The following is a 51,756-nucleotide window of genomic DNA, read 5'->3' as shown; positions in this document are numbered from 1 at the left end:
AGTTAATGGGTTTCCTTGTCCATACTTTACTTCCTATATTGGACCTGACTACTGTAGTTCTAACCCAATATACTGTATACAGTATATACACATCTACTAGAATACATATACAAACCTACTCCTATATTGGACCTAGACTACTGTAGTTCCTACCCAATATACAGTATACAGTATACACACATCTACTAGAATACATATACAAACCTACTCCTATATTAGACCTATACTGCTGTAGTTCCTACCCATTATACAGTATTCAGTATACACACATCTACTAGAATACATATACAAACCTACTCCTACATTATTAGACCTATATACTACTGTAGTTCCTACCCATTATACAGTATACAGTATACACACATCTACTAGAATAAATATACAAACCTACTCCTATATTAGACCTAGACTACTGTAGTTCCTACCCATTATACAGTATACAGTATACACACATCTACTAGAATACATATACAAACCTACTCCTATATTAGACCTAGACTACTGTAGATCCTACCCATTATACAGTAACTATTGTAGTTCCTACCCATTATACATTAAACAGTATACACACATCTACTAGAATACGTATACAAACCTACTCCTATATTAGACCTATACTACTTTAGTTCCAACCCATTATACAGTATACAGTATACACACATCTACAAGAATACGTATACAAACCCACTCCAAACTCATTTCCAAAGCAAGTAAATGACAATGATCCAAAAAGTTTGTATCTTTTTTCTTTGCTTTTGCAAGGGCATGTACGGACATATTGCATATGTTAAAGCACAAAATTAAAGTATATATTTACATGATATACATATACATATAATTTTATTTGGATCTTATTTACAGATTCAATCTAAGAAAATGAAGTGTTAAAAGTGTTAACAAGTTTGTATTTCTGTATTAAATCTAGAGGTGTTATAAGGTTGCAAAGTCTATACTTGCAATTCTGCACAAAATGTTCGTCTAATAAAGGCTGAAGTAATATTATTCCTATCTGTGTAAACATAAAAAGATTTTTAGATATGACGAAACCATGAAAGTGTTGTTATATATTATTTTATTACATAATTATTCAGAAAGAGTTGCATTTAATCCTCTACTCCTAGTTTACAGAAAACCTTGATAAAAATAAGGATTTGAATTATTCAGATTTTTCAGAATTAATTTTCCCCATATGATCTTCTCTCTTTGTACGAAAGAACAAAAAACTAGTAATATAAAAATGTATTTGTATACAAAAACAAAAGTTAACTTTTGACTCAAAGCCGGGGTCCTGGGGCATATTGTCTGAATGCTGATTTTCCATTACACGACTAAATCTATATTTAGACCTACCTTTGGTCATTGGATTTCAACATTTTAAAGCTCTTTGGAAAGCCTTGAACAAAAGTATTGCAACAATTTTTTCGAACAAATTTTTCACATGATATTTGCACAGATGTCTTTAAATAGAATTTGCACATTTTAAGTTTTCCTTGAATACAAATTTTGTTTTTGAAAATTTTGCAAATATTTGAATTTGCCCTATTTAGGGCATTTAATAAATTTTAAACTTATCATAATTTTAACTTTTGTTTTTTTTCTCTATTTTTGCTTAAAACTTAATATTTCAATAACTATTTGAAATTTTGCAATTTTGCATTTTTTTTGCAGAAGATTAAAATAGCGCCCAAGGGCGTTTTGAAAGTCTTTCAAATGTTCTAGATTTGTATCACAATAAAGAAATAGAGTGGAAGGGGGGGGGTCCCTGGGCCCCCCCCCCCCGATTGTTTTGAATAAACGAGTAAGAATAAAAAACCAAAATTTTATTTTTTACATTTTCCGACCCTTTTTTTGGCATTTCAAACCTGCCTACCACCCAAACTTTTAAACTTAGTGGTCTAATGTTTTTTCCCAATAAGCTCACTTTGAATAATTGGGGTATGAACATGCATCTCCTATATAACCTTTACTCTTAGGCCTTTCACTAGCCCAGGCTATACATAGGTTTTATATAGGACTAGCTGAAAGGCCCGGCGTTGTCCGTGGAAAAAAGAGAAAATTTTCGAAAAAAAGAAGAAAAAAAATACGATTTTTTTTGCCTATAACACCCCCCGGTCACCCATGTTTGTGCAAAAAATTTCGGCCCAATCGCTCCAGCCATTTGGCCGGCTATACGCAACATATATAATATTGTCAACCATTAACATTAAGTCTCCGTTGTAAAGTCGTCTTTAACTTAAGTTCCCTCTCGGAGAAACCAAACCAAACAATTTCAACCCCCCCCTTTTCTTCTCTCCGATGGAGTTATAAACAAAGCCTTACGTGTTGTGAATCTAGTTAAACAAAGAATAATTTTCATATAAAGAGTCAGTGACTTTCATTGATAATCAATTGTTATTTCAATTCAGAAGTTTAAAACGTCTTTTAGTACTGTTCAAACCATTGTTAACCCCCAACTCACACACAAATAGATCGTAAGCATTTTTCCATTATAAACATTATTTTTTACGATTTGTACACGTAATAACTATATGTAATTTTTCAGGAAATAAAGAGATTCAGGGGACTTATTATCATATCATCTTGAGAATCTCGTTTTCTAGCCGCTTACAAATATATACGAATATCTTGTTTTATTATATAGATTAAAGGGACTGAGGCGTAAATTATAGTGACCTCCCATTTAAAAATTTGATATAGAGAGTGCATACGTATTTTCAAATTGCATCACAGGTATTCACTAAGATACCTATCAAGCCTTTGTCTGAGCAAAAAAGAGTAAGATTTTTTTGGGTTTCTCTCGAAAAATCAGCTCGTTGTAAATCGGAGATTCACTTAAAATCACGTGAATAGTCCCTTTACAAATATTTTTTTATCAGTTTAGGACAAACCGTTAAATCATCTTTAAAATCTGTACGTATATATATATATATATATATATATATTTATAGATTTATAGATTTATCATTATTCTGCCCGTTTTATCTAAATATATCAAATAGCTTGAGGGGATGGTCAGTAGATAATTGGTTCAAAAAGTACAGTTTTGTCATTATTAAAGGTTAAATAATGCAATTTTTCAATTGAAGTTTCCCACTTTTTTCGATAATAAAATGCAGAAGTATGTAATAACAAGTATGTTTCGCAATGAGAAAGATTAGAATAGTTAAAGTTGTTAAATCAATGGTGGGAACTCGTGTATTATCCAGATCAATGCTTGTCACCTTATAGATTATTAATTCTATAGACATTTTTTTACAAAACAATTTAAAAATAGTATAAGGGCCTGGAGAGTGTGAGTCTTAATCTCAATCCCGTCAGTAGCTCGAGCAATANCCCCCTGCTTTAATTCTAAACATATGGGAGGATACAGAATATTGGCCTGAACAGGCCTGAAGGCACTATTATGCTTTAACAATAATCATGATAATTAAGAACTAATAAAACTAGTAAATTATATGTCCTACAACTACAAAACAATGCATGATGGTTTATATATTCCAATATGAACCTCTACAAAATTAACATTTGTATTAACAAATAAAGAATGTTATTCTTAAGAAACGCAAATATTAGCATGATAAAACGACTCCAGGCAACAAAAAGTCAAATATAAATATATGAGTGTTTTCGTATGTGTGTATTAAATATATATGTTTATATAACCATACAATAGTAAATCCATTGAGAAGAATAAGCGATCATAAAAATATTTCCAAAAACGGTTTTTATTCGTAAAACCATTCTTCTACAAAAAGCCTAGAAAACACAAAAAAAAAATTATGTGAAGAATTAAATTTCTTTTCTGAAAAAAGTTTGAAAGTCAATGATTCCATTTATACGAGGCTGTATTCACATCCCCCCCCCCAAAAAAAAAAAATATTGAGATTTCACTTTTTCAGTATTGCTGTTGCTTTCTTGCTATTATTGTCGGCTTTCTTCTTAGTTTAGAATAGAAGAGAATGTTCTAGTAATCTCTAGATATCTCCGGGAGCAATGAAAACTGTGTTCTAGCTCCATCTTACACACTTATTACAAGATACTAGAATGGGAAGAATAGAAGAGGTGTTGAGTCCGCAAGAGTCCTTGAATTCTGCAAACAAGCTCAAGGATGCAGGCAACGAAGCATTCAAGAAAGAGCAATATGATGATGCTCTGGAATGCTATACTAAGGCAATAGAAACTGTGATTGATGATATTGTTGAGAAGGCAGTGTTCTATAAGAACAGAGCAGCTGTCTACCTGAAGCTTGAAGAATATGAGTATGCCAAGCTTGATTGTGATTTGGCCTTGGAACTATCCCCAAATGATCCCAAGGCACTTTTTAGAAGATGTCAAGCTTATGAGGCTATGGACAAGATTGATTTGGCATATGCTGATGCCAAGCTAGTTCATAATCTTGATCCTAAGAACAAAGCAATTGAGCCAGTGCTGATCAGGTTGCACAAGGCTGTTCAGGCTAAGTTGGCAGAGATGGCTAAGACCAGTAACAAGGTCAAGAACATGTTTGATATTGTCTTCAATTTAGAAGCAGACAGCGAAAAACGAGAGAAGGCTGCTGATAATCTGATTGTACTGGCAAGGGAACGAGCTGGTGCAGAACTTCTTTATAAGGATGGAGTTGTTACCAAAATTGCCAGGCTTCTGAAGGTGGAAAAGGACAGAAAAATTAGGCTGTCCTGTGTAAGAGTCTTTGGAGAGCTAGCCAAAAAAGATATTGATAGAGCAAAGGCCATCATGGTAGAAGCAGGAGTTCCATTCTTTATGGATACTCTAAACTCCAAGGATGAAGAAATGGTGAATGCTGCATCATATGCAATACAGTGTTTGCTAGATTCCATCTCAAGGTTTGATTTAGTTAAGCAATGGAATGAGAAGAAAAAGGACCAAAGCAAGATGAAAAATGATGAACGGAAACAGATGAGGAAGGATGAAGAAATGAGACAAGAGATTATGAAACAAAATGCCAAGGAATTAAATGCTATGATGCATGTTGTCACCTACAACACTGTATCAAGAACAATGACTGGAAAAGGTAGGGACGCTCTGTTAAATCTAATAATGACTAATTGTCCTTGGGACAGGATGGGTTGGGCAGAAAAGATGCTGAAGACTGATGCTTACACAAGGCTTATGGAGGTTGCAAGTGAACTTGATCACTACAAGCATGAATCTGCCATGGAAATCACTAACTCTACTAACACCATTGTTGGAATTTGTTTTGGGCATCTCTATGAACAAATGTGGGATGACGAGAGAAGAAACTTACTTATTGAAAAGATTGATGAATTCTCCAAGCAAAAGCTGATGGATCCAAGTCTGGAGAGCAAGGTTAGGATATCCACTGCTATTACAACACTTTTAAAGCATGCTCCAGATCTAGGAAACTCTCAACTAACTAAAGAAGGATTTCTTCAAATGCTATTAGCCATGGCTCAGTCTGAGGAGTATATAGAACAGCTAGTTGCTAGTGAAGCTTTGATTGCTGCCACTGCTAAGAAGAAGGATGCTACTGCTATTATTAACCAAGGAATGGAAATCCTGAAAACTCTGTACAAATCCAAGAATGATCATATCAAGGTAAGAGCTCTTGTTGGTATGTGCAAGCTTGGATCCAGTGGAGGCCATGATGCTAGTATCCGACCTCTAGCAGAGGGTTCAAGTGAGAAACTGGCTGAGGCTTGCAGAAGGTTTCTTGTAAATCCATCAAAGGACAGAGATCTGAGGAAATGGGCAGCTGAAGGATTAGCATTTCTAACCTTAGATGCAGATGTCAAGGAAAAACTAGTTGATGATGAACCTGCAGTCAAGGCTTTAATTGAGCTTGGCAAAACTGGAAGCCAGGATGTAATGTATGGAGTCATTACTGTGCTAGTTAATCTTACAAACAGTTATGACAAGCAGGAAATCACTGAAGAAATGCTCCAGCTGGCCAAGTTTGCCAAACATCATGTTCCCACAGAACATGAGCTTGATGATCAGGACTTTGTAGACAAGCGTATTTACACTCTTTGCACATATGGAGCTACATCTGCCCTTGTTGCACTCTCCAAAACTGAATCTAAAAACATGAAAGAGCTGATTGCAAGAGTGATCAATGCCTTCTGTAAGCACCACGAACTTAGAGGGTTAGTTGTTCAACAAGGAGGAAGCAAGGCACTGGTTCCCATTGCCTTAAACTGCACAGAGAAAGGTCAAAGAGAAGCAGCACAAGCACTTGCTAGAATTGGCATCACTCAAGACCCTACCATTGCATTCCCTGGTCAAAGAAGCTGTGATGTTGTTAGGCCTATTTCTAAACTTCTAAAAGAAGATGTGTCGGCTATGCAAAACTTTGAAGCATTAATGGCCTTAGGAAACCTTGCTACCGTCAATGAAGCAGTGAGGGGTAGAATGATGAAAGAGACAGATGTTATTATGGCAATTGAAGGATACATGTATGAGGAACATCAAATGCTGAGAAGAGCAGCTGTTCAGTGTTATCTAAACCTGTGCCAATCTCCAGTCCAAGTAAAGCGCTGTGAAGGAAACAATGACCGTGTAAAATATCTTGTTTTGCTGTGCGGGGATGGAGATGACATGGAAGTTGTAAAGGCAGCTGCTGGCTCATTAGCTATGCTTTCTTCACAGTCAAGCAAAGTTTGTTCCAAGGTTTTTGAATCTAAGCAGTGGGAAGAGTGTTTCCTTAACCTTCTTGCCAACACTGATTATGAGATAACATACAGGGGAGTTGTTATAGTTGATAACATGGTTCTGGCGGGTAAAGAAGTTGCAGAACCTCTACTTGATGGCAAAATTATGAATGTTCTTCAAGCTCTCATCATGAAGGCCAAACTTGATGAAGGAAACTATGAGAAGAATCCACTTTTGCAGAAAATACGGTCGGTTTGCGAACATGCATTAAACACCGCGTACGAGATGAAGGTTATCAAGACCTATGTTGATGCAGTGAAGGAGGATGAAGATGACGAAACTCTTGAACCCTGGAGTCATCATCCAGCTCCTCCCCCAGCTGTAAAATAATACTTATTATTTTCTTTTGCTTAATATTTATACTTCTTTAATATCTTTCATATAATAAATATAAATAAAAATGGTAGTTTTCTACATTATATCTTTACCATCTGATGTTGTAGATTGAGAGTTTTAATTGCATCAAATTTAAAACTAGCGTTGACGAATCATATTGTTTACTATCACAACAAAGAAAATTAATGCGCTAAATTTTTCTAAATAGAAATTATTATTAATAGTTGGTAACATAGTGCGTCTTTACATATACGTTTGACAACTCTTTCAATAATATTTGCATTCTGTATATACATATGACGCAATTATTTCAACATTATCTCCGACACATAAAAGCATGAAAAAGTTATTCAAGTATTTTAAGTTTTTTTTAACAATTGCGCAGTTCTGTAAATTGTAGAAGAGACTTTTAGTTGTTTTAAGTTTTGCTTAATACGCACCTTCCGTTGTTCTAGAAGCCATAGAACTTTAAATTCAATTATTTTACAACTGTTATTTGAAAATTATAGTATTATGTAAGTACAACTTATTGCGGTAGACTTTGATTATGCAAATATTGTATTTTTCATTAAAGGGACCGTAAGCTTAATTTCAAGTATTTCTTCCTGATTTAAAAGTATTTAAATCTTTAATTTGTATATGTTTTCCTGCAGTAGAGAAACCACAATTGAAAACAAACAATTTTTAAATTAAAACATTGATATCTAATTCATATTTGCAAGAAGGTTTGCTTTAAATTAAGCTTACAATTCCTTTAAGAAGTCGAAAATAAATGACAATTAGTGTTTATCTAAAGTATAAAAGAATAACATTTACTTTTTACTTTCTAACTATAAGAATTTAGTTTTGTATGTTGATTACTGAAATTAATAAATTCATGCACCATATGTATTTTAAAAATGTCTGAAGTTGTTTACATCTTCCCCAGAAACTACAGTACACTTTTTAGTATGCAGTTTAGAGTTGTTACATATTTTACCGCACTTTAACGTTCTGTAACGTACTCTGCAATATTGACTTATTTCTTTACAGTTGATTAAGCAGATTCCCAGGGATGGGACTTAGACTTCAAGTATATATTTTATATAAATGCAAATAATGCATGTATAATTAATAATTCATTTATCTTATTAGCTATGGAAGATACTATCTTCGTTATGCTGTGCAGTGTGAAGATTATTTAAGAAAAAAAACTGGGAACAGCAAAAAAAAACTTTTTTTAATAAAAAAATTTCCTTGACTAAAGGACTTACGTTCAGTGATAATTGAAACACTAAATTAATGATTTTTAAGTGTAAAACTGTTTGATTCGTATTAACATCAGCATTGACTTAAATATTGCTATAAAGTCGTCTTCCAATTCCAGGGTTTTCTGGTTATCATTGTATGTAGTTTTTATTGGGTAGCAAATTTTTAGTATTACCATTTAATTCATTCTTGAACTAACAAATAGCTTTCCAGGTTACCGTTGTTAATAAGGCATGCCACTCGTTCAAAGGAAAAACCGTTTACAGTCCCTTTAACTTAACAATTTAGAGTCCATGGCAGGATTGAATATATTTGTTTTCTCATAGAACAACCGCCCCTCTCCAGTAAGGTATTTGTTGTCCCCGTTTCTTCTCTTATCCTTCCTTTTCTCAGCCCATTGTTTAACTATCAATATAATTCTAATGGATTTTAAAGCATTGCATGGATCAGTTTGTAGTTTACGGTTTGAAATATTGTCTGTATGACAACAAAACCTCAACTATTAATTACTGTTTGATAATCTTGGTTTTAAGGTGATTCAACTTAGGGAAGGGATACAGGGATTAATGTGAAAAACGTTACGTTAGAAAAGGTCAAAAGAACCAAGAACAAAAGAACAGACAGTACTAGAAAAGCAGAGAACAGGAATAATCTATAGAAAAGGAGCGAACAGGAACAATGAATAGAACAGTAGAGAACAGGAACAATATGAAGAATATGGGAGAACAGGTACAATGAATAGATCAGGAACAATGAATAGAACAGGAGAGAACAGGAACAATAAATAGAACAGGAGAGAACAGGGACAATGAATAGAACAGGAGAGTACAGGTACAAAGAGAAAAACAGGAGAGTAAAGAGACAATTAGAGAAGAACAGGAGAGTACAAGGACAAAGAGAAGAACAGGAGAGTACAGGGACAAAGAGAAGAAGAGGAGAGTACAGGGACAAAGAGAAGAACAGGAGAAAACAGGGACAAAGAATAAAACATGAGAGTACAGGGACAAAGAATTGAACAGGAGAGAACAGGGACAAAGAACAGAATAGGAGAGTACAGGGACAAAGAGAAGAACAGGAGAGTACAGGGACAAAGAATAGAACAGGAAAAAACAGAGACAAAGAAAAGAACAAGAAAGTACAGGGACAAAGAAAAGAACAGGAGAGTACAGGGACAAAGAACAGAATAGGAGAGTACAGGGACAAAGAGAAGAACAGGAGAGTACAGGGACAAAGAGAAGAACAGGAGAGTAAAGGGACAAAGAACAGAATAGGAGAGTACAGGGACAAAGAGAAGAACAGGAGAGTACAGGGACAAAGAATAGAACAGGAGAGAGCAGGGACAAAGAACAGAATAGGAGAGTACAGGACAAAGAGAAGAACAGTAGAAAACAGGGACAAAGAATAAAACATGAGAGTACAGGGACAAAGAATAGAACAGGAGAGTACAGGGACAAAGAGAAGAACAGGAGAGTAAAGGGACAAAGAACAGAATAGGAGAGTACAGGGACAAAGAGATGAACAGGAGAGTACAGGGACAAAGAATAGAACAGGAGAGTACAGGGACAAAGAATAGAACAGGAGCGTTCAGTGACAAAGAATAGAACAGGAGAGAACAGTGGCAAAGAATAGAACAGAAGACTACAGAGACAAAGAATAGAACAGGAGAGAACAGAGACAATAAGTTGAACCAGAAGAGAACAGGGACAAAAAAAGAACAGGAGAGAACAGGGGCAATGCAATAACATACTTATACATTTATACATTTATAATTCAGCTATGTAAAGGTATAGCTTTTTGTTTATCCTTAAATTAAAAGTGTATATAATTGTGGATATCTAAATTCAGAGCTGAAAACTTTAGAATAGGATATCCTTAATCCCGATTGGTTAATTAATCTGGAGATTAATAACAAGAGGAGAACAATCATTATCTAATCTCGAGATTAAGAAAAAGAGTGGATCAAGCATTAATCCTGATATCTACCATTCAAAAGTTACTAGCTCTGGAGATTAATAACAAGAGGAGAACAAGCATTATCTAATCTCGAGATTAAGAAAAAGAGTGGACCAAGCATTAATCCAAATATCCACCATTCAAAAGTTCCCAGCTCTGAATTATGTTTATCCAACACAGAAGTTCTAAGTTTTGAAGAAATGTATCAATGTCCCGATTATTAACAAAAATTAAAGATATTTTCTCGCGGATTTTTCAGAAAAGATTATAAGGAGAAAATCTGTAATTTTATGAAAAATCTTTAATTCAGGGTTAAGAAACTGTTGTGAGGCATTAACATTTATTTATAATGATTTAAATCTATTAATCTTTTTAAGTTGTTCATTCATTTATTTGAATTACGATCGTTTGATATTTTAACATGCAAAGTTTTATTTATTTATTTTATTAGCAACAGTTATTGAAAATTTGCACGAAATAGTAAACTCTCAATTGAAAATGCAAAATGTATTCACAACAAGTCAGAATTAACATATGCAAGTACTTCTATTAAATATAAATAACTTTTTCTTTTTGTCATCGTTAAACGAGATTTTCAATGATATGTTTAAAAATATTAAAATAGATTTAGATCGATTGCCGATTCAAGCCACCTTATTTTTAATGAAAACAATAATTATAGTAAAAAAATCATTCTGCAATAATTCTTTAAATTATTGTAAAAATTGAAATATGAAGATAGGGTTGAAACCAGGAACCATTTTGTCTTGAAAAATATGTATTAGAACATCTAAAACATTATATTAGAACATCTAAAAGTTTATATTAGGATATCTTAAAATGTATTAGGATATTCTAAAATGTATAATAAAACATCTAAAAATGTATATTAGGATATCTTATAACGTATATTTAACTAAAGAAAAAGATATTTCTTCATGTCTCCATAAGTCCATGTAGTTGGCGCCAAAGTATTTACAAAGAGACACCCTGTATATATTTAGATACAGGGTTACCCACAAAGGATGAGACTTCAGAGACGGCTGAAGAAATGTATACTGTCTGTTTCCTTATAATCATGATTCCCCGCAACTTGAAAATTGTGTCTTTTTTTGCAAAATGATTTTGTCCGCCATTCCTTGACTTTATCCGAGCCAGATCGAAGACTTAATTTAACCTTGGTTAACGGGCAGCCATAGTACATTTGAATTTCCGATCCGGGTCAACTTTTCCAGTCCCAGTTTGTACTGTATCGCCCGGACAGTGGGTAAATGAAGCTGGCACTCAATAGGACTAGCCAATGCAACAAGGTTGACGCGGTCAGACTTTAGGTTGAATTTACTTTTACTGAAGGGTCAGAGGTGCGTGCGTCATATCTTTAAAGTTGCAAGACATCTAAACAGTCTCATTCATTGTGGGTAACTCTGTATTTTTAAAAAAATGTGTGCAGAGAGGCTACTCGCTAGTTGCATGTTTGAAGCCCTTAAAGGTTCATTGGTTTTACATATATATATATATATATATATTATTTTATATTATAAATATAAATATGTATGCATGTATTGGTTTATGTATTTATTCTAAAAAACCACCAAAATGTGTAGCTAAACCGTAGTGCATCACATCCACCCATCATAGACAAACAAAATTATTAAATTTAAAAAAATGTAAATGCTATCATCAACTTCTTTTTTATTTTAATTAAAGAGAATTTTTTCATTCACAAATTGTCTACATCTGGGTATTTATATCTTTTATTTCTGTTGCAGAATAGCAAAAACACTAAATTAAATAATAAATTATCCGCATTGAGGTATTTATAATTAAACAAAATGTTAACATTTTTTGTCAAAAAGCAATAAAATAAAAACTGTTTTGTCAGGTCACAATTCAAAATTACACCTGCCTCAGCCTTTCCATATAGTATTCGAGAATCGGAATTTTGTATGAGATATCTACTTTACTGTTATAAAGCTACAAAGCAGTTGAGTTTTTGCCACAAACTCTAATTTTCTAATCTATATATCTTTGTAACCCAATGTCGGAGACCTTAGATATTTCAAACTATTAACACTTATCGATACAATAATCTAAGTTTGAAATATCAAAGAATTGAACCATCAGGTTGCAAAGATATTGGGATCAGAAGATTTGAGTTTGTGGCAAAAATTCAATTCCTTTGTTAAAAAAAGCAGACTTGTGCTTTTGTTCTAAAGAAGGGTTTTCTTGAGGCTTCTGATTTTTAAAAGGTCTACCCTTAATCCGACGGCCCACAGTAAATGGGATTAATTAATGAAAATACAAAAGTTTCGACCTTCAATTTCTTTGTTCTAAAATGTGTTTGAATTTTTTAAAACAAGAATTAGTAGTTTAACTGAGACTGAGAGAATTTAAAGGTTTGTTTCAGATATTTTTAATCTATCTATCTATCTATCTATCTATCTATCTATCTATCTATCTATTCATATATCTATCTATCTATCTATCTAGCTATCTATCTATCTATTTATCTATCTATCTATCTATCTATCTATCTATCTATCTATTGATCGTATAAGCCAAGTGTAGTATTAAGTTTGCGCCTTTTAAGAATAATCAGTTACTAGACAGCCGTTGCTTTATGCACACGTTAAAGTTACTGGTCCGCACTACACAGGGTGTCCCAATGAACATCGGAATTCAGTGACGAATTCGATATCGTTTTTTCAAATAATTCTTTGATTTAGTATAGTGATACCTACTGAGAAATCTGTAATCTGTAAGAGTTTCGTCAGCTACGTTCACATTTTGTTTGTTTATGTTTTGACTGCATACGGATGTACTTAGTGAAACAAGAAAATTACAGAATACAAACAGAGTAAACTTGTCCGTCTTCACTGTTCATCTTGCGGAGACAATTTAGACACATCTTTACAGTCTTTTACCCTTTTCATAAAATAAACTCTAGCAGACATAATAATATTATGGCTTTTGCAATTAGGTATTTTAATGCTAATTCATAACAAAGACGATATCGAATTCGTCACTGAATTCCCATGTTTTTTGGGACACCCTTATTTGAGAAGCGACTGCTTAGTGATATCTTTACTACAAATATATACTTTAAAGAACATTCCAGTTATTTTACCAGTAACTAGGCTTAAATAAAACTTCGCACTCTTATTTTTGGCAATAGTCCTATTGCTTTCCGTAAATTATAAAATAATAAAAACAAACATTTTCGCGGATTTTTCTTTAAAATCGGAAAAAAAAATTTATTCTGTCTTTGGCTGTTTGTAGTAAAAAATTGTTGATCGGTCAGAAACCTACCTCTTCTCGGGTATGTTATCACAACAATTTGGGTAAAATCAAATTAATCGTTTTGACGTTTATTGAATATATAAACAGACAGACAAGCCAAAATATATTACTCTGAAGATATTGAATGCAAGAAATATCATAAAGGTAAATCAGTAAAACACGTGAAAGGTATAATTTGCTTTTTGAACGCTTAGCCACTTCTAATCATCCAGAAACACATTTAGCATTGAGTTAACTTTCTTTTCAAGCCGCCATTTTGATCGGAAATTGTAAAAATAAGTGGATTTTCAGTTTACATTGATGGATTTTACAAATCTTTCAATTTCGAACAGTACTAAACCTTTCCTGGGGTCATGTGGGTTGCAGCACAAAAATTATTTAGTTTATCCATTTTTTAATACAAATAATCTAGCACACGTCAATCCAAATTTTGTATGGGACCTCACGTTTATGAATAGTCAAAATTTCAAATATTTGTCTTCAATTGAATTTTTGAAAATTTGAAAATCCACGAAATTTTTTGTTAAAATCCGCGAACTTTTTTTTGTTTTATTTTACGATGTAAAGATGGATGTAAAGATGGACCCGAAGCGCCATAAAAGATTAAAGATATATGTGTTTTAATGTGGATTTCAGAATCAGTTTTACAATTTATTGTTGAAAAACTAAAGATTTAAAATGAGGAAAATCATCTTTTTATGTTTTCAAGCAATCATGCAGATTCACTGTGATTCAGGTATATAAAAAATAATCCAAGAAGAATTATTAGAATAATTATTTATATCATTATGATAATTATATAATAATTATTTTATTTTATGATAATAAAAAATATGATAAATTTCTTGTTTTTTAATGGTTTTATAAAATATGCAAAAATTATGAGAGAACGTTTGAACTGGCTAGGATTATTGGATCTTGAATGAAGTGTAAGAAAAATGACTGACCTTATTCCAATTTAGCCCGGACATACTTGATTTAGCTAGATTTGCGTGTATATTTTTTGATTTTATTGCAGATTCGTTTCAGTACAGCCAAAACGTTACGACACTTCAAAGTCGACTCAGTCTTAAAAAAATTGATGCCACTTTTCAACAGTCTGGATCTATGTGAATGTGTTTAGTGTCTCCTAAAGAAAAGTCTGTGCTGCCCCCTACATCTAGTTCAAGTTTTCCTTCAATATCTAGTAATCTAAACTCAGACGGATTTTCACTACCAACTAGACAGGTGGATTATTGAACATAAACAATTAAATATTAATATTATATTTATATTAAACGATAACGTTAAACAAATAAAAAGCGTATTTAATCCAAACAACCAAGTTTATTGATTCTCTTTTTCTTTTAACTTGACATCAATAATTTTTTTTCTTAAATTCATCTTCAACAACTGCATTGTTAGAGTGAAAACACTTCTGATCATGGTACTCTGGCACCGCGAAAATACAAGGCTATACGAAGAAATTTTGGAAACATTTTTGGACAGATACCTTTAAAGAGAATTCGCACATTTTAAGTTTTGCTTAAATACAAATTTAATTTTTAAAATTTTCCAAATATTTTTGCATATTTGACTAACTTTTTTCACTGTACTGTACTGTACTGTACTGTACTGTACTGTACTGTATTTGACTAACTTTTTTCACTTTCACTTTGTCCACACACTCTGATTTTCTAATCCCTATATCTTTGCAACCCAATGTCGTAGACCTTAGATAATCAAACCATGAATTCTTTTGGAACAAACAATCTAATTTTGAGATATAGGTTTACGCCATCAGATTGCAAAGATAGGGATTAGAAAATTTTATTTTGTGGCAAAGACTCAATTCCTTTTCCTTTAGATAAATTAAGCAAAAAGAAAATTGGTCCCGATTGGTTTATGGTTCATAATTTATCTTTACTAAGATATCTTCCTTATGTTTACTGAGATAAAGTTTAAAGAAGAAAAGTAACGAAACTATTTCGTTAATTTCTAAAATTTCCCTTTAACTTAACCCTATTTTTACAAAGCAAAGTACACATTTTCAGAATAAGTATTTTAATCACACGTGTTATTTTTGTAAACTTATTCGATTTCTTGAGTTTGAAGGACGGTTTGAATTCCTGATAGTTTCCAAATATCTGTGTATCTAGGCCGACCTGGAGCAAACAGACCTGGCTCGAAACTCTCCGATGGGGTTTTCTTTACCCACTGTATCCTTCAACCTGGAGGAATCCACGTTATCCAGGAACTCTCCTATGCAGTTCTCTATCCCTCAGGAACTATAATGTATGATTGATAAATACACGGTGTCCCAATATACGTGATATTTTCATAAAAAAACTCGTGAATGTCGTCTTTGGTTCATGTTTATTGGACCACCCTGCATAAAAACTAAAATGAATCTCTCCGTTATACCAAAATATGGATTTGTTTATTTTTCTCCAAGATGCTGAACCTTTGATTTACTCCGTTATTTGATAACCGCTAGAAGACGAAACCATTGTTGAAATGTTTAATGTTTACGGGTTCAATAAACAGTGACAAAGCAATATTATAATATAAGGATCCCACACTAACTATCTATCTATCCACCATCAAACTCCACTGTTAATTTTCTATAATAGCATATGTATCTTCGTATGTAAGTATAAAAACAATTTATTTCAATTCGTGTTCATTCTTAGAGCAACATTTTTATTTTCAATAATTTGGAAATTATCAAGTATCAAAGCAAATCTTTTTCTCCAGTTCTTTGCCTCCTTTCAAAAAACAAAAGAAATAAATTAATAGAGATTTTATTTTACCTTAAAATAGGCTTTTTTTGTTCAATATAGATTGGGGGAGGGTTTCCACTCCCACATGAGTTGAGATAGGGGAGCGTGATACATGTCTCTGGTCCAAAAATCATGGAACATAAATTGAGACATAAACCTAACGACTGACAAAGTTATCAAACACATACTTTACTTTTCAAGGCCTGGACATAAAAAAAAAATAAAGTTTAATGGTAAGTGAGCAAGGAAAGATTTAATGAAAGATTTTAAAAGCACATCAGATAATGTTCAAGAAATTTTGAGCATTGCTTCTTTTTTTCTTATTTTGAAACTACAGATGGGAGGGGGATTGTAAACCCCCCACCCCTTCGTGATAGGGTTAAGAATCCTTTTTTTATGAGAAACGTTTTTTACTTCCTTCTTTTCTTTTGAAAACTCCGGTCACTAAATTTAAGTATGATGAAAACATGAACACCAAGTTTGAAATAGTCGTATGTCCAATTGGATTAATCAACGGATTTTCTAAAATATTGGAAAAAATTCTACATAAAAGAATGCTTTCATTTCTCAACAATAATAACTTTTTTAAAACAAATCAATTTGGTTTTTTGCCTGGACGCAATGTTATGCAAGCAATTACTAAGCTTTTAAGCTATATTTTTAGCGCACTAAATAATAATGAATCTGTTTTACTTATCATGCTAGATATTTCTAAAGCTTACGACTGTATTGATTACAAGATACTTCTAAAAAAGCTTGACAACGCAGGAATAAGGGGCAACACATTACAATGGTTTGAATCTTACTTACGGGGCAGGGGGCAAAAAGTCGATATAAATGGTACCTTCTCGGACTTAGTCGAAATATTAGAGATGGGTCTTGTTCAAGGATCAAGTCTAAGCTGTTTACTGTTTATTATCTATGTAAATGACTTCTTCCAATCTAACACACTTTTCAGTGTAGCCTTTGCCGACGACACAAATGTGGCATCAAAAAGTAAAAACTTGAATACTCTAGCAGACACAATAAATAAAGAATTAGAAAAAATAACTTGTTGGTACATGTCTAATAAACTTACTATTAACTTTGAGAAAACTAATGCAATTTTATTTTCAAATTCTCTAAATGCACAAAACGACTGTCCTGATGTAAATATTATGATTCCTTGGTAAGGTTGAAACATCTTCAGGAACCATTTTCAAGAACCAAAAAAGTATTCTTCTCTCCCAATACAAAATTGAGAACGGAAAACTATTGATACTTTTATTCAAATTTTCTTGTTCTTTACTCTTAGCTTTTTGTATGTTCTTTTAACTCTGGTTTCTCTAGAAAACTGACTTGCCAATAAACGTTGAAAAGCCAAAAAATGAAATTTTAAGAATTAAACTTGCTTAAGATAGAAAACGAGGATATCTTCCTGTATGTTACTCAGATAAAAGGATACCGTTGTGGATCGGACGTGCCACTGGTGTTTACATGGAGAGTCGTTAGAAAAAACAGTCTCTTTAAATGACTTAATCATAACTTTTAAGCCTCAATTTTATGGCGAGAATAGCCTGATATAGATAAATCAAGATTTATAACATTATAGTTTAGTTAGAATTAAAGCTTGGAGAAACTGAATTATCCCGAAGTTCACCAATGCTATTTTCAATAATCACTCCAGGAACCTTTCCGATCTATCTATACAATTCTCAATTTATCAACTCATTAATCAATTAATTTATTTACCTTTTACCATTGAAACTTTTTTTTGACCAGAACTTAAACATTTTTAGATAATACTGATACCAGTCGAAAACAAACCCTTTACAAAATATGTCTACGAAAATAAGATCAATAGTGAGCTCTTTTGTGCTATATATCCGGGATCAAGCGTTGATCTCTTTCTTATGCAGACGGACTAACCCTATTCCGGCTGGGGGGGGGGTATTCCTGGGACCCCCTGACGTTTTTTTAAAGATAACTAATACATGCCCCTTACTTTAGGCTTAAAACTGTGATTTTATACCTACTGCCTGAATTCCTTATTTTGCCTATACCCGACGAAATTCTGGAGGCATTTTTAGACAGATGCCTTCAAAGAGAATTCGCACTTTCTGTTTTTAAACATTTTTTCTTAATCCCTTGAGATTGTAATAAATATTTGAAATTTTGCAAAATTTGCAAATTTTTTGGCAGATCATTAAATAAAAGCCCAACGGTTTTCCAAACCTGTATTAAATGCTAAAGATTTGTATCAAATTAAGGAAATATAAGAGGTCTTTTTTTGGATAAACCTGGTATCAGACTGGCCCTGAATAGGGTTAACAAATTCCTCTTAGATAACTAACGGTATGCTGTGCCCTGCAAGCCTAACCGTATGTTATAGGGATCAAGCATTATCCTCGAATTCTAAAGTGTCCACATTTGATATCGAGATTTAGCGTGTAAGGTTATCAATACTCACAAAAGTTCCTGAGATATCGGTTTATTTGATTAATTGGCCATTTTTTCATTGTTAATTTATGCATTCAATAAGAAGACAAACTGCCATTTTGAAACCAACTGATTGAAAAATACCTTGTTTGTAAAATTTTTGACAAAAAAGAAAATTTTTAATCTCCTTCACATTGTTTCCTATATTCGAAGTATGTTTAAAGAAAAAGTATAGGAAAGGTTAATATTTATATTTTAGAGCAAGATCTAAAACCTTCTTTTCTTGATAAAGTAGAAGCTGACAATAAAATTTATGAAGAGAATTTAGACCAAGAAGAAGTGGGTCCACTTTATGCTTCTGAACCTGTAAATGTAGTCTATGAAGAGAATGTAGAAGAGGAAGTTGTTCTTGATGCTACTGAACCTGAACCTGTGTTGACTCAGCAAGATAAAGCTGAAGACTATAAACCGAACCAGCCTGTAAAAGTTGGTAAGATGAATCATGATGTTTTTCATTCAAAGGATAACAAATGATCATCATAATGGCTTTGAAATTAGGATGATGGTATGGTTAATTAAGTTATAAGCTTACGATTTTTTTGGTCTTAATAATTATGATGATACATTTTTTAATTGTAATTAATTGATGATGAATTAATTGTATGATAATCATCATATTTATTGCATTCATAATAATTATCTTTAGGATAATGATAATTGTAATAATTTGACAATTATAATGATAATGTCAATGATTATGTTGTATAATCATATTGAAAATATTACTGATATACTAATTTTATAATTAGTATTATAATTACATAAACTATAAAAATGATGATTATTTTTAATTTTAATAATTTAAAATTTTACAATATTCTTTAAAGCTTTATATGATATCAGATGACCTTTCAATATTTCTTACTTTTTTTCTGAACTCTTGATTTGCGCTGAGCTGGTTTGCTTTTTTATCTAAACACTGGATTAAAATCTGGACTGATTGCTCGTATGGTGCAATCTCAGCAACATTTAAACACATTATTCTAGGATTTGCATGTAGGGTAGAATAATTAGAAGGGGGGGGGGGGTACATATCTACAATAATAATAATGATATGATAGTTTCAAAGTATTTTAATTATAATGATAATAATGATAAAACTTAACTATGAGATGAAAGTGGTAAACTACCCCTGGAACCAACGAGATTCAATCAAGGACAAACTAGATTTCGAAGACAAGGTAGAAAAAAATAATTAAATTTTGATTATTAAAGGGACTGTAAAGGAAAAATGAAAGGGGGTATAGGCTGAAATCTAATCAATTTAGCTCTTAATCGAAACATATGAAAGTTCTATCTGATGTTCCTGTCTCAAGAAATTGATATAAAACTATGTCAAATTTATACAAAAATTCATAAATATACAATTTTGTATAGAAATTCCAGAGAAACCTAATTCTAACTGAGGTTTTCTCCAATTATTATTTTATAGTTTTTATTTTTATTTCTAATAGATATAATTGATAATATTATTTGTAAGTCTGTATTACGTCACAAGAACTCCCGCCGATGAGAGTGCATTGTACCGGTCACATGATACAGACATACACCTGTCTTCTATACTGCACTACCATTGGAGGGAGTTCTTGTTACGTATAGGGATTTTAACGTTTTCATATTTTTAAAAAATGCTCAATTATTATGAAATCGACGCCAGAAAAAGAAAACGAAACGAAAACGAAGTAATCGTTTTTTTATAAACCTCGCCAATTCGTTAACGATCGTTAACGACGTCCCTTTGTTAACTATCATTAATGACGACCATTTGTTAACGATCGTTAAAGACGACCCTTTTTTAACGATCGTTAACGACGATCCTTTGTTAACGATCATTAACGACTACCCTTCCTAAACGATCGTTAACGACGACCCTTCGTCAAGGATCGTTAATGAAGAGAGGAGCAGAGAGGAAACTGCCCTTAAGGTCATCGGTACTTATCATTGAGCAGTTTTAAAGAAAACACCAAGAAGTTTTAGCTCCCCCACAACTTTTTACCTTCAAATAAGACGACATTCGATTTTTAATTTTTTTCAAAAACGACAGTTTTTATAAAGTTTTTTTTTTTTTTTTTTTTTTTTTAACGATCGTTAACGACGACCCTTTGTTAATGATCGTTAAGATATTTATCATTGAAAAAAATTGTATAAAAACGATCGTTATTCGTTTTCTAAAAGTTCAAAACGAGTAGGTCGTTTTTTAAAAACTATCGTTTTTTTTCCTTAATACGAAACAATCGTTTTCAAAAACAATTAAGAACCCTAGACGTAATACGGACTTATAAATAATGTTGTCAATTATATCTATTAAAAATAAAAATAGAACTTATAAAATAATAATTGGAGAAAATCTAAAAGTTTCCCTGGGATATTTTCGTTTTAAGATTGGTTGCGTATTTGCTGAATAGGATCTGTTTAAAACTACCATTTTTATACAAAATTGTATTTATAATGAATTTTGAAAATTGAGATATGGGCATCATTCTGGAAAAGTGGTGATTTGATTTGATTTGATTTGATAGAACATTTTTTGAGTTATTGTGATTGTGTTTGAAGATTTTTGAATAATTGTTTAATGAAGAATTCCTATCAGATTTCAAATGTTTTTCACTTGTTAAGGCAAGAGTGAAAACCAGCCCTAAACAGGCTAGGTATGTCAGTTACCCTCAGAAATGTTAGAATCAATGGACATCAAAACCCCCTTCGGTTATTTAATTGACATCCCTTAAAATGCGCTAAATTATTCTAATCTTTCTCATTTTCATAGCACCTTCCTCCTCCTCCTCCTTCCCATCATTCTATTCCTCCTTCCAATCCTCATCCCCTTTCAGCATTTCCTTTCCAACTCCTGATCTTACTCCAGGGTAAGAATTTATTGATCACGAGTTGAATTGCCCGGTGTTGCCCGTAGAATATATTTTACATCGAATTTTAACAAAATAAAATAAGATTTTTTTTCAAAAATCAAAATTGAAATTGTTATCCCTGGGATACAGGGTGTCCCAATAAACATGGGAATTTAGTGACGAATTCGATATCGTCTCTTCAAATAATTCTTTGATTTAGTATGGTGATAACTACTGAGAAAGCTGTAAGAGTTTCGTCTGCTATATTCACATGTTGTTTGTTTATGTTTTGACTGCATACAGTTGTATTAGTTAAAACAAAAAAATTGCAGTATACAAACAGAGTAAACTTGTCCGTGTTCATCTTGCGGAGACATTATATACACATCTTTGTAGTCTTTTACCCTTTTCATTAAATAAACTCTAGCAGACATAATAATTCTATTCAAGGGCGTATACAGAAATAAATGTAGGGGGGGGCAAGATTTGCGCGAAGCGCAAAAAAAATTTTTGCCCCCCCCTAGGAGCTCCTAGGGGGGGGCAAAATTGGAACTGTAAATTCATAACACTTGGCTTCTTGGATATCAGGCATAAGTATAAGATACTTAAAAGTCACACATACAGTCCAAATAATTACCTTCTAAGCATTGTTTCTAAAAAATCGACATTTTATTATACTTTTATAGGTATATTTAGTATTTAAACTAGAGATAGTAAACGACATTTTTGAAAATAAAAACTTAACTTAAACTTAAATTCTATGAGATGAAAAGAAGTACAAAGGTCCAGAAAATAATTATGACTTGTAAAAGTTTCTGTTGTGAAAAAAAGTAGGAGTACAATTGCTGCAATCTAAGAATGAATGATAACTCAAGGCTTATAAATAACAGTATTTGATTCATGATAATTATTAATCAGCAATTCACAGATACCAGTCACAACGGCAACTTTTAACAGACTCACATCACTACTAAACAAGACTAGCATATAATGTAAAGTGTGTGAGCTGTACAAATGTATGCAGACTGTGTGTTCTCTGAACCCAACTAAACTCTGTGTACTCTGTGAACTTAAAAGTTAAAATTAGGTTAGGTTGGTTAGGTTAACTTGGTTACAGCATGAGCACTGCACTGTAATTATATATATTTTAAAATTTTGATTTTTTATAATAATCATGAAAAGCAAACTTATTTTTTTTCTGTTCTTCACTCTTCAGTTAAGATTTGAAAAGTGTGAAAGGCTTGCAGAATTCTAGGGGGGGGCTACGCCCCCCCCCCTTTACAAGTCTAGGGGGGGGCACTGCCCCCCATGCCCCCCCCTGTATACGCCCTTGATTCTATTATGGCTTTTGAAACTAGGTATTACAATGCTAATTCATAACAAAGACGATATCGAATTTGTCACTGAATTCCCTTGTTTTTTGGGACACCCTGTACTATAGGGTTCCATAAAAATGTCAGCCCATTGGGTCAATCCGTTTAACCAGCTATCTATAGCTAACATGTATATACAAATGAGGGAAGAGCATTATTTTTATTCAGAATTTGTTTAATACAAATTCTTATACAAATTCTGAATAATGTCCTTTAAGTCTTATTTTCTATTGTATAGTGAATAATTTTGTAAGAAAATGATCTAAATAAGACGACATTTTAAGTAGTTTTCTCCAATTTGGAAGATTTAAAAAAAAAATAATAATAATGGCCAGAGGAGGCTTTTAAGTTGGTACTCGGAAAAAGTAGCTTTCTAATTTTTAGATACCACCCCCCCTGGAAATAGGTTGTGTGGAACTGTCGGCGCTCAAAGCAACAGAATAAAGAAGTTTTTAAATTTTGATCTTAACCAAGCTTTCAATTAGAATGAATTACAAATTATTGTGTTGATATAAACGCTGGCCACTGTATAATTTTGTCGCAATGGGAATTGATGTTACAAATTCTGTGTATGACATTTGCAGGAAGGTATAATCGCATAGATCATGCCAAGAAATACTTTTCTACAATATATTAGAATGTTTTCTATTATAGTAAAATCTACAACTTTGCTGGTTTTGGTCCCTCCCACACAGCCCAGGGGTTCCAACCCGGTTCCTTAGATGACCAGCTGGTTGCAGGCAGACCGGTTAACCGACCAGTCAGACAATTTAAACCAGCTGATAACAGACCTCCCCCCAGGTATTGTATGACCAGAAAGCAGCAATCAGGCCGCTTAATCGTTCTGTAAGACAAGCATTAATCTGCTGAAAACACTCCCTAGTAATGGGTATAGCTATCCCGCTGACCAGCTAACTACTGACCTGCCGGTCGAATGCCAGATCAGACAAAACTTAGAACAGCGGAAAAACGACCTTCTCTCCTATCCCAAGTCAACTCCTGTATGTCGAGCAATCAAGTCGATTTTTACACTCTATAGCTAGGGCTGGGCTCGTTCCTGGTGGAACGATCGTTCTTTCCCGAGAACGAACGGAACGATCAAGAACGATCCCATCGTTCCGAAAAAAACGAACGCTCAGAACGCGTTCTTAAAAATTTTGGAACGATTAGTAAAAGAACGGAACGGAACGGGAATTGGTTGAAAAGAACGGTTAAAATACGCGTTCTAAGTTGGGAACGTATTTTAAATCAGGAATGTGTTTCCAGTTCAGATTTTCTCTGTAAGTAATGAACCTAAATTGAAAGATAGAATTATTATAAATGACATTAGAGACACAATAATATAGGAAAGTAAGGAGGGAGGGGGGTAAAAGGGAAAAAATACGGTTATAAAATGGTAAGAATATAATTATGTTAGGTAAAAGTACATGCGTAAGTAAGGGGATACATGGGTTTTTCCGGTAAGGGGGGGGGGAGAAAAGGAATGGCAAGGATTCAGGGGCGTAAATAAGGATTCTGTAGGGGGGGGGGGGGAAAATTTAGAAATGTTTTACCCCCCTAGCATTTTTTTTACCCCCCCCCCCCAGAAAAATATCTTGATGTATATCAAAATATTGGTTTTAGTTGGGTTTGATTTGCATTTTCCACTCATTTCTGGCATTCACAAACTCCATTAAATAAATGATAAATTAATGAACGTAATTAAACTTAATTGTAGTAAATGTTAATGATGACCGATAGGTTTTCTAAGACATTAACAAGCGTAATTAGGATACAGATAATGTAATCATGTAATGCATATAGGGAAGTTGAGGTTTACATATATGGGTGTTTACTACTATATTTATTACATCTTGACATTTTCTTTAGATCTCCTCGACTAAAAAGCTTCGGTTAACAGTAAATCAAATATAAGATCTTTTTTTCAATGACGCATTTAATGGGCGGGGGCGAGAGAGGAGGGAGGCGTGGGAAGTTCTAAACTTTTGAATTAAGGATTTGAACTCATAAGATTTGTAAATATTTTTTAAAAAATGTTTCGAGCTCTGAGAATGATTGGCAAGCAACAAAGGGACTGTATTAAAATACCTAAAGGGAGGTGCAAGGAAATTAAAGAATCCCTGTTTAAAAGTTCTCAGTACTATATTTCAGGTATCCTCCCTTGGATCCGTTCCATACAGTTGAATATATTCCTCTCCCTGGGCCCTCTAATCCTGCCTTTGCTCTACCCCTAGATACAGATGATCCTCACATGCATCCAGGTACAATAATACCCTGGATACAGATGATCCTCACATGCATCCAGGTACAATAATATCCTAGTTACAGATGATCCTCATATGCATCCAGGTTCAATAATACCCTGGATACAGATGATCCTCATATGCATCCAGGTGCAAAAATATCCTGGATACAGATGATCCTCATATGCATCCAGGTGCAAGAATACCCTGGATACAGATGATCCTCATATGCATCCAGGTTCAATAATACCCTGGATACAGATGATCCACATATGCATCCGGGTGCAATAATATCCTGGATACAGATGATCCTAATATGCATCCAGGTACAATAATATCCTGGATACAGATGATTCTCATATGAATCCAGGTACAATAATATCCTGGATACAGAAGATCCTCACATGTATCCAGGTACAATAATATCCTGGATACAGATGATTCTCATATGCATCCTTGTACAATAATATCCTGGATACAGATGATCCTCATATTCATCCAGGTACAATAATATCCTGGATACAGATGATCCTCATATGCATCCAGGTACAATAATATCCTGGATACTGATGATCCTCATATGCATCCAGGTGCAATAATATCCTGGATACAGATGATCCTCATATGCATCCAGGTTCAATAATACCCTGGATACAGATGATCCTCATATGCATCCAGGTTCAATAATACTCTGGATACAGATGATCCTCATATGCATCAAGGTGCAGTAATATCCTGGATACAGATGATCCTCATATGCATCCAGGTACAATAATATCCTGGATACAGATGATTCTCATATGCATCCAGGTACAATAATATCCTGGATACAGATGACCCTCACCTGTATCCAGGTACAATAATTTCTTGGATACAGATGATTCTCATATTCATCCTTGTACAATAATATCCTGGATACAGATGATCCTCATATGCATCCAGGTGCAATAATATCCTGGATACAGATGATCCTCATATGCATCCAGGTACAATAATATCCTTGATACAGATGATTCTCATATGCATCCTTGTACAATAATATCCTGGATACAGATGATCCTCATATTCATCCAGATACAATAATATCCTGGATACAGATGATTCTCATATGCATCCAGGTACAATAATATCCTGGATACAGATGATCCTCATATGTATCCTAGTTCAACAATTTCCTGGATACAGATGATCCTCATATGTATCCTAGTACAACAATATTCTGGATACAGATGATCCTCATATGTATCCTAGTACAACAATATTCTGGATACAGATGATCCTCATATGTATCCTAGTACAACAATATTCTGGATACAGATGATCCTCATATGTATCCTAGTACAACAATATTCTGGATACAGATGATCCTCATATGTATCCTGGTACAATAATGTCCTGGTACAGATGATCCTCATATGCATCCAGGTACAATAATATCCTGGATACAGATGATCCTCATATGTATCCTAGTACAACAGTATTCTGTATACAGAGATCCTGTATAGATTGCGAAGATAAAGGGATTAAAAAATAGGAGTTTGTGGCAAAATTTCAGTTCCTTTGATTTTTAACTTTTAGGATACAGAAATGTCAAGTTTCGTCGACCTATTCGTCAAGTTGACCTGCCAGCTTTCCTAGCCAGGCTTAGACCTGCATCTTTTAATAACTTCCGGTTAGTAGAAATATTTACAGGAAATACATAACAATAATATTCTAAAAATGAAAAGATTTTTTGTGTTTTTTCTTTTAAAATAAAAATTGCAGTGTTTTTAAACCGATAATGAATTCAGCTTAATCAGCATAAAGGACTTTTAAGCTGAAGAAATTCAATTTCAAAATTTCTTAATTCACTGAATATCGGCATTTAATTTTAAATTCTAAAAAGTTTAAAGTCATTCGTCATTTTTAATGGTTTGATTTATTTAAAAGGTTTCAACCCTCACCAGAATTCCGGGGCAGCAAGGTTCAACAGTTCTTGAAAAACAGACAACAAAAACTTCATTATAAAATTGAAGACTTAAGAGTTTAGGTAAAAGAAAAAATTAAGTTATTCGTGTTTTTTTCTTCTGAATCTGATTTTCATACAGTTTATACCAGAAGTTCGAAGTTATTGAAAGAATTTATAAATTGTCGGCTTGATATTTTTCAATGGGGTTTAAACTACTATACAGGGTTACACCCACAAAGGATGAGACTTCAGAGACGATTGTAAGGAATTTGTTTAGTCCGTTCTTTTACATTAAGCATGTACAAAAATGTCAATTTAAAAGTGTTGGTAAAAGAAGAGGGTAGAAGGCTATATTCGTCTAATTATACATAAATGTTGTTTGATTGAAATCAGTCATGTCCTTTCACTTAAAGATAATTATAAGTAATAAATAATAAATTATTATGATTTACTCATAATTAAAATTGAAAATGCTTCAGGGTCACCCTTAAATGATACATCTTCAGAGACGACTGTGCGGAATCAAAACTGTTTGTTTCCTTATATTTCACGATTCACTGCAACTGTAAAGTTTGTTTCGTTTTTAAACCTTTGAACAAGCCATGAGAATAGATAATTTAGCCTTAAAATTGTTTTATTTCAAGTGTTTCCGGTCGTCTTTACAGTCTCATCCTTTTTGGGTGAAACAGTATTTTGAATTACTCTGATTTTTATCAATTTTATCAAAATTAATCGGATTTTTGCAAAATATATATTTATAATATTTAAGGGGGATTTATTTTCAAAAAATAAACTGTAGAAAGATAAACAAATTGATTTTAAAATTGTATTTTGTGTTGTTTTTGTTTTATTATTAATTATCATTTTGTTTCAGATCCAGTGGCAAGCTTAATTGAAAGAAATTTTCCAACATCTTAAATATTTATTTATTTATTTATTGAAATATATATATATATGACTGCAGTACAGTAAATGGATAAAACAATGTTACACAAAAGTATACAAAATTAAACCAAAGTATTTTAAATATAAAACAATAATGTGTTTAATAATTGTGCAATAATAAACAAATCTAAATACAAATCTATGTATGATAAATTGTACAAGTACAAGTAACTAGCTAAATAAGTTTTTGCTTCAATCAAAAATGAAAACTAGAGACAAAGCAACTCCAAAGATATTAAGTAATCTAACCTAATTTAATGATTTTGACCAGTCGCTAAACTGATCTCTGCCGTCAACGGCGGTATACACAGCCAGCAGACGGCAGGGTTCAGAGCCAGTAGACGGCAAGGTTCGCAGCCAGTGGACGGCAGGGTTCACAGCCAGTAGACGGCAGGGTTCAGAGCCAGTAGACGGCAGGGTTCAGAGCCAGTAGACGGCAAGGTTCGCAGCCAGTAGACGGCAGGGTTCACAGCCCGTAGACAACAGGGTAAATAAGACATTTCATTTATTTCGCTTTCAAACTTGGAAAATCGTGAAGAACAAGAAAATTACAACACCAAAACAATCTGGTAAGGCAAAAAGCCTCGTGAAATAAAAATATTTTCGAAATATTTGTTTTAAATTATCTGATTTTTAGGAAAATTACCTGAGTTTTAGGAAAAAGTAAAATAGACGAAAGAAAGTAAAAATAAAGAAGGAAAAATGTAGGTAGGGAGGAAGGAAGTCAGAAGTCCTGTATTAGAAAGAAAGTAAAGATATAGAAGGAAAAATGTAGGTAGGGAGGAAGGAAGCAAAAGTCCTGTATTAGAAAGAAAGTAAAGATAAAAGCAGGAAAAATGTAGGTAGGGAGGAAGGAAGTCAGAAGTCCTGTATTAGAAAGAAAGTAAAGATATAGGAGGAAAAATGTAGGTAGGGAGGAACGAAGTCTGAAGTCCTTTATTAGAAAGAAATGGATTAAGAATTTTTTACTATAACGAATAAAAAACTTTTTACACTCCATGTTTTTGGCAAATATGTATTCTGTCAATTCTAGAAAAGCAGGTTAGTCAAGGATGCGCGCTAAAAGTTAAGACAGATAAAAAAGATTTGAAAAAATCTATACGACTTATGTATAACCGACAACTTTAATATTAGTGCAATAATCTATAGCCCATCCCTCCTCACTAAATCTTTATAGCTAAACTGCCTCTAACTCTAATAATCAGTCAACCCTGACTTCTGTATGGGTAAACCCCCTCTAACTCTAATTATCAGTCTAACCAGACTGATTCCGTCTCTACTGAACAAGAGTCTGTATACAACTGCTTTATTTATAAACATGGTTATACGGGCCGGTATGACCGGCCAGGTCACAAAAACTAAAGATAGAATTATAATACAAAATATGAATAGCACAGTAAGGTAGATAGTCAGCGATACATTGCAAAATTCATTACAATTAGCAACACATTTGCGTATTTTAATTCGTGTATTAAATGTGTTTTTATGTTATCTAACAATCTTTTGTTCTTATTAGTCATATAACTCTAAAATATAGGATTGGAACTTATGTATGTTTGAGCAGACCGGAACATTCTTTTTCGGAGATTATTCGATAAATAGGGATTCAAGATTTTTGGGGAAAATAAATAAATTTTGGAGGAAAATAAATACCTTTTGGGGGAAAATAAATACATTTTGGTGGAAAAGTATCAAAAGGAATTAAAAAAACTTGACTTTTTATGTCTAATTTTCCATTTTCATCAGCATTCATTTCCCCCCGCTTTCCATTCTTAAAAATGAACACCAAAGATTTGATTTTTCTTCCAATTATCTATCTTTCTATAAATGTCAACTCCTTGAATAATAGTTTCGTTATTCCCTAACTATCTATCCTTCAAATATAAGAACCTTGGACAGTAGCTTCATTATATCAGTGTGTGCTTTCTTTAGGTTACCTTACAGGGGGGCATTCTTTAAACAGGGGTATGGGGGGGATCAACACAAGGGGGCTTACGGAAATAGTACAATAATTTTGAAATTAGAAAATCATTTGTCATTGCTCTTAAAACAAACAAAAAAAAAAGTTTATTCTTTTTTCAATTTAAAACTTTTCATTTCTGAAAGTCGCATAGGTTTATACTTTGGTTATAAAATAAAAAAAATTTGGTTATAAACATTATTTGAAAAAGCCCTGGTAAAGGTGTTCTCCTAGTGTATCAATCTGTCCCTAGTTATTATACTGTTTACAGTATATTCTGTTAGCTAGTGAGACATCTATCTAGCGGTCAGTTTACAACTTTCTTACCTGTTAACTGTTTACAAGTATCAAATACCGTAGCAAATCCCATAGTCATAAGCATGAACACACTTAGATAAAATACGTTGTACATTGTCTGTAAATCTAAATGCGCTTTTAAATAACTACGCAAAACTTGTAATAACGATTAACCTAACCTAGGTACGGTGTGAGAGTAATTGTTTCTTGGTTAGCGAACGAGAAGCGTCCTGAATCACTTTCTTGAAAGATATAGATTGGGAATTACATTCTATCTTGTAAGACAGATACCTGAGAATACAGACTGGGCCGTATCCGGATTGATATTGACTATGGCATTGAGAGGAACCTCGAGTTCTAGATTGAGTTGTGCTTGGATTGGTACTGGTCTAAAAGTATATATTGGAGTAAGGCATTTACTACATACATACAGGGAAATTATTTTGTACTGCAGACCATCGGGTTTTAGTTCTTGTAATTTTACACATTTGTAAAAAACGCATAACAAATTATACAGAATTTTGAAGAAACCTTTGAATGATAAACCTTTAAAATACATAAATATATTTTAGCATTCTCTCATTTAACCGAATTTCATGAATTTGAGCCGCGTCTCAAATCCCCCAAAAACCGGTTTCAATTTAGCGCCGGCTTAAATCTTGAAACATTGAATACGATTTTAGGCGGAACCAATATTATTTTAGCCGCGGCGCAAATTCTTTAAATTCGGCCTCAGACTTTTTTTGGAATAAAACAATAATCATAGAGTACCACAAGTCCAAGCAAAGATTTTTTCATTATGGGTTCTGCATTTCATGTGACCACATAAAATGAAACCAACTTTTCATTGCCTAAATATCAAAAATCTTTTTGAGGCTGTATTTTGCGAGACAAACAAGTGCAACCTTTTTTATAAAAGGAATAAAAAAGAATATAATTCTATATTTTTTGTTTAATCTGTCTCGTTTCAGCCGAAGTTTCTTTACCTGCCGAAAAAATCACTGTTCCAATTCAAGAAGTTTTATTATTAGCACCTTCAGTTTAAGTTTTTGTTTTAAATTAGCAAAGTTGATTAGGCATTTCAAAACGGAGTGGATACAAAACGCCCAAAAACAAAATGTCCAATAACAAAACACCCTAAATTACACATCACTCAAAAACAAAACACCCAATGTTACAAATCGTCCAAAAACAAAACACCCAAATAAAAAAAACATATAAGATAACAAGAAGCCCCAATTTACAAAATGTCCAAAGTTACAATATGTCAAAAGTTACAAAATGTTTAAAGTTACAAAATGTTTAAAGTTACAAAATGTCCTAAATTACAAAATTTCCGAAATTACAAAATGTCCAAGGTTATAAAATCTTAGTAACTTGCATACCAAATATTTTGTATCTTAGTATCTTAGTAATAGGGATTTTTAATCTTTTTTGTTTAAAAATAAAAATACAAGTTTTTAAGTTGTAATTAAACATTTTATTATTTTGACATTTTTAGAAAATTTTAAACATTTTTTAATTCTGGACAGCTGGACATTTTGTAATTTTGGACATTTTGTAACTTTGGACATTTTGTAACTTTGGACATTTTGTAACTTTGGACATTTTGTAACTTTTAACATTTTGTAACTTTGGACATTTTGTAACTTTGGACATTTTTTATCTCTGGACATTTTGTAACTTTGGACATTTTGTAACTTTGAACATTTAGTAACTTTGGACATTTTGTAACTTAGAACATTTTGTAACTTTGGACATTTTGTAACTTTGAACATTTTGTAACTTTAAACATTTTGTAACTTTGAACATTTTGTAACTTTGGACATTTTTTATCTCTGGACATTTTGTAACTTTTAACATTTTGTAACTTTGGACATTTTGTAACTTTGGACATTTTTTATCTCTGGACATTTTGTAACTTTGGACATTTTGTAACTTTGAACATTTTGTAACTTTGGACATTTTTTATCTCTGGACATTTTGTAACTTTGGATATTTTGTAAGTTTGGACATTTTGTAACTTTAGACATTTTGTTATTTGGGCTTTTGTTGCTTTGAACATTTTGTAACTTTGGACATTTTGAAATCTTGGGTGTTTTGTTTTTAGGTGTTATGTTTTGGGTGTTTTGTTATTGAACATTTTGTTCTTGGAAGTTTTGTATCCAATCAGTCAAAACTGCTTTTAGAAGATAAACTAGTTAGGATAATCTCAGCATATTTTACTTTAGTTTAATTTTTTATTTAGGTTAGGTTTTTATTTTCAGAAAATGTTTTTCAAAAAAATATTAATATGCTCTATAATGTTACAACAGCTTGTAAAAGCACAAACCATCTTAGAACCAAGTTTAGTCAAATTCGTCGAGATTGAAGAAATTGATAGAATCGGCCAGATTGACGATATGAAAGCTATGCAAGATCTTGTGAACTCAACCCAATCTTCACCAAACATCTTAAGAGAGAAAAGATCATTTTATAAGTAAGTTTAAACAAGGTTGAAAGATAATTTTTCCCCTTAATTTATGGTATCATTTTTTAGCTTATGAAAAAACAGCGTTTTAGTAGGTTAGTATTACTACGAACGTTGGAAACGCACCCCTCCTCTTCCTCATATTTCTTAACCCTATCCCTGCTGGGGTACTTGAAAACCAGGATTCGCTGGGGGGGGGGGGTCAAGTTGACCCCCCCCCTCTAAATCCCATGTTTTATGTCCAAATATGACAAATGATACATCATTAGAAAGCTCTTGTGCTCTTCTTTTAGAATCTGCAAAAAAATTTGCAAATTTGCGAAAATTAAATTTTTTATCGCAAAATCCAGTTGTATAGTAAAAATGTTTGCAAAAAAAATTTGTCCAAAAAATGAAAAATTATACATTTTTGAAAAGCCCTTGACCATGCCATTTCAAATATGCAAAAATTTTTGCAAAATTTTAAATAACCTGATTTTTAATCAAGAAAAACTAAAAATGTGCAAATTTCCTTTGACAGGTTGTTTGCAAAAAATTAGCAATTTTTTTTTCGCAAAACTTGTGCGATCCGTTTCCTTATGTCATAGGCTTTCCAAAAAGCTAAATTTTATCAAAATCTGACAAGTGAAAGTGGGTCAAAACAAAGATTTAGTTTGTTACAGGCAAAAGCAGTCATTCAGGCAGTGTGCCTGAGGACTCAGGCAGTTAGTATTAAAGCCCGTTTTTAGGCCTAAAGGGAGGGCTTTGGGTATGTAAGAAAAGTCAGAAAATTTCAACAGCCCAGACCAATACTTTTTGAATTATGTAAAAAAAACTACAGGGGGGGGGGTCAAATTGACCCCCCCCCCCCAGCAGGAATAGGGTTAACAACCTCGCGTGTTTATACTATTCCAGAGATGAGATTTTAAAAGCTTAAACCCGAGTTGCGTCTGCTTAGACCCAAGTAAAGCTCAAGTCAAGACCCGGGGTTTGGATGACCTTGAGTTTAGTAAAAACCAACCCTCTTGGGGTTTTCTCTCTTTAAGGCTCGAGTCTTTAGCAACTGATCTGATCTTGAATTTTGTAAAATCTTTTATATTTGTACATTTAAAATCTAGGGAATGGTCTCTATTATTTCTAATCTTTTCAACAAGATCTTCTTAGAATTATTAACGGAATTTTATTGTTTTCAAGTGAATCATTTTAAATGGTATTAAATAGACCATTAATCAATTATCTGATATTAAAAAAAAGATTATTTAGAAATGATTTTAAAGAAGCTTATTAAGATATTATCATTATTTTTAGTAAAGGGAAAGATACAAGATTATTTTTTCTTTTTTACTATACATATGAAATGATTTAAAGGAACTGTAGACGTACTTTACAGAGTCACAGAGTGGAATGTAAATTCACAACGGTGCCATTTATATCGTTTTCTGATCATCAGGGAGGAAGATATTGTTGTGAATAGTAGAGAGAGAAAACTTCAGCTCAAATTATTATTCAGAGCCCGCGATTATAAAAACTCAGGAAAATACGGCTCGGGTCTAAGCTGTCGTCGGGCCTTATTTACAGCTTTAGTTTTTGGGTTCAAGCTTTATAATATTTTTCCATCGAGTTGAGTTAAAAAAAACTGGTTTAATTTTCTATTTAGCGGATGTTCATGGTAGGAATTGGCTTATTCCGGGTTTTCACGAGAACAAGACTCCACATAGTCCACTTATACCAACCAAGGTCGGGTTTATTTTCATTGGTCCTAACTCTTCAAGTCGAGCCGAAGATCTTGCAGCTGTTAATTACGTGACACAAGCTGTTGTCATAGTTGGGTTGAAGATTGGGTCTTAAAGTCGTGTTAAAGGAATTACGGCTCGAGCCGAAGTTTTTAAATCGCGGGCTCAGATAACGTTTTAAAGGGTATTGTTGTCATTTGGGCATTGCTCTCTTCAAACGGAAGGATACTTAAAATTACGTTTACAATTCCTTCAAAGGGACCGTTCACTTACTTTAATAATCTGAAATTTGATCTAAACTATCTCAAGGTCTGGGAAGAGTATGGGGAGTGAGACTTCCCGAACCCTTGATTATCTACTCACAGAGTCAGGATATAACAAGAGATTTAGACCTAGCTTTGGGGGTCAACCTATACCGGTAGGTTGGAAACCCATAAGTCATAGTCATAGTTGTGCATTGGAATAAGTCTTAGAAAGCTTCTCAGACATAATTTGGTCTCAAAAGTGTGGTTTTGTCCAAGGTGTGACTTAGAATGAGTCTTAGACATCAGTATGTCTCCAAATTAAGAACTTTTATTAGAATTGTGACTTAGAATGAGTCTTAGACAACGTTGTGACTTAGAATTTTGACTCAGATATCCGACACTTTGGTCTCAGAAGTATGATGTTGATGTAATTGTGACTTATTATATACATTGCCATCAAGTACCGCCCCGCCCCTCCTCCCCTTATATGTCCACCCCATTATTCAGTACAAATTAAGTTAAAGATATTCCAAAGGGGTTTTATATTCCAAAATAAAAGAATCAGTTTATCAGGGAAAAGCGGGAATTTTACATATATTGTCTTGCACCTGTATTAGTGACGTTTTTGATGCTTTAACATTTTCAAAAAGGAACAAAAAGGAAGAGATTAGCAAGGGTTGGGTTATGCTAGGTTACGCAAAGCATCCAAAGGAGTTGAATCTTTGCCACAAACTCAGATTCTCTATTTACTGTATCTTTAAAACCAAATGTATGTAGCAGACCTTAGATATTTCAAACTATGAAATGTGTTAAATTAAATACTAAAAGTTTAAAATATCAAAGATTTACATCATCAGGCTGCAAAGATATCGAGATTAGAACATTTGAGTTTGTGGCAAAGACTCAATTCCTTTACACTTCATAGCATCTTATTTGTCCAAATTGATAATATATAGTGTATCATGTGCAATTGTACATTTGTACAACTAATAATCATAACTTGAGTCTAACTGTTTTCTTCCTATTCCACAGTGTTATGGTTCTAACTGTAGGTATTTGTGAACCTAGCTATCAGATCTATGGGCCCTGTGGATGAGAATAAAGAAATATTCTCCCTGGATTGCTACTTCAGACAAACCTGGACGGATGAAAGATTAAGGTAATATTAAATGAAGATCCAGAGATCCCCACAAAATATGAGAATATGGATTCAGACTTACCCGTATTGGATTAGATTAAGGATACAAGCTAAAATATTGATGATAAAAATAAGAATAAGAATAAGAATAATACAAATGTTCCAATAAAGAATAAAGAATAACGAATAAGGATCCAGGGTTATTCACACATAATGAGAATAAAGATTCAGGAGTGCCAAAAAAGGATACAGGAATACAAAGGATAAGAATAAGAATACAGGGGTAGAATAATTAAACAGGGATCCTCAGAAAGAATAAGATTTCGAAAAAAAGGTTGCCCAGTGCCCACTATAGAATGAGAATAAGAATACGATATAAAGATTGTAGTCAGCTCATTGCATGCATTGATGAATTCTTGCAGCTTAAACAAATTAGTAATTTAGTTTTTTATGAAAAAATATAAATTTTTCGAAAAATTTAAATTACGATTGTTTTACATTTTTCCCGATCTTCTATGTTCTGCGTTTCTACAAATATACAACAAAAAAATTACTCCCTAACTCCCCCCCCCCTCTACCCATGTTATATGAACTCTACGTATGTATTATCTATCAATAAACAGTATCATCTAAATATTCTTCGTTTGTTTATTTTTGTATGGGGTTGATTAGATATCAGTTATAAATATTTGATCTCCGGTTTCTATTCCTCATGTAAAAGATGATGTTTCATTGACAGCGTGTTTGTTTGTTTTTCTATTTTCAAAACATTAAAACAGCAGTACACAAAATTAAGAATAAAGGGGAACAGTTTAGGCATAGCAGCATTATATCTTTTCGCTTCATAAATGTGAAAAATGTCGAAAAAAGAAAAATAAAAATTCATCCGGTTCCATACAGTAAAAAACCGGATACAGTTCAGCTTTTCTAGAAAACTGAATACAGTTCAGCTTGTCTAGAAAACTGGATACGGTTCAGCTTTTCTAGAAAACTGGATGCGGTTCATCTTTTCTAGAAAACTGGATACGGTTCAGCTTTTCTAGAAAACTAGATACGGTTCAGCTTGTCTAGAAAACTGGATACGGTTCAGCTTGTCTAGAAAACTAGATACGGTTAATCCTTTCTAGAAATCTGGTTATGGTTCATCTTGTCTAGAAAACTAGATACGGTTCAGCATGTCTAGAAAACTAGATACGGTTCAGCATGTCTAGAAAACTAGATACGGTTCAGCATGTCTAGAAAACTAGATACGGTTCAGCTTGTCTAGAAAACTAGATACGGTTCAGCTTGTCTAGAAAACTGGATACGGTTCAGCTTGTCTGGAAAACTAGATACGGTTCATCATGTCTAGAAAACTAGATACGGTTCAGCTTGTCTAGAAAACTAGATACGGTTCAGCTTGTCTAGAAAACTGGATACGGTTCAGCTTGTCTAGAAAACTAGATACGGTTCAGCTTTTCTAGAAAACTGGATACGGTTCAGCTTTTCTGGAAAACTGGATACGGTTTATCATTTCTAGAAAACTGGATACGGTTCATCTTGTGTAGAAAACTGGATATGGTTCAGCTTTTCTGGAAAACTGGATACGGTTTATCATTTCTAGAAAACTGGATACGGTTCATCTTGTCTAGAAAACTGGAAACGATTCAGCTTTTCTAGAAAACTAGATACGGTTCATCTTGTCTAGAAAACTAGATACGGTTTCAGCTTGTTTAGAAAACTAGATACGGTTTCAGCTTGTCTAGAAAACTGGATACGGTTCAGCTTTTCTAGAAAACTAGATACGGTTCATCTTTTCTAGAAAACTAGATACGGTTCATCTTGTCTAGAAAACTAGATACGGTTCAGCTTGTCTAGAAAACTGGATACGGTTCAGCATGTCTAGAAAACTGGACACGGTTTAGCTTTTCTAGAAAACTGGATACGGTTCAGCTTTCTAAAAAACTGGACACGGTTTAGCTTTTCTAGAAAACTTTATATAGTTCATCTTGTCTATTGAAAACCGAATACAGTTCAGCTATGATAAAAAACTGGATACGGTTCATCTTTTCTAGAAAACTGGATACGGTTAATCTTGTCTAGAAAACCGAATACAGTTAATCTTTTCTAAAAAACTGGATACGGTTCATCTTGTCTAGAAAACTGGATACGGTTCAGAATATTTTGAAAAAACGTATAAATTTATTTTATCTGAATTTTAATCCACCCAGAGACAATGATCATTATGTGATTTATTGTTTAAGTCTCCCTTTTCTAGATACAACACTACAGGGCTGAATGAGCTGGCCTTGAACTGGGCATTTCTAGCAAAAATCTGGAAACCAGACACTTTCTTTCTAAATGGGAAACAATCCTTTCTTCATAAGATTACAGTACCCAACAGGTTAACAAGATATATATCATCCTAATTTTTTAAAACAAAATATCATTTTAATAGTAATAATTAAACAATTTAATAAACAACAAAATCACAGATATAAAGATTTGTTATTTCATCTTAAAAATTAGTTTTATTGTTTAGATTTGTCCGGATAAGTTAATCTGGAAAACTAGTTTTTATTGTTTAGATTTGTCCGGATTAGTCCATCTGGAACACTAGTTTTATTATTTAGATTTGTCCGAATTAGTCCATCTGGAAAACTAGATTTATTGTTTAGATTTGTCCGGATTAGTCCATCTGGAAAACTAGTTTTATTGTTTAGATTTGTCCGGATTAGTCCATCTGGAAAACTAGTTTTATTGTTTAGATTTGACCGTATTAGTCCATCTGGAAAACTAGTTTTATTGTTTAGATTTGTCCGGATTAGTCCATCTGGAAAAGTGAGTTATTCACAGCGTTTAACGATATGGGCAGCTTGTCCTATGAACCTCAGGTAAAAGTAAAACTATAAATTTAAGAAAATAACACAAAATTTGCTTCTTGAATATTCTCCTCAGGGAACTAAGTTTTGTCACAAACTCTGATTTTCTCATCACTTTATCTTGCAATGCGATGTCGTAGACCTTAGATATTTCAAAATATGAATTCTGTTAGATTAAGTAATCTAAAATTGAAATATCAAAGGTTTACCCCATCAGGACGCAAAGGTATAGGGATAATACAATTTGAGTTTGTGGCAAGAAATCAATTTCTTTCAGCTTTCTGAAAAACTATGAATCATTAGGATTGGACAAATTTTAGCTTTCCCTACAAATTTAACCAAGGTTCATGTTTAACCAGATAACTTTGCTTTGCTACGATCGGCCAGTTATTTCACATAGATCTTTGATTTGATCTTTTCCTTTACTGGTTAGACTTTGTCCCCATAGCTATGATTTTACGCATATGTATTTAAAAGGCAAATTGATACGGTTAAATTTATATCAGAAAAAATTTAACATTTAAAATTTAATTTTTTTGTCTTATCAAATAGGTTAAATTGTAATAGGCAAAATTGGAATCGATTAAGTGACACGGGACACGGGCCGTACTGTTAAACCTGATTGCCCTCACAGATTATGAAACTATGATCAAAAGTTATCGAACTAAAAGAACTAGGACCTAAGCTTAATTGATAATTTGTTTTCATTATGAATAATGATTATTAATTATGTTTGATTTAGAAAGTTTCCACTGGACTCCCAGATATGTAAACTTGAAATTGGATCTTTCGGATATACAGTTGAAGATGTATTGTACAAGTAAGAAACAAGCAGAGTAGAGTAGAGTAGAGTAGAGTAGAGTAGAGTAGAGTAGAGTAGAGTAGAGTAGAGTAGAGTAGATTAGAGTAGAGTAGAGTAGAGTAGAGTAGAGTAGAGTAGAGTAGAGTAGAGTAGAGTAGAGTAGAGTAGAGTAGAGTAGAGTCTGGAGTAGCCCGATTCATGACGTGACGGTTTCCTTTGTACCAGTACGTATGAAAAAGAAAAAATGGGATACTTTTTTATTGTTGTTTCTATATATAAGTGATTTCGGATTTAATGCAACAGAGAGAAAAAGCATGATTGTAGAATACTCTTGAAATGGACGGAGACATGAAATTACGTCTCTATAATCTATAGGTGGCAGAAAAAAGCGCTGTCAATTGATGATGGGGTTTCCCTGGCTCAATTCCATCTTGCAGATTGGAATTATCAAGAGAAAATAGGATACTCAGGTCTTAGAACTAGGTAGGTACAGTGGTCACCAAGATTATTTAGGAATGTTGTCACTATTCTCGCCTAACTCGTGTAACAACAATTTAACAAAAAGACATATATCATCAAGGTACTAATGCAAGGAAAGTTAATTGCGGTCGAGTACTCTCCGTACATATTGAAACCAGTTCTCTCTGGGCGGACTTTGTAAACAAGAATAGATGCATCAGTGTTCGTCTAGTATCCGAGGAGGATAAAATCATTTAAATTTGATAATTTTAAAACATCCAAATAATAGTTTCCTATGACCAGATTATTTCATAGATTATTTTGTGAAAATGGATTCCATGTCAGGCTGTGACATCCTCCTTGTGTTTACTTTTCCCCCCAAAGACAGTACACTGCAGTACAAAAATTGTGTACACCTCTGAAATAATTTTCCTTGAATTAGTTCCTTGTATTTCATTTTAAACTTTTATCGTTAAAATACAAAAAGCTAATTAAAGATTGAAATATCCCTCCATTTAAGAAATCTCTTCTCCATAAATCAGCAAATTTAAATCGCAATAGAAAACAATCTCCAATATTTTGCCCACATTTAAAATGACGGTAAGATTGAATTCAGATACTGTCTGAAGTCTGAAGTCCCAAAGTCGTGTCAGTATGAATGCTATATACTTTGGAGAAAAAAACTCAGCGGGAGCGGTTGAACGAGCGGTTGAGATCTAGCCTAGACTCTACGCAGTTCAGAATAAGAAATGCTCCTTTTTTTCTCAAACTTAAAATTTGTTAAATCAATAAATTTGTGCTTTTTTTCTTTCATATTTTTATTCACATTTTAAAACTTTTTTAGTAGTTATACACAATTTTTTGCTTTCAACCGCTGGGTTAAAGATTTTTCAGCAACTTTTTCCTTTTAACTACTTGCACTGAGTTGCTTTTAACTACCATGGAAAATAATTTGTCATGAAAGACGTTTTCTTTCCACCACTGGTTTTAAAATTTTTCGGCAACTTTTTTGCTTTCAACCGCTAGGTTCAGGATTTTTCAGCAACTTTTTTGCTTTAAACCTCTGGGATGCTTTTATACGCTGGAACAGTTTTTAATGAAAAATGTTTTCTTTTAAAAACCGGTTCTAAGATTTTTCAGTACCTTTTTTCTTTCAACCGCTGGTTTTAAGATTTTTCAGCAACTTTTTTGCTTTCAACCGCTGGGTTGCTTTAACCACTGGAAAACAGTTTTTCATAAAAAAATTTTTCTTTTAACTGGTTTTATGATTTTTTAACAACTTTTTTGCTTCAACCGCTGGGTTTAAGATTGTTTATCAACTTTTTGCTTTCAACAAAAGTTGCTGAAAATTCTTAAAATCAGCGGTTGAAAGTTAAAAAGTTGCTGAAAAATCTTTAAAGCAGCGGTTGAAAGCAAAAAAGTTGCTGAAATATCTGAAAACGGTTGTAAGGAAAAAGTTGCTGAAAAATCTTTAAAACAGCGGTTGAAAGTAAAAAAGTCTGAAAAATCTTAAAAAACCGGCGGTTGCAAGCAAAAGAATTTGCCGAAAAATCTAAAACCAGCGGTTGAAATAAAAAAGTTGCTGAAAAATCTGAAAACAGTTGAAAGCAAAAAAGTTGCTGAAAAATCTTTTAAACAGTGGTTGAAAGCAAAAAAGTTGCTGAAAAATCTGAAAACGTTATTCATGAAAAATTATATTTCATTTGTTGAAAAAGTGGGATTTAGCGGTTGAACAAATTGTGAATTTCTTCTTAATTTCTTATTCCGAACTGCGTAGAGTCTAGGCTAGATCTCAAATGCTCGCTCAACCGCTCCCGCTGAGTTTTTTTTCTCCAAAGTATATAGCATTCTGTCAGGATAAAGTCGAATAAATTTGACCTTTATCTTCTGTCTTGTTTACAATAAAAGGTCACTTGAAATCACGACGACATTCCCTTCAAAGGAATTAATTCGAATTTTGATTTTCTCTATTCCGTTCATCTTTGCACCCCCATATAGTCCTATATTGGATTTTCTGACAAAGACTAAGTTCAAAATTGACCTTAATTGTCCAAGAATAAATGTCAGCTTTATATTCCTATTAACCACATTTTAAAAATGTGGGCAATTGTTTTTTAGGGAAGGTTTGAGAAACGACTCCACAGTTCAAATAGATTTCTTTTTTGAGCGACAAACTGGGTTCTTTTTACTGCAGATCTATACTCCACTTACACTCATCGTATTCTGCTCTTGGGTCTCTTTCTGGCTCGTCAAAACAGAGAAGGTCGGTTGAACAAATATAAAATAGTGAAAATTGTAAAAAAATCCTTAAATCTTGTTTTAAACTTTTTAAAATCCTGCCTGACAAGCTAAATCCTAGGATGTAACTATGTAACTTGCGTGAATGATAATTATTTTGGTTCCAATATTATTTTATATGGTTGATTTTGCATTGTATTTTCATTTTCTGATTCTTATATTAATATATCTTCACAAATCTGTAGGCTTGGGAATTTCATTTAACACTAACAGACGAAATTCTAGCTTCTCAATGGGCATCACATACTATATTAAAGTCATATAAAGGAAAATCTCGAAAGCTTTATTCATTTCCAATGTTTATTGAGACACCTTTACCAAAAGTCGTTGAAGAGATATAAATTTTTTTTCAAATCCCTAAATATCTGTTATACATTCTGTTAGATTCTAGGTAAAGTTAGAAATGTCAAAGTTTTACACCGGCAGGTTAATAAAAAATATAGGGATTAGAAAATTATAGTTTATGATCAAAATTACAAACACCCAGACAAATAGAGATTGATATACTTTTAGAATAAATAATTGGGTACAAATATAAAACATAAATCATCAAATTACAAACTAATTATTTTGATATTGTACAATAAGTAAAAAGTAATAAAAACATTTTGCTTTCTACAATCTATGGCCACTAAATGCAAATTCTTTGAAGAAGAATACAAACATTTATTACTTTTTTCAAAATGTTTAAAAAGATTATTTGATTTTTTTTTGTTGCAGGGAGGAGAAGTTCCTGCTCGAACAGCTCTAGGAGCAACAACAGTTCTTTCTATAGTTAACCTGGGATTCGGAGGCAAATCTAAACCAAAGGTCAAATTTATGTAACCTTAGAATTTGTGACCATAGTAGCTCCTCTTATTTGAAATGTATGCACAAGTGTAGGAAATATAGAGGCCCATAGTAAATTACGCTGAATATTGTCCATATAGCTAAATGAGCCCATTGCTAAATATGGCATTTAGAGCTCGACTAATAGCTTGTTTGATAGCGTCCGAGATTGCGCCCAGTGATAGTGGCATTAATAGTTCATGGGATTGTAACCCACACCGGACTTACCAGAGTGAGCAGAGTTACGGATTTATTTATGTTATACATTTTTATTCAAAATGCATATGCCAACAAAAAAGTATTCAATAAAAAAGGCTAACAAATTATGTTTAATGGGTCGAAAGTCACAGCTTTCTGGAATATTGACAGAACCGTTAAATCCACGTGAACCGTGTGGATCATGTCCTGGTTGACTTTATATAGCGGACTGGTTGTACCTGGATAGATACGTATCGAGGACTTGTAATGGAGTAGGTGTTTATTATACAAGTACGAGAACATATTTTTATTTTTCTCAATAACTTTTAATAAAAGTAATAATCCTTTGATTTTTCAAACTTAGTTTTCTTAATCTACCAGAATATTTAAGGTCTACGACTTTGGGTTGCAAAGATATTGGGATTACAATATCAGAGTTTGTGGCAAAAACTCAGTTTCTTTGCATTAATTTGATGTGTGCTAAAACAAGATAGATTTATAACACATATCTATCTAGTTGGATAAAATTGTAAATAAATTGATATTTTCTTTTCAAATTATTTTATTTAGGTTGGATATTCCACGGCCATGGATATTTATATAATTCTCTGTTTTGTTGCTGTATTCGCGGCTCTTGTTGAATTCGCTTCTATAAACTTTATAGATACGTTTATTAAACGGTTTAGGTAAACATTTACTGAACATTTTAATAAACATTTTAATAAACATTATCATAAATATTTTCTTAAACATTTTAATAATTATTTTCATAAATATTTTCTTAAACATTTTAATGATTATTTTCATAAAAATTTTCATAAACATTTTAATAAACATTTTCATAAACATTTTCATAAATATTTTCATAAAAATTTTCATAAACATTTTCATAAACATTTTTATAAAAATTTTAATAAACATTTTCATAAATATTTTCATAAACATTTTCATAAATATTTTCATAAAAATTTTCATAAACATTTTAATAAACATTTTCATAAACATTTTCATAAACATTTTTATTAAAATTTTCATAAACATTTTCATAAATATTTTCATAAACATTTTCATAAACATTTTCATAAACATTTTCATAAATATTTTCATAAACATTTTCATAAACATTTTCATAAACATTTTCATAAACATTTTCATCAACATTTTCAGAAACATTTTCATAAACATTTTCATAAATATTTTTATAAATATTTTCATAAACATTTTCATAAATATTTTTATAAATATTTTCATAAATATTTTCAAAAACATTTTATAGACATTTTTATTAACATTTTAATAAACATTTTCATAAACATTTTAATAAACATTTTCATAAACATTTCCATAAATATTTTAATAAATATTTTCATAAACATTTTCATAAACATTTTCATAAATATTTTTATAAACGTTTTCATAAACATTTTCATAAACATTTTCATAAACATTTTGATAAACATTTTAATAAACATGTTCATAAACATTTCATAAATATTTTCATAAATACTTTCATAAACATTTTTAAAAATATTTTCATAAACATTGTCATAACCATTTTTATAAATTCTTTCATTCAAACTTTTTTAAAATTTTCAAAAAAGATAATTTTCATCAACATTTTCTTAAAAATTGCATATTAAAAAGAAGCAAAAATCTAAAAACAAAAAAAAATTTTAAAAAACCGTTTCCCTAGAGAATGGGAGAAGGAGGAGAAGAAAAAGGAAGAGGAGAAGAAAAATCAGTTAAAAAAGGTGACAATTTTAGTCTAAATATATATATACAAACGTACATACAAAATAAAATCAATTCTTAATTTAAAACGTTTGGTCTTTTTTGGTGTCAATATAAATACAGGTTTGCTATACTTTTTCTTTATTAAAAATAAAAATATGTTTTAGGAAAGTATACGAAGATCTAAATCACCAATCAAAGGTATAGAAACTTTGTTATCTTAAGTTTAAGTAACCCTTTCAGCCAATTTTTTACTTGGTCTCCGAAACGTAAAGCTAAAAAACAATTGGTGAATTCAAGTTCTTTAGCACAAAGGAAAAGGCTTAATTTTTCTTTCATTTATTTCTTTATTAGTGTTTTAAAATTAAAATTTGGCTTGAAATTCCATTAAAGTCATTCACATTTTTTAAAACTAAACTTCCAAATCTTTACACTATCATTCTGGCTTACTTTAACCTTTTTTTCAAATCAAGGTTTGGGTTGAAAAACTAAAATTCTCACAAAAGTAATTGAGTCTTTGCCACAAAATCTGATTTTCTAATCACTATATCTTTGGAATCAAATGTTGTAGACCTTAGATATTTCAAACTATGAATTCTGTTAAATCTAATTATCTGAGTTTGAAATATCAAAGGTTAACAACATCGGGTTCTAAAGATATTAGGGTTTAAATATTTGATTTGTTCCAAAGACTCAATTCCTTTGCAACAATAAAAAAACATAAATTTAAATTTAACTAACCCCTCCCATATATTTATACTGAATATATCAAATAGAAAATAATGTTTTAAATTTAAGAATTAAATTGCTTGGGGTATTTTTATACCAAAGAATTTTGTAAAAAATGTTTTCACTCTCGATTAAAAGATGGCGAAATAAAGAAAGAGATGAAACTGGAAGACAATGATAAAACGAAAAATCTGGAAGATATGAAGATCAAGGAAACTGAAAAGGAAGAGGAGAAAATCGAAGAAATGGAATTGAAAGAGGGAGGAAATGTGGAGCATAATATTGATCAAGTCTCCAACATGCTACGTGAATCTCCTAAGCCCCCCCATGCTAAATCTGAATGTGTCTCAACAATATCAACTCAGGTATTTTTCAATGTTTTTTAGAATCCAAGTTTCTCTATACAAGTTAGCTTGCTCAGTTTAGGATTTTAAGCAAAAATCTAAGCAAATTTTAGTTATGATAGGACATCCAAACAAACACCAAGACAGACACACAGCTTCTTTAGCATGAATCCCATTTTTTTCTAATTTAGTTTATGGATTATAATGAATTTATTCTTAACTATCATAAAAATTAGAACAATTTGAACCCCCGGGCTCCGAGGGATTAAATAATAAACCCGAAGACAGTGAAATATACGTTGTAATTATTACGACAAAGTGAAAAACAATATTTTTCTATTTGTTTAAAGGGACTTTGCGCGTATTTTTCAATGACACTTCAGGAAAAGATGTCATTGCCCGATTCACAACTTTACCCTTGAAACTTTAATTTGATCAATAATTTGGAAGATATTTTCGTTTTTCTTGGTTCAAAAACGCTTAACTTTGATGATTCTTAGTTTTCCTGCGGTAGATATATACAAGTCACTTTTGTAGAAAAACCACAGTTGAAAATAATCAGTTTTCAAAATCATTAATATTAATATCTAATTCATACTTTATCATGCAGACCTATTTTTAATGTTGCTGTTGTGAATCGGGCATTGTCATCTTTGCATGGAGGGTCACTTGAAAGTACTCATACAGTCCCTTTAAAGAGTTTCTATTTGTTGAGGATGCCTGTGTTTCTACTGAAGATGGGTTTGAAGATATTGAAGACGAAGAGGAAGAAAATGAAGTGGAGGCAAAATGCAGGTTTCCTTTATTTAAAGAAACTGAAAACATTGTTTTAAGAGACAGAGTGACATGTTAGTTTAAGCATTAACTGTATATTAATATTATGTTTTTGAAAACTGATGATTTTTATGTCTGGAATCTTTGACCAAAGATTGTAAAGTTCACTTTATTTTTTAGAACTTTATTGGATAGTTTTGTTTTTTAGAACTTTACTGGATAGTTTTGTTTTTTAGAACTTTACTGGATAGTTTTGTTTTTTAGAACTTTACTGGATAGTTTTGATAGTTTTGTTTTTTAGAACTTTACTGGATAGTTTTGTTTTTTAGAACTTTACTGGATAGTTTTGTTTTTTAGAACTTTACTGGATAGTTTTGTATCCTGGTTTGATCGGAAGATGGAAAAGAGTTTCAAGTTTATTTTCCGAAAATATTCAAAAAAAATTGTTCACATGGAGATTTACAAAGATACTCTAGGTGAGCTTTTGTAAAATTTGACAAATAATATAAACTCTAATTTTCTAACCTTTGCAACCTAATGGTGTAAACTTTTGATAATTCACACGTTTAGATCAAATAGAATTCATAGCCTGAATATAAAAGGTTTATATGGTCAGGTCGCAAAGATTAAAGGATAATGATGAGAGTAATAATTTCCTTTTTATTTCAGGTGTTATCTACAGTATTGATAGTTGGGCTCGGATACTCTTCCCTTTGGCTTTCCTTTTTCTACAAGCTATATATTGGTCATCATATCTTTATATATTTTGATAAATATACCTTCTACTAAACGAAATGTATATTGGTCATCATATTTTTACATATTTTGATATATATATACCTTCCCTTTCATATTCCTTCTTCTTTACAAAATATATATGGTCATCATATTTTCTATATATTTTGATAAATGTGTTGCATCTGTACTATTATATCCCTGTTCACTCCAATGTTGATAGAAGGAATTAGGTAGATCCAAAGGGAATTACTGTATGCCTTTCTGACCCGTAGATTCTCTAGTTTGTAGTTTCTATAAAAAAATCGCATTTCTTCTGCATACAAACTTTGTCTGAATAAGTATGAATTAGATATCAATGTTTTTGTACCTTCAAAATGTTTATTTTCACTTGCCTTTTCTCTACGAAATGGACTTGCGCATTTCTTGTTTATTTAAAACAATGGAGAAACTCAGAAAAATATTCATTTTTCGAATCAGAAAAACGACGACATTTTCCATAGGTAGTTAGAATTCATAGCTAAGTATAGTTTGCAGTGTTTCATGAATGAGAAAAATATATGTTTCTACAAATATAAAATATATAGGAGTAAAAATTTAGAATAATGGATTTCCTCGTAATAGTTCTATGATTTTTAGGATTTGTTTCGCTACTTAGCGATTTCCCTAAAGATCTAATATATATACCGTGTGGTATTTCTCAGGACCGGATCTTAAGACTCCCTTCTCTCAACGCTCTTCATAATAAAAGGATGATAGTAAGGTTCCGAACGTTTATTTCTCTGAGCCTTCAATCTAAATAAGTTTAATAAACCTACAGAAAAAGCTTTGAGTGACAAATCATACAACTACAATAAATAATTCACTCAGGCATTAAAAAAATAGTTACCACAGTGATCCCAGAATTCTGAACACGGCTAATACTTGCAAAACGAATAAACATATACTGATATAAATTAGTTACTACTCCGCGAGAAATCTTGCGTCTGCGCAGTCGGTCTGTAAACAGTTCCTAAACTAGTTCTTTCACAATACATTCCGTACAGATCTTCAGAGGGAACTCAGAAATACACAGGGGCGACAAGCAGACTTTCTACACGCAGCATGGCTCGCGTAACAGGATTTTTAATAATAAACCAGCGCACATTAATTTTCGGTTCATGCTACAAAGCTTATATTTTTTCTTAGCATAATATAAACACACTTTTAAGTATTTATAATCTTTAGTTATTATTAAGTAAAATTAACTGACCACTCTCCAAGTTTGAAATATCTAGCAATGATTGAAATAACGGGTTTTGTAAAAGTGTTGTAAAAAAAATGAAAGAATCTGTTGCATCATATGACATGTATATAAGCATCTGTGAGAAAGCCGAAGATCTTTTAGCGTCTGAAAACTGCTGAATATTACAGCGGACAATATTCATTCGTAAAATAAAAATTATTTTTGATATCTTCTTATTCTCATTTTAATCAAATAAAAATATAAGAAAATGAAACAAAAAAGTTTTTTCCCCAATATTTGCTCGACTAGTTAAAACTTTAGTAAGTGTAAGGTATGCCGCGTAAAGGTGGATTACTAGCTTATATCTCAAGTTTTTATAATGACAGGTGAAATAATTGAAACATTTTAATTTAAAACATTTTTGAAAAAAAATAAAAAAAATAATTTAAAACTTAATATGAAGATAAAGATTTGTCTTGATGCCCGTAGGGTAAAAAATCTTACAAAAAACATTGAAGTATATAGTTTGACTTACGACAAGATAATTGTTTCTATGGAAAACAACAATTTAAAAATTTAAAAATTATGTTTCATTCAATTAAACAAAAATAATAAAAATTTAACAATAAATTGTTCTGCAGTAAACAATTAATATCTTCATGTTTAAGTCGTTCAGGGTTGCGATTAGGAATTACGAATGACGCCAAAAAAATCCGAAATTGCATTTTTACTTTCATGTAATTATGAAGTTAAACGTTTTAAGGTGGAAATGGGAATGTATTAAAAGTGTCTCATTGTTCCTGCTTGGCGTCTACCTAGCCAGAGATATGAAGGGTATCGTCATAGCTCCAACCCTACCCGGAGTATCCTACAGATAGTTCCAACCCTACCCGGAGTATCCTACAGATAGCTCCAACCCTACCCGGAGTATCCTACAGATAGATCAAACCTTATCTGGAGTATCCTACAGATAGCTCAAACCCTACCTGGAGTATCCTACAGATAGCTCAAACCCTACTTGGAGAATCCTACAGATAGCTCCAACCCTATCCGGAGTATCCTACAGATAGCTAAAACCCTACCTGGAGTATCCTACAGATAGCTCAACCACTACTTGGAGTATCCTACAGATAGTTCCAACCCTACGTGGTGTATCCTACAGATATTTCCAACCCTACCTGGAGTATCCTACAGATAGTTCCAACCCTACGTGGTGTATCCTACAGATAGTTCCAACCCTACGTGGTGTATCCTACAGATATTTCCAACCCTACCTGGAGTATCCTACAGATAACTCCAACCCTACCTGGAGTATCCTACAGATAGCTCCAACCCTACCTGGAGTATCCTACAGATAACTCCAACCCTACCTGGAGTATCCTAAAGATACCTACAACCCTACATGGAGTATCCTACAGATAACTCAAACACTACCCAGAGTATATTAAATATAGCTCTAAGTATGTTACATTCAAAAATGTGAATTTAAAAAAATGTTCAATAAATCGAAAAGCATATTCTACCTTCCGTTTCTTTAAAGATGGGATACATCTATTTGTGTAAAGTATGACGACATTTGGGCATTCTTATTCTTATTTGTTCGGTAAACTATTTCTAAATTCGAATATGATGTTTTAAAGCAAATAGTTTTTTGACAATTGTTTGAAAAAACTTGTTAAGTAAAATAGCCTACCCAATTGCGCTGTTTTATGTGTATAACATTATTTATAATCAAAACATTATATACCCTTATAACTATAGTTCTGAACACGTGAATAAAACATTTTATACGTTTATAACTATAATTCTGAACATGTGAATAAAACATTATATAAGTTTATAACTATAGTTCTGAACATGTGAATAAAACATTATATAAGTTTATAACTAAAGTTCTGAACATGTGAAAAAACACTATATAGTATATACGTTTATAACTATAGTTATGACCATGTGAAAAAAACACTATATACGTTTAAAACTATAGTTATGACCATGTGAAAAAAAAAAACATTATATACGTCGATAATTTGATTCTTTATTATGCATATTGTTTATTAAATACACATATAAGAATTTGTAGCACATAGCAAACCTCTTTTCTTTCAAAAATTACACTGTCTCGGCTTATTCCCCTGAACAAAAACAATGAATTTTCAACTATCCACGTTTAAAAACATAGTATGTATAGTATATTTTTAAACAGAAAAATAGTATAATCTTAGATGAGCTGCATATTTTTGTTTGTTAATTTTTTTATCTTATTTTCATATTTGACTTAAAAATGATTCCGAAGTACTGTATTTGTAATTTCTAGTGGCTCACTCAATATTGATGGAGGAACAAGCCAAAATTTCAATGGTAAAACTTTTGCGACAGAGCCATGTGAAATTTATTTTCTCCATTGTTCATGATCCAGACAGGGGTTATGCGATACCGTTCTCTCTTTTTCATGATCCAGACAGGACTTAAAAGGTACCGTTCTCCCTTGTTCATGATCCAGACAGAACTTATAAGGTACCGTTCTCCCTTGTTCATGATCCAGACAGGACTTATAAGGTACCGTTCTCACTTGTTCATGATCCAGACAGGACTTATAAGGTACCGTTCTCTATTGTTCATGATCCAGACAGGACTTATAAGTTACCGTTCTCCCTTATTCATGATCCAGACAGAACTTATAAGGTACCGTTCTCCCTTGTTCATGATCCAGACAGGACTTATAAGGTACCTCCCTTGTTCATGATCCAGACAGGACTTATAAGGTACCGTTCTCCATTGTTCATGATCCAGACAGGACTTATAAGGTACCGTTCTCCATTGTTCATGAT

General features: G+C 32.3%; 3 protein-coding genes and 1 long non-coding RNA gene across 6 annotated transcripts; all 4 read left to right on the top strand.

The window, feature by feature from the left end:
* The first annotated feature begins 3,948 nt into the window (after positions 1 to 3,948).
* On the top strand, positions 3,949 to 7,096 carry LOC111712819 (protein unc-45 homolog B). Its single transcript, XM_023487553.1, has one exon. It carries the CDS (start codon positions 4,045 to 4,047, stop codon positions 7,018 to 7,020), a length of 2,976 nt encoding a protein of 991 aa, XP_023343321.1. The 5' UTR covers positions 3,949 to 4,044; the 3' UTR covers positions 7,021 to 7,096.
* Positions 7,097 to 14,135: 7,039 nt separating this feature from the next.
* On the top strand, positions 14,136 to 28,201 carry LOC111712820 (uncharacterized). Its single transcript, XM_023487554.1, has 12 exons — positions 14,136 to 14,263; positions 14,651 to 14,754; positions 15,666 to 15,791; positions 17,886 to 17,955; positions 18,967 to 19,197; positions 19,880 to 19,948; positions 21,532 to 21,628; positions 23,638 to 23,784; positions 25,135 to 25,244; positions 26,805 to 26,898; positions 27,156 to 27,255; positions 28,049 to 28,201. Exons 1-11 carry the CDS (start codon positions 14,206 to 14,208, stop codon positions 27,253 to 27,255), a joined length of 1,206 nt encoding a protein of 401 aa, XP_023343322.1. The 5' UTR covers positions 14,136 to 14,205; the 3' UTR covers positions 28,049 to 28,201.
* A 2,151-nt stretch (positions 28,202 to 30,352) lies between these two features.
* LOC111712818 (gamma-aminobutyric acid receptor alpha-like) lies at positions 30,353 to 47,778 on the top strand. Of its 3 annotated transcripts, XM_023487549.1 has the most exons (16): positions 32,621 to 32,855; positions 34,868 to 34,976; positions 35,856 to 35,962; positions 38,199 to 38,324; positions 38,734 to 38,814; positions 39,545 to 39,622; positions 39,980 to 40,087; positions 42,182 to 42,326; positions 43,082 to 43,171; positions 43,958 to 44,073; positions 45,081 to 45,138; positions 45,286 to 45,319; positions 45,986 to 46,212; positions 46,907 to 46,986; positions 47,323 to 47,441; positions 47,635 to 47,778. In XM_023487549.1, the coding sequence occupies exons 1-16, from the start codon at positions 32,647 to 32,649 to the stop codon at positions 47,733 to 47,735; spliced, it is 1,788 nt and encodes a 595-aa protein (XP_023343317.1). In that variant the 5' UTR covers positions 32,621 to 32,646; the 3' UTR covers positions 47,736 to 47,778. The 3 variants fall into 3 exon arrangements, with proteins under 3 accessions (XP_023343320.1, XP_023343317.1, XP_023343318.1); XM_023487552.1 differs by lacking the exons at positions 32,621 to 32,855; positions 34,868 to 34,976 and adding an exon at positions 30,353 to 30,385; XM_023487550.1 differs by lacking the exon at positions 34,868 to 34,976 and having other exon boundaries at positions 32,770 to 32,855.
* Positions 47,779 to 48,760: 982 nt separating this feature from the next.
* On the top strand, positions 48,761 to 50,445 carry LOC111712817 (uncharacterized). Its single transcript, XR_002767546.1, has 2 exons — positions 48,761 to 49,311; positions 49,689 to 50,445. It is a non-coding gene; the product is annotated as an uncharacterized LOC111712817 (long non-coding RNA).
* Positions 50,446 to 51,756: the final 1,311 nt, after the last annotated feature.

The sequence above is a fragment of the Eurytemora carolleeae genome, unplaced genomic scaffold (genome assembly GCF_000591075.1).
Source record: "Eurytemora carolleeae unplaced genomic scaffold, Eaff_2.0 scaffold1332, whole genome shotgun sequence".
In the NCBI taxonomy this organism is placed as follows: Eukaryota; Metazoa; Arthropoda; class Copepoda; order Calanoida; family Temoridae; genus Eurytemora; species Eurytemora carolleeae.
Note: the sequence above shows the minus strand (reverse complement) of the source record. Positions and strands in the feature narration are given on the sequence as shown.

Bases quoted from the DNA above. Each gene is read 5' to 3' on its own strand.
- LOC111712818 (XM_023487549.1), top strand. From the start codon at position 32,647: ATGTTTTTCAAAAAAATATTAATATGCTCTATAATGTTACAACAGCTT. The intron at 39,623-39,979 runs GTAAGAAACAAG...TATAATCTATAG, and splicing joins GTTGAAGATGTATTGTACAA to GTGGCAGAAAAAAGCGCTGT. The intron at 40,088-42,181 runs GTAGGTACAGTG...ATTGTTTTTTAG, and splicing joins TACTCAGGTCTTAGAACTAG to GGAAGGTTTGAGAAACGACT.
- LOC111712820 (XM_023487554.1), top strand. From the start codon at position 14,206: ATGAGGAAAATCATCTTTTTATGTTTTCAAGCAATCATGCAGATTCAC. The intron at 14,755-15,665 runs GTGGATTATTGA...CTGTGTATCTAG, and splicing joins TTTCACTACCAACTAGACAG to GCCGACCTGGAGCAAACAGA. The intron at 15,792-17,885 runs GAACTATAATGT...ATTATAGTTTAG, and splicing joins TGCAGTTCTCTATCCCTCAG to TTAGAATTAAAGCTTGGAGA.
- LOC111712819 (XM_023487553.1), top strand. From the start codon at position 4,045: ATGGGAAGAATAGAAGAGGTGTTGAGTCCGCAAGAGTCCTTGAATTCT.